This window comes from Telmatherina bonti (genome assembly GCF_933228915.1).
Source record: "Telmatherina bonti genome assembly, chromosome: 2".
In the NCBI taxonomy this organism is placed as follows: Eukaryota; Metazoa; Chordata; class Actinopteri; order Atheriniformes; family Telmatherinidae; genus Telmatherina; species Telmatherina bonti.
This window is the reverse complement of record NC_136620.1, coordinates 20,356,462-20,428,550: the sequence shown is the minus strand read 5'-3', so window position 1 is coordinate 20,428,550 and position 72,089 is coordinate 20,356,462. Positions and strand designations below refer to the sequence as shown.

Genomic DNA, 72,089 nt, shown 5'->3' with positions numbered 1-72,089 from the left:
TGGGCCTCTGACCTTGGCTTTGGAAAGAGCTCACATCATTTTATCTTGAAATAAAAAGAGAGACTGCCAGCAATTATAGCATGTTAATTGCATATTCACTTTCATCTGTTGAAAACTCACACAAATCTGCCCTCAGAGCTGCTGATGGGTCTCTTTTGATGGGAGAGGAGGCGGAGGTTGTACTGTATTTGAAAAACATCTGTCAAGTGCCCTGTGTTATTAATGTCTACTTGTTCTTACCTGTTTTTGTTCATAGTGCTGCTCTAATTTAACTGACAAGGAAAGGAGTCATTGAGAAACAGTAAATGGTATGCTTGCATATACTGAAGGGAATTAACAGTGTATTGATAAATATTGTTATGTCTTTGTTTTCAAATGGATCAATATCTGGTTTACTGAGCACATTGCATGATGTGTATCATTTTAACATCAGTCATGCCTAAAGAAACAGGGACAAAAACTAAATTAACTCTCCACTTAACCAAATGTACTGTTTTGGCCTGGAAATGGGAATATTTGGAGAGGACAGTGCTAACCTTCCCACCCCTGCTCAGCTGCAGGGATAAAAAGTTTAATGCTCCATGACTCGAATCAATTGCATGGTTCGCACTCAGATGGATGGATGAGAAGGCAGTGATGCCGGAAATGAACATAATAGTGCTGCAATGATGAAATTACAACCCCAATTCTAATGAAGTTGAGACATTGTAAAACAATAGATTTGCAAATCTTTTTTAACCTATATAAAACTGAATGCAATACAAATTTTTATTGTTCAAACGGGTAAACTTCACTGTGCAAATAGCCACTAATTTTGAATTTGATGCCTGCATCATGTTCCGAAATAGCTGGAAGATGTTACACCTTTCTTTAAAAAAAAAACACTCAGTAAGCATTTGGGAACTGAAGATCCTAATTGTTGAAGCTTTTTAGGTGGAATTGTTTCCCTTTCTTGCTGACATGCAACTTCAGTCTTTGTTGTCATACAACAGTTTCATATTGTGTCACACATTTTCAATGGGAGACAGGCCTGCACTACTGGCAGCTATTAAATGCAGAAAAAAAGAAAAAAAACAACACAAGTTTGAGTTTACTTTCTTTGTATATGTGTGTATTTGAATGAATATTGGTTATAAAGAATTTGCAAGGCATTATATTCTGTTTTTGTTTATGTTACACACATGTATACAATTTCAGTCTAATGGTCTTAAATAAATTAACTACAGGAAATACAGGACCACATTTATTACTTCATAAATGTCTGTCATGATGTCCAGACCTTCGGTCTCATGACCTTTTGTAGAAAATTTAGACACCTAATCTGAACAAATGAAGAGACTGCTACAACAAACATCTTTGTGAATTTAAAAACAACTTCAAGGTAACTTGTATTCAGAACACATTAGAAATAATTGCCTTTCAATCTTAGCTAAGTTGATATCTTACACTACATAAATATTTCAAATGCCTCACCTACTCCTTTTTAGATAACATTCTCCCCTACCTAATTTATTTTCTTGTAACCAGCCCAGGGAGGTTGATAGGAATTCTTGGCCCTTAGAAAGAATTTCTGAGGGCCACCATTGGTCCCTCTCTCCTATGACTGTTGCCCCTATTTTTACCCTTAAGTATAATGATGTTTTTAAGTGTTATTGACAGTGTCTGATGTGATGCATTTAATTTGTCTTCCTCCTCACGTTGTAAATTATGTTCTTGTCTTATTTCTCTGATTTGCATGCTAGTACCCATAACTACTTAATGCCGCATTATTATTATGTCCTTAAAATCCAAATCATGAAAAATGTCAAACTCAGTGGATGTAAGTCTTAGGTTATTCTGTAACTCAGTTTGTGGCTGACATATATTTTACAAAAAAAAAAAAAAAAAAAAAAAAGATAAGAAAAAACAAAACTTTTATGTTGTTTATGTGTGACGCAGACATCAGTGCTGTTATTTTGACAAGCTATTGGTCCGATTTTTGCACAGTAAGTACATACTTTCGGCTGGTGAAGTCATTTCCCCAAAGACTCAGGTCACTGCTAAAAGTGTTGTCTGACTTGCTTCTCCCTTCTGTGATGCTTGTGTGGCTGCTTCTACCTCCATGTTCCTCTCATGTGTCTGTAGCCTCCAGTATTGACACAGGCTCTGCTGCTTCCTTTGGTGGGTTAGATTGACCTTCTCCACTGCAATCCATGTGACACTGAAAGAATCCCATAAGCTACGGATGCTCTTCAATACATTTTCTCTCCTGGTTCTGTTTGTCATGAGCCAGTTTTATTTTGGAAGAACCACTATCAAACTTTTCTTTGGCACACATGTTTTACCTGTCTCCATCAAAGTGGTGAAGTGTGTGTGACCAGATTGACACATAGATGGGTAGGGTTTGTCATGGTGGCAACATGTTAATTTGGATCAATCAGCAGTCTCAAATTCACATATAAGGCGCTGATTGAGAGAAAAGCTGACAATTAACATAACAACTAGACTTTTTTGGCTCCTACACTCTGTGGGCCCCTGGGCTTCAGCCCAGATAAACATTAACTTGGCCTTGTATGGTGGTTAGAGACTATGAATGGATGAACAAGGAAACGTTTCAGGCCTCTTTAGTTTTACTCTCACCATCTTGGAGAAGAAACATCTACTAATCTGGACTTTCGCTTTGCTGCTCCTTCTCTGAGGTTCCCTCACAAGTCTCTCCTGGTGTCCAAATTTGAGTTTTCTGGGGGGTATAATTTTATCCCCGTAAAACACAGGAGTTTGCTCATGTGTACACAAATATTCATATTTCCATGGCTCAAACCAATAATACAACAAAATCCACAAGATTTTTTTATAGATTTGAATCCTCAGTCCAGTTTCATTAAAGGTATAAAGGTGAGATTGGTCTGATGTAATTAGTATTGGTCAGGTGTTTTTACCGGTGTTCATCTGTTTGTTTTTCTATTTGTCTTCACGATAACTCAAAAAGTTATGAACATATTTTCATGAAATTTTCAGGAGTTGCTTGAAATGTGAAAACCAAGAACTGATTTAATTTTGGTGGTGATCTAGATCATCGTTTGGATCCAGAAATTTTTTAGAACAGTGGCCCTTGGCAGATGTTTGTGCTCTCAGAGTGCTTTTCCAGTTACTCTTGCGGTTTAATGGAGTGGTATTTAAACTTGTAACCTTGTTGAACACTTGCTGTTGTCAACAAGGTTACAACAGTTATTATTCTCATGGACTAAATGGAGAAGGACTCTGCTAAGTGACAGGTAAGAATGGGAATATGGGTTCATGGTGCAAAAAGCTTAACCTGTCAGGTTTGGGCATGTGTATATGCCACAAAAAAGTTCAGGGCTTTTGACAAACACTTTCTCTTAATTTGATATGCTTTTAATTTGCTAGTTCTTGCTGTCAGTTTCTGATTTTCCATGTGAAAGTTTAAAGAAAAAAGTAAGCTGTGCCCATTTTTTAAGCCCTGACCGCAGCCTCCTTTTTTCGGCGGAGCAGGTAGAGCTGGTCAAATGACCCACAGTATGAAGGACGGAATGCTGATTTAACACCCAAAAACGCAGCAGTTTTGTCTTTCACATGAATGCCTGAAAGTACCTCTACATATACTCACACTTATATACACACAGCATTCTGTGTCTGTACATCCTCTCCAAGAGGGTCAATTCATTAGGCCACCTTCTTGATATCTAACCAGAAAAGCCACTTCAGGGAAAAGAGTGAGACATAAATAAAAACATGTTTAATCCCTGCTTGTAGAAAACTTGAGGAAATCAACGGTCACTTTCTTTTGCTTAACTTTGTAATATGTACATGAAGTAATGACAAAACACGTTTTCCTTAAGATTTAGACACACAAACAAACCTTATGGCCACTGAAATCTAAATGAGGGGACAAAAGAAAAAAGTAACATATGGTAGGGGTACATTTTTGGCAATTGACATTTCCCATTATCCAACCTAGTTTGAAGGAAAAAAAAAAAAGAAAAAAAATATCACAGGCATTTAAATATAAATACCCTGGAGACCAAAAACAACTGCTGCCAATCCAAAGCAGTGTCAAACATACTCAGCCTCGTCAGACATATAAAACCCAAAGGCGATGGATGCTGGGCTGTTACATGATACACTCCGTCATAACTGCGGACGCAGACAGTTAACACACGCGGCCCAGTGGTTTGCTACTGTCTGCAGTTATGGGCAGCGCTACAGAAAAAACAAATAAAATTCCACTGCCTGGTCGTCTGGAGGAGAAACAATCTCTCCACAAATCCTCTGACACAGGACGGAGAGAGGATCGGGGAGTCTGTGTGTGTGTATGTATGTGTGTGTGTGTTTATTTATTTGAGTGTGAGCTGAGGAAGAATGGAAGACCTAAATGGAGACGGCATGCTGCGGTGCCTTGTTAATGGTGAGGGGGGCTCAATGCCCCACAGAAGAAAGTGTGTGAATGTGTGTACTTGTATGATATTTCTAATGTTGTGGGGCCATAAATCCATTTACAGGGTCATGTTGTTTGTCTTCAACTTCATTTTAGGGACAAACAGTATGTCACCTTAATGTAAATTGTGAACTGTTCGGCAAGCGATTTAAATTCTGTTGCATGAGCAAGGTTCCAGTTAAATTTATGGCTATGGTTTAGTCACATGGTAGTTATGGCTAAGGATGGTGTAAATGGCGAGGACGGCAGAGCTGGGAGTGTAAATTAACAGTTTGCTGAAGACAAGCAGACTGTATCAACAGCTGTAAATTTAACTGGTAATTGGGATTATTTTGAAATAATTACTGAATAATTATTTTTTTATTTACTTAGTCATTTTTTCTAATAAATTATGCAAAGAGATCTCTTTTGTGTATCAATGAGTATTTCCAACGCATTCTTTCTTGTGGGGTTTCATATATTGATGTATCTGTTAAATGCATAATGTCCCAAGGCATAAATACCTGTCCATTGCCAACAGCACAGTTAGACAGCAATAATAAAAGATGACTAAAGGTGAGGTGGAGAGAGAGATCACAAGAAACATAATCAACACCAGCTAAACAAAGAGTAAGTTACAGCTTATCCCATTGCATTCAGTCATGGCTTTATCAAGGCTCTCCCTAAAAAAAAAAAGCACGGGAGCATTGGCACCACATATCATCGAAGCGAACTAGTGTAGAACAGAACAAAACGTCCATCTGAAGACCTTAGGGATCCAACATTACCTCTAAAAACAACTGGAGTACTTCTAGTCTACAGTCATTTAGCAGACCCTTTTCTTCAAAGTGACTTGCATCTGAGGGTAAGAACAGCACAAGCCAAAATATCAAACAATAGAGTACATTATTGATAAGTGCTAGTCAGACTGATGAGAGTCTTGGATGCAGGTGTTGCATGTACTGCTGGAGGCAGTGTTCTTTTCTTGGCACAGAAGTAGTCAGATATAGAAAAAGACAGAACCAAATTAACATTGGCCTTGGATTTCTATAGTGGAGCTCACTGACAGAGCTTTCTACTGTAAGTAACAACATGAACAGGGTCCACAAAACCGTGATATCATTTTGCTCAGTGCTTGAACTTTGCACATTCATTTGCATACCAGGTGAGTGAGAGCAAGCGGTAGAGGGAGGTGACCACCACATGTTTTTAATTGAAATATTTCTTTTTATTATTACTACTATTTTATTTTATTTTATTTTTCTTTTAATGTATTTTTTTTTTAAAATCAATTTTAGGATATTTTCCGGTGTTTCCTCAGAGGGAGCCCTCTGCACCGGGTGTCATAATGGCCGTGGCTGCAGGGACTCCTTTCATGACTTTGGTCTGTAACGGTGCCCCTGATACTGTGGTCTGATCGACTCCTGGTGCAGATGGCTCCTGAGATGGTGTTCCTTACCAGGCTCATCTGTGCTCAGCACTAAATAACTAGGTAGGTGCATGTGTAATGTTTAAGAGTGCTGTTGAAATTGATGTTGTTTGGGTGTGTGTATGAGTGTGTATGCGTCTGAATGTGAGAAGGGAGGGGCTGATGAATTTTCTTTGTTGTGTTGACTTTTTATATCATGTAAAGCACTGTGTTGCATTTTATTGTAGAAAAAGTGCTTTATAAATAAAGTTTGATTTAAAGTTTGATGAAGTCATCTGTTCTAATGTTTATTCATTTTAAAATTCTGCATAATTAGGGGCGTGTCCTTTTGACTAACAGATATCCAACATCTGACGGCACGAAGGCAGAGGACAGCACAGACACAGTTTTGGGTAGTGCCCACTGAACTTCAGTTCTGCTCTTCAGAAACTTAATCACAGAAGATCTGTGCATCTTTTTATACATAATATGGTAATGACACACTTTGTTTTGGTCTATAGGCGGTGGTCAACGGCAAACTTTGCAGTGACAAAATTTTGCTTTTAGCTCCCTTTAATAAAATTAATTTATTAAAGTCCCATCCCTATTATTTTTTTTGTTTTGTTTTGTTTTGTTTTCACTACTTTTAACTCGACCATGGATGCCAGTAATGCGATGCAGCATCCAGGAAGCAAAGATTGTTAAGTGCGGCATCTCAGCCTCAGCACATGGTTGGGCAACGAGGGCCTTAGGATTGTACATAATAAATGTCAGAGTGCCATCAAATGCATATTTTAATGTTCAGAATGTTAGTTGAATGTTTTGTAAATATTAAAAATGAAGGAAAAAGAAAGGAAACTTTTTCAACGTAATTTTGTCAATGTACACCTATATTAAATATAGAATAATAAAGTTTGAGTTGATGCTGGTTTTTTACTAAAATAAGATTATGGCTCTTTTTTTTAAAAACATTTTTACTGGTTGTGTTTGAAACCTTCTGGTGGTATCATTATGACTAAGCTCGTGGAAATAATGGGATTTTGAAATGAAAACAAAAATTCCCATATATTTATTGATATAGATTTGCACATGATATGTTCAAACAAACCTCTCTCTGGGAAATCCTGCAGCCCCCAAAGACCAGCTAGCCCTAACCCCACACACACATACATATATGCAAATATACAGACTTAATAAAAACACAATTTGAAACTACTAAGATAGTGGCTTCTGAAATTTTAATGATTGCATCTCATTACTTTTCTTTCTCCACAAAGATGCTAGTCCTCGCATGCAGTGATCTGCTGTGCATCGCTGTCAAGGGCCATTTTAGAGAAACAACGGTGCAAAACCTTAATTTTCCTTTACAGAAAATGAATTTCAGTTGCTTGTCTTTCACTTTGCTGTTTGAAAAGATGAATTATAGCTCTGAATACACATTTGATCAAGGCCACTTGCTTTCAAAAATAATAAAAAAGGAGCCGTTTGAGTACAACAGCAATTTAAGAATCAACTCCGACCCACACAGAGCGACCACCCGCTGTCATGTGTGGCAGGAACAAATTAAGGTGCATTCAAGCAACAATTGAACAAATTCATGGTAGTCCATCAGGAATTATGCTACAAAAATGTTTTGTTCTATCTCCAAGGATCTCCAAGTAAGTTTACAACACAGAATGGGCAACAGAATGCCTTACACAACTTAGTGGTTAGTTTGGGCAAGAATAATCAGCTTCCATCAGGAAATTATTTCACTGAATCGAAAAACATTGAAAAGACTGTGTTAAATGAATGCACTAGCCTTCTTCACAGAGCAGCAAAAGCAGAGAGAAAACAGGGTATTGGGCATAGACTTGGGCTATGTCTATAGCATAGGTGGCAGGCAACCTATACTACATCAACACAATGAATATCATACCCAATCAGGAGCAGTGTTTCAAAACGTTCATCTGAAAGTCTGTTACTTCTGGGGGTGAGCACAAGACCTTCTAAGCTGTACAGCCTTTCCACTGGAGCACTAGATGGTGTTGCAGTGTTGCATTTTATGAATACAGTTTTCACTCTGGGGAAACAATTGTGGACTCCCAACTTGGAGTCTGATCTCATATATAGTCATGTACCTGTGAGTCTGCGCTGAAGGACATGCGTCTTCTTCCTCCTCAGAAAAAGGGGGAAAACTCCTTCTACTTGGCTCTGCAGAAAACTGCAGCAACTACTGGATTTTTCTCCGCCGGCTCTGCATCATGGTGTAGAGTGTGACACTCCACAATGAGAATACTCTCATTGCAGCTCTCCTCTCTGCCTATCTATTGAATTATAAATTTAGTATTTTTTATAAATTGCAACCATAAGTGCTTCCTTAGAAACTCCTTGTTTCTTGAAGACTGTAGAAGTGACCTTTAGCTGTCCAGCAAACAAGTATATTTTTACTTTCTACTGACTCCCTTAGATGCTTTCTCATTGTCAAATCACTGATCATCATGAAATGAGAAGATGGTACAGGTTCTGGGTGATTTGGGTTGTTGTTTCAGCTTGTAGAACTGGACCCTATGAATGAGTAGTGGATTATTTTCAGGAATATGCCTGATAACCAGCAGCTGCTGCCAGCTGCTTGCTTGCTTAGCAAATGGCGGTCAGTAGAAGTTCGTCAAGTGCAAAGTTCAGTTTACACAGGTTAAAATGAATTGTTTACACTCATTGTTCAAGGTTTCAATTTTAAACTAGTTCAAAGTTCAGTTCATTTAAACATCTTTTAGATAAAAAGTGAGAGGGAAAGACTGAATGTCAGAAAAGTGTTGTCTTGCAATGAAATAATTTATACTAGACCTTAAATTCTATCACACAGAACAGATGTGTGGAGAGTCTACAACAGAAGGGAGTCTTTGGGGATTGACTGTTTTGAATCCCCTAGTGGATGAGAGGGGAACTGCAATTTTTGGCATTTCTGCCAAGGCTTTGCTTTTAACCTCTGGAGGTTGCCTGCTTGGCTACTTTTTTGAGTTGTATAGACCGGTGAGTGAGACCAATAAATATGCTGTATTGGCCCAAAGGACATGTCAGCCCACTGGGAAAATGCCTTTTATCCCAGATGCCCAGTTTTCCCAGGTTCATATCAGTGTGTTTTGCGACATGCCTCCTTACTAGAAACCTGTGGATGTCTTCAGACCGGAAATTCACTATTAATACTGAATCTGCAGATCAATTTCTCTGAAATATGGTGTGGTTTAACACATATCCACATTTCTTTTTTTCATATGTACATTGTTCTCTGTCACCACTCCAGATAATTAGGGTCAGAGCTATACGACGTATAGTTTGTGTTCATTTTGTTTTCCACTGCCCCAAATGTGACTTATTATTACTAATTCTTAATATTCTGTTGTCATTTTTAAGGTGTTGGTTTATAGAAAACAATAAAATTCTAATCATGAAAAAAACATCTGCTTGAAAATGACTTTCCTCCCCAGTTGATGATGGTGACATTTAGGCCCAGATTTGCATCAGATATGGATATCATTAAAACCGAAACAGTAGCAATAGCTCTAATGGACCTTCTTCCTTTTTTCTAGTTTCTACAAGCAGGCATTAAACATGTTCTTATTTATGTCTCACTTTTTTCCCTGAAGGAGGTGAAAGAAGGTGAAAGAAGGTTGAAGAAGGTGGCCTAATGAATTGACCCTCTTGGAGAGGAAACGAAAAGGCTAGCAACACTTTGAATTTCTCAAACAAAAGTATTATATTCAGGTTCATATGCTGGTCTTGCAAAGCAAATTGTAACATATCAACTTCTGAAAACAGTTTCAGAGGAAATGAAAAAAAAAAAAAAGCTCCAACAACTTTCAGGTTGCTTAAATAAAAACTCACAACAAACTTTTCCCAGTAAAAACCAAAGTACAGAAGTAAAAGGATAAACTTCATACAAATGTAATTCAAAAGTAATAAAGCTGATTTTCTCATGTTTGGTCTCAAGGAACCTAAAAACTGAAAACTTGTCTGTTTCTGGATTTTTCTGTATTTAATGGTAACCTTTGAATTTTAGCTTATTTTGCCAGTGAATGTGGGTTATAGAAAGAATACAACAAGCAGTAATAGAATGGATGATAAAAAAAAGGGAGGAAAGTAAAAGTTCAAGAGCTTAGAAACTGAGAAAAACTCAAAGCTACAACATTCGGTCTCATGGTCAAGTCAAAACAATATCAAAGGAACCTGTGTTTTTAGGCTGTCTGTTTAGTCCTCCTCTGCTTCAATACATATTTCATTGGTTCTCAACAAAGCTGAGCAGGAGCATATTCTATCACAAAAGTCTCTGAACGGAATCCCACATGTATGCTGGACAACACACTCTCACACACACAAAGCAGTTCGATTGTCTCAGTACTGGGTTGGAGCGTAAAAAGTCCAGCCTCAGCATTAGTGCCCTTAGGTGAAAAAGAAGAAGCAAGAGGGGCCCTCAATTGTCTCTCCAAGGAGAGGAAGGCTTATGAAGGAAAAAAAAAACAAAAAAACAGAAAGAAACGACTCAGTGACTCTTTCATCAAAGAGATGACAATACAAAGCCCAAGTTTTGCAGAAAGGCCTTTGCATATTTCTTTGCTGTTACTTTTTTTATCCAAATCACTGGTGAGCCACAAGTTTTGTATTAAATCACTAATGTACCTGCTTCTTTGACAGGACCTGGTGGTTTATTCTGAGCCCATCACCTGTTAGTCTTCTCTTTCTTAAACCTATTAATTTGTGCTTAACAAGGCAGTTAGTATACTTTTATTCAGAGCAGCTTGCAAGTGGCAAGTGGTGAACATGTGAGCAGCAGCAGCAGTTTTTGCGCAAGTTTTTTTTAGAACAACATCAATCCAAATATTGATAGCATCAAAACCACGTTGTTATAACGGTAAGATAAGATAAGATAAGATAAGATGAGAGAGTACAAGGAAACTAACACTTTCCACATAGTGACAGAATTAAAAAAATTAGCACTATTAGATGTTGAAACTGACGTGTTAACACACACAGAGACAATCCACAGGTCAGGCTGGATGGTACTGGCTTGGTCCGGTCGCCATGTTGTGTCTCAGCCATTTAGATCGTCTGTCAGTGGACTACAGAACCCTCATCTAAACCAGTATCTGTCACAGAAACACACATGCATTAAATAAAAGCTTGTTCACGGTGTTCTTGTTTCATGGAATTACGAAGAGAAGTGTAAAGGAAACTAGTTATTTTATAGCAATTATAATCTTTTTTTTTTTTTTTTTTTTAATTTTTCAAATTATTTTCATACAAACATGTCATGTTAATGATCAGATGCCACTTTACGTCCTCATGCTTAAAGGCTATAGCAAGAGTTTTAAGAGAAATGCTGATTTATAAATTAACTGAATGTTTCCATACGTTCATTATCCATATATTTCTCTTCAAATGTATTTTCCTCCCTTAAAACCAAGAAGTACAGAGATTATAATCCTGGTTTTGTCTGTCCTTTTCGGAAAACACGTAATGGTTGAATTTCATTATCAGATATTATTCTTTCTGTGTTCAGAAGGAGGGCAGCTTCACACAGCTTTGCAATTCTTTCTGCTGATTTGTTACTTATTGACAAATAACTCCTGAAATTTTAATCTTTCTTTGTGACTTATCCAGATAAATGAACATTTACAAGAAAACATTTGAGCAGCTGCAAAGTAAAAGCAACACTGCTGTTAAAAAGCAGTATGATTTGCAAAAAGAAATGCAATCATTGACATTCAAAAACTCAATTTGTTGCACAGCACTAAAAAACTGAAAAAAATTACTAGACAAATATACATACAGAATCTAATATGCACAAAACAGAAAGATAACAAAATTAAAAAGTAGCTCAGGTGGGATGAAGGGTTGCATTGACAAGAGTTTTGGCCTGCTGTAAAAAAAAATCGCTGAGTGTTCATGTGTGACCTCTGTATCTTAAATCTCCTCCCAGAGGTCAACAACTTAAACACCCCATTAAGTCTCCCAGGATGCTGTGTGCCTTCCTGAGACAGCAGTGTGCTGTAGAGGGTCTCTAGGGTGGAGTGATGGTGACCAAAGACTTTTTCAGGTGCCGATGACACTTTGGTGTTTTCTTGTGTGCCGTGATGCAGCCCGAGAAAACACACGTGCAATTAGTCAGCACCTTCTGTGGAGCTGCATCCTCTTCAGATTAATCCTCCTGAGGATTCTCAGAAACAGTCATAATGTCTCCAACCGGTGAGAGGTCTAGACTGCAGGTGTGTTTTATGGATGGTGCAGGGATCCATGAGACAGAAAGTGATTTCTGTAAGTGCTCCTGACCCCATGCAGTGATTTCTATGAGAGAATCATGCATGTTTCTGTTAAGTGGCACTAGAGGACCTGAAGATGATGCGGAAGCAATGATTTTTTTGTCCGTGTCACGTGCACACAGAGATGTTTCCAGATTTTCTTTTCTTTTGATAATATTATGTGCTGTATGATGGAATATTCAATATCTGGACAAATTTAGGTTGAAGAACTTTTTTATAAATTACTACAGTTTCCTCAATCCAGTTGAAGTCTTTTAGACTCACTGTCCTAATGTTTCTAAAATACCAGTGCCATCTAATAAAATTCACTAAATAGTAAAGTATTAAAATCAAAGTTTGATTTTGTTTTTGCAGATCTTTTATTTTTCTTCCTTTTCCTTTTTATTCCTTTTATATTATTACTTCCATTTATTTGTATTTTTATTTTATCTTTTCTTTTTATTCCTTTTCCATTTAATTCCTTTTCTTTTTTATTATTTCCTTTTTATTTATATTTATATTTTTATCTTTTATTTTTATTCCTTTTCAGTTTAATTTCTTTTATTTTTTTTAATTATTTCCATTTTATTTATATTTGTATTTTTATCATTTTAGAGTTCCATCATTTTTAGATTTGGATTGTACTTAAAAAGGAAACAGTTTAACCCACAAAGACTCAATCTATAAGAAAAATGATCAGATAATTGCAGTTTTTTAAATTATTTAACTAAATGTAAGGTAAAAAGAGTACCACATTTCTGTAGGGATGTGCCATGTGATGTGTCAAAGTTTTATTGTGTAATCTTCTGCTTTCTGGTGTCCACGAAGGGGCAGAAAACTAAAGTCACATTGTGTTTCACATTATTTTGAGTAAAGTTTGTACCATAAAGTAATGCCAAATGTCTCAGAAACTGTATATATCATTCATGTCATGCTGGATTATTATTATTATTATTATTATTATTATTAACAATAATAATAATAATTTAAAAAATATATATATTTTTATTATTGCCAGGTTTTTGGTTAGTTTGAGGCAGCAAGTTCAAAATGTAAAGTTGCATCATTTTTTGTAGAACAAGCATTTGCTTAGGGGGTTACAGTAGCCTGATGAACATTGCCAATCTGAATCCAAGAAATGATACCTGAGGCCTGTTCTATGAAGCTGGATTTTGTCTTATTGAAGTAACTTAATGGTAAACTCTGGGTTTTCCATCCTGCGATGCTGGTTTACTCCTCACCATAGTAACTTCTGCAAAATGACTTACCTGCTCCAGAACAGGTTATGTTTTGGATAAGAAACCAACAAGATGAGTCAAAACTTTCCACCCAAGTGCTTCTCCCACAATCTTTGCAGCAACATCATGACCAGTCAGTTCTCTTAGGACTAAATGATCCTCTCATGATGTGGTCCACGGATTGTAAGAGGAGCATTTAAGAAAAAGGGACGGATGCATCTTTTTGATCAAGTACTTGTTCTTAACTTATTCCCAGGTAGTTTAGCTCCATTAGGGTAGCATCTATAACAATGAGGTGAAGGCTAATGATCACACAGAACTGCAGAAACTATAAATGTATGGAATGTGCATCACATACTTGTGTTGTTGTAGTGAGGAAACAATACTCCAACACAAAACACACTTACACAGAGGTGCTGAGCATCAAAAGAACTCAAGGGAAAATATAAAGGAAAGTGCTGTAATAAAGTGAAATTCAGTGATCAGACTGTTTATATTGTCTGTTCTGATAATATTGTACAAGCTCAGAAAATTACACATAAACACAGTTTGCATTTTTCTGACAGCATTCCTTCCTGGCTTTTGCTGCTGCAACAGTGTTGCTTTTGGCCTGGATGATGTGTCCAAAATTTTTTTATTATTGAAGAGTAATTGTCTGCTCCTCCATGATAAAACAGCTGCTAGGAAGAATGTTTTCATGCTTGCACTTGGCTGAATAATCCAGTCTTCTTTGCTTGTTTCTCCTTTGACTTCGGTAAAATACACATTTATGAAAGCGATACTTGACTTACGAGACTGTAACTAATTTGGCTCATAAAAAGCCAAATCAGTTAAACACTTTGCTTTTAAATACCACCTTATATCAGTAAACAAGTTTTTTTTCTTTGTAGTCCTTTCACCAAGAAAGAATCAAGCTTGTTTCTGAAGAACATCTTTATTTAAGGAAAACTGGATGCCTCTTCATTGCTGGTAAAAGTGAATAAGAAGTTGTACTTGTCAAAATGACTGACATTCAGTCTGCTTCTCAAAGTGTCTTTTGTAAATCAGTCTTTTCCATGTGGGAACCAAAACAAATGAGATTATACTTTAGACCTCTATCAGTGACCACTTATTTTTCTAATCTTGACATCGCAAATTAACTATTCTGTCATAAATACAAAAGTCAATAACAAGCTTAGCTATGTTTATATCTTAAGAAATGTAATTATCACAGCACAATCAGTGGGAGTGAAATAGTTACTTGTTTGTGCTTCTTTAGCAACTTAGTTTTGTTGGAGTTGGGAGGAATTTATAAAAGTGGGCAAAGGGCTTACGGACAATACAAATTATTCTTTTTTTTTATTAATAAAGCAAAACTTGTTTTGTGGAGCTTCATGTAATATATCCTGAAAAAAAATTACTATAACAATGAAAAGAAATTTCAATGTCACTCAAAAGGGACAGGAAAAAACGTGTCAAATCTTAAATCTTATCAAAATAGAAGTTTAGATAACCTTCCAATCTTACAGGTAGATTTGAAGTATAAAATACAGCAATTAAGAAAACTTCCTGGTTAAAAGTACCATCTATCTATCTATTTATACTTCTATTTATCTATACTTCTGTCTGTCTTTCTGCTTTCACACACAGTTTGACACGGATACATTCATTGGAACAATTTTTAGGGGACCACAGTCTTTTACATTATATGACTTCTTTTGTGGTGAACACTAAAAGATCCGCTCCAACACATTTGCATGTAAACCAGTAAAATAAACACTTCAGCACTGGATAGATTATTGCCTTTATTCCATGCATTGCATACAATAATGGTAACTCTTCTTAAATAAAAAGCATGTTCAAATTAAAAAAAATTCCCCTAAAGCAAATGTAGTAGATGAGATATGGCAAAAGAAAAAAAAAGGTTAAAAAACATAACTAGACATACCAAATATTGTGCTTTACAAAGCATAACATATTTTTCCAGGGCCATCATGTTGTGCTACTTCATTTTTTTAAACAAAACATTTACGTCATTTAAAGTGCTCAAAGCACAAAACATATGGTAAAACTTCCGTTAACTGCAGGGAATTTGTCCTTATGCTATGTAAAAAAATTTTAAGATATTTTTTCAGTTCTAACAGGCTTTTACAGTGTTTTTCTGTATCTATCAAAAGATCAGAGCACAAATTAAATTGCACGTTGTAAAACAGATTATAATTATATATTTTAAAAAAGTAGCACCTACCTATACAAAACAAGCCCAAACATAACTGATAGTAATTTTGTTGACTAACATGAGCCGATTGCCTCTTTTTTCTTACATCATTGCATATATGTATTGCAATTGATATGGATATGGATTTGTACAAGGCAATATTCATGCTTGCTTGTTTTTGTCTTCTGTTCTGACATGATGCAATTTCACCACGGTCATCCCAATCCAGGCTGAAGCTTGGGTAACCCTCTCAGGCCTTAAAGTGGCAGGAAGGCTTGAGTTAGTTCAACTCTCAATGTTTTGGAATGCAGGTTGTCATACAAAGCTTTCCTCCATGTTGGAACATAGCAGGAAAGAGTCGACTAGTCGTGGTTTGATCAGCTGCTGGTGGTCGGCTGCCTCGATGCTGTCTGAACAGCCTGCTGCGAGCCTCCTCAAAGCAGCCTGGAGTGCACAAACAAAAAACACATATGCTTTATCTCCCATCAGCATCATGCTGTGCTGCAGTTTGCAAGTTTAAATATGCATAATATGCAATGACTTTAAGACAAGCAGGAGATAAAAATGACTATGTGGGTTCAACATGATAATGAATTAAAATAATTAACTACATTAATTACACAAACAATATGTGCCTGCTAATCAGCAGAGTCCAGTCAGATCAGAAGGATGTTTTGTTTTTTTGTTTTTTTATTCATGACTAATAAGCATGACATCCTTCACCCGTTCAGCAAGGAGAGCTTCCAACCTTTACATTTAAGATTACAAATGATGTGTGAAAGCTCAGCGTCTTTTGAAGGTAAGAATTTGACATGTGCAAATGCACTGCTTAACCCTTGGCTTAAAAAGGATAAAATGGAATCACATTAATCTGAATAGGCTGACAAATGTAGGCACAAAAAAAAGGAGGGCATTTCTCAGGCAGTCCAATTAAGCTGCTGACCAATGTTTGCTTGAAACCTCTGCATGATCATGAAGATGACAGAGTAAGGAATTGAAAACAGGGGGGTTATTCATGTTATTTATGTGTTGTGTTTAAACATAAACTCACACATAACATGAAGTATTTGGCTCTGATTCAAACTGTGCCCTGTGGATGTAATTAAATTGGTGAACTGATGATGTGCATGCATGTGAAGTTCTTATGACAAACGCAGATGAAAATGTCTGATATTCTTTATGTGCAACTGAAATCGGCAATTTGAATATATGAATGATATATTTGTATTCAGGACACATGACCATTTAAACTTATTCTAAAGGGTCCATGCATATATAGACATATGGATACATCCTTTACACCTACCAGGCAAGCGACCAGAACAGAGTCACTGTTATTTCTCTCAGTAGGGGAGCGGCACAGTTCAATGAGACGAGGAACAGCTAAAGGAAGATAAAAACAGCAGAGTCAAATGAAAAAAGAGACATCACCAGCTTTTTAAAAATTTTTATATATGCAGTATATATAAATGTATATATTGCACATATATAAACTTTGAGGTGCAAAACCTCAAAATACACATATAAAATACACACACACATACATACATACATACATACATACATATATATATATATATATATATATATATATATATATATATATATATATATATATATATATATATATATAGATAGATAGATAGATAGATAGATAGATAGATAGATAGATAGATAGATAGATAGATAGATAGATAGATATAGATATAGATATAGATATAGATATATACACACATATATAAAAAGAGCTCTTTGAAAAATCAGAGATGTTTCAGGTATGTGTTTGTACTGCCACCACAATTAGTAAGTAAAGCAGAGGTTTTTCTGACAGGCTTCAAACATATGAACCAGTGATTGTAAACCTGTTATGTATGTTTGAATAAACTTTAAAATGTTCAGTGTGTCATGTCCAGCTTTTGAGAGCGCCTCTTTAAAGTTGCTTAAAAACATAACGTCCTTGGCAGAGGTAAGAAAAAAGCTGTAGATCGCGCAAGGAATACGTAATATTGGGGAGCTAGCAAGGTAGCACCCTGTCTTGGCTCCACCCCTTCTGGTTTTGCTCCTTGTGCGATCCAAGGCTTTTTTCATACCTCCGCCAAGGAAGTTGTGTTTTTACCAGTATCTGTTTGTGTTCAAGATAACTCAAAAAGTTATGGACGGATTTTAATTAAATTTTTAGGAGTTGTCGGAAATGTGAAAAGGAAGAACAGATTTAATGTTGGTGGTGATCCAGATCATCGCTTGGATCCAGGAATTTTTTAAAGGCCGTGGAGGTTTGTGCTTTCCGAGTGCTTTTTTAGTTTGCAGCTTTTTCCACCAACAATTTTCTCTTTCTCAGCTGTTTGGCGGGAGGAGGAAAATAAACTGAGCAGAGTCTGGAAAATCCTTCCTGCATTTTCTCAGCTATGATGAAGATTATGAAATATAAGAAATGAACCACTTCAATTTGGCCCGAATGTTTTGATTGGTCAGACTTTTTACAGATTAACAGTAAACTGAGGGGTCTAACTATATTTCTTATTGTTCATGATTACAAAATTTATAGACTACCACCAGGACAAGGAACCACTTCATCCAGAGTAAGAAAAAATGTCTCTGAGCAAGATTACCAACCCCAGCTTTAATTAGAAAAGGAGTACATCATGGTGCCCTTCATGCTTCACATTTAAATAAATTAAAATTAAAATTAAAATTAAAATGATTATTATTATTATTTAGTAGATCAAGTCTTCCAAATGTCCATCTTTCTGAACTGTCTGCTGCAGTATATGTCAATAATGAATAAGGTACGTAGCTGTTTGGTGAAATAAAGCCGATAGAAAGTTCAACCTTTTAGTTGGATGGCTGTTTGGGCCACATCAGGGTCTCTGCTCAGGCGGGCCAGTGTGACTGCAGCTTTTTGCTGGACTCGCTCGCAGGCGGCTCCCTCTGATGGACTAGGGGAAGATGGTTTTTCTCCCAGCAGAAGAAGCAGTCGCTCGATCCCTGTTGGACATACAGTTACAGTAAATGCAGTAAACAGACAAGCCAAGGAAGATAGTATTGGTGCAGGAAATAGTCACAGTAGTGAGGTAACTCCTGTACATGAAGAAAAGGAAAGAGTGATAATAAAAATTCAGAGACATCCAACAAACAATATATCAGATCACTTTGAAGCTTTCCAGACAAGATAGTTAAGGAAGCAACCGGCACTTTCATGGCTGAGGTGAAGATCAGGAAGACAGCAGACATTGAGCCAAAGACATTGAGATAAATGATTTGGACCAAAGGGCTGTTGGCGAGCCAGTTTATAAACACTTAAAAACATTTAATACAACAAAAGAAAAGCATAAGATCCAGGAATTTCCACTACTATTTGAATCACTACTTAAGGTTGTTAAGTTTTTATTAAGTAGCAAAGGCATTCACAAACTCATTTGAACAATATCAAGGACTTATTTTTAAGTTGCACATTCTGAAATCGCAAAGCATATTTTTTATTCGGACAAGAAAATTTCTGTGTGCTTGGAGAAACATTTATACTTGTAAGATGTATGCATGAAAACAGACAACTGTACTGCCAGAGGTGATGGTTTAAGTGCTCCAGACAAAAAAAATCCTAGATGAATGAATTAGTTTGTTTAAGCTTAGAGCTGTCACAGGTCAGTGTAAATAACATGATAATATGGAAAATCTAAAGATGAAACATTTAAGTCATTGAATAGATCAATGATTAAAACAAAAATATTTATAACTTATTTGCTGCATATTTTCTGGAGAATTGAGGCTTTTGAATTCCAACACGCCTGATTCATATTAATGGCTCATTGTGCAGAAAGGTAGGCTGTTGGATCCAACAGCCTATGAAGTTTAGCACAATGATTCATGTATTTGAGTCTGGTGTTTTGGAGATAGGCTACATGTCAAACCTTGAAGGCTGCGGCCCTCGTGGTACCAAGTTGAGTAGCGCTGGTGTGACGGACAGAAATAACCAAATGCTGCCCTCTTGAGGAATAAAGAAAAACTTACCTTGTTTTTAGATTTTTTTTCTGTTTTAGTTCCATGACTCCAAAGGTCAGAAGAAATAGCACTTATATGTAAATATTAATTAGAAACTATATTTAGGGAAGAGATTACCTTGTTCCTGGAGGACTTCAGAAGCACATGGCTCCAAAACAGAGAGGTTTGCCAAAACTGTCACCACCTGAAATTGAAATGAATCAGAAACATGAGACAAACGCTTCAGTGACACAAAATCATTGCAGTTTTCAATAAATTTACACTGTTAGCTTGTAATTTAGTAATTTCATGTAAGAAATACACATTCAGAGTGCATACCTGGTCTTTGGAGTATGGTGTGTCAACTCTTTGACGGTCTTTGCACGCCTGCAGCAGGATGTGGATGGCGTTCAGCTGCAGGAGAATCTCACAGGCCATGCTGTCAAAGAAGGTGATGTTGGCCAAGGCTGCAGATGCCAGGAGGAATACTTCACCACAGGATGCGCTCTCACACAGCTCTAAAAATAACAAAGCAACGCTCACTAAATACCCATACCGGTAAGCAACTTTCTGACACAACAAGAGGCCCAAAATGCAAGAATTATGACCTATAAATGTATTAATTAGTTGCCCCTGTTACTCCTGTTAGTTTGTTATCTGCAGAATTGACTGTGTCAATTACAATTAAATTTTTACATAATTCATTTTGTTGTGAGTTATTGAAAAGCCAACACAGCATTATGGGTAAAGCGTCCACTTACTGATGAGCGCAGTTACAATGTCATGCATGCTCTCCAGGAAGCTGGCGAGGTGCTGAGTGGATGTGTGATGGGGAGAAGTTATCTGAGCCACAACCGCTGCCGCCTCAGCCTTGGCTGCTTCCACGCTGCTTTCATCGGTCAAGATGTCAGCCAGACACAGAATCCCGTCCACCTGTATGATAAACACAGAGCACGCCATGTGTATTCACAAAACCTTATAATCTCATGTAATCATCGATGGACTTGATGTGTATAGGAGATTTATTTAAAGTTTTTTGGTTTTGTCCATGATGCTGGCCTTCAGCAGGATTTTCTCTCATAATTGTTTAGACTTTACAAAGTAAAAAGAATGTTTATTAATCAATAAATTCATCCATTTTCTTAACTGCTTAGTCCATTTAAGGGTTATGTGAAGCTGGAGCCGATCCCAGCAATCATTGGGGGAGGGGCAGGATACACCATGGATAGGTTGGTAGTGTCAATCAATCAATCAATCAATCAGTCAATCAATCAATCAATCAATCAATCAATCAATCAATCAAACTTTATAAGATAAAAGCCACACTGAGAGAAGTATAATTAAACCTATATGTGTTTTATGTGATAAAAAAATCTCTATTGCAACAAAGTAATATCGCTTACAGCATTTACAAAGTATTTATCCCATTTCTAATGACCAAGCAAAAAATAGTTTGTTGGGATGACTGGCCTTTAACAAATAAACATACCTGGCAAGCCAACAGTCACTTTTAATAACATCCAGAACTTCTTTGTGAAGACAGGAGGGCCTTACAGAGGGGTAACCTTTAGCTCTACCTGCCAGACAGTTACAGTAGAGCGGACAGACAGAGGTCAGGCCATTCCCCTCTGCAGGTCATGTAACAGACTTCTGGGTATTTGCAAAAAGACTCTCAGTGAAAAGCGAAGTCTAAATTTCCTTTGATCAGATTACCAAAAGATTGGACTGTTTTTGCTGCTGTTCCCATCAATTGGAGGAGGTTTTTTTTCCCCTTCTTTTTACCTCAGTGCAACATTCCTTTAGTCACATGATGGCAGCATCATTCTAGTTTGGTTTTATGAGCTAAGAGATCAGCCGGACATGAACAGCATGTTGGAAGCAAGTTTTAAACATTACTGCTCGTCCTTGACATCTTCAACATACACCACAACTAAGTTATGCCTCTCATAAGCCACCAGTGAACCTTGTACAGAAACAGCCCAGTAGTTGCATCATCAGTCACCATCTGATGGATAGTTGAATTTGTGAGATGTTGACTTGACCACATCAGCCTGTAAAGCTGGTGGAATTAAGACTCACCTGTACATTTAACTCAAAAACATGTATGACTGACCAGGATAGACCCAGGCTGTGCATATTATCTCCTTTTAAGGATGAGTTCAAAGTTAAAGCAGAGCAGGGGATCTCCATGGCGCATAGAGCCAAAGGCATGAGGTCATTTATTGATCTCATCTTTGTGTTTGTTTTATCTTATATGTGTAGGTAGTATTTGAGGAGACTTCAGATGAACTGTGGAAGAGGTATTCTTCCACTTGAGGGCAGTGTTGCTCAGTTCATGCAATACAGTTGCTGTAAGTTATTTTCTTTGTATCTATGTGAAGCACTTCTCAACAGGTTTTGCAGATGTGGAAGTGTTCAAACTCAGCCCACACTCTGGGAGTCATCCACACTGCTGGTTTATACTCATAATGAACAGCACACGTGTGGCATGAGCATCAGTCATGCCTCTATAACAACCATTATTTTTCTTTTTTTTTTTTTTTTAAAAAAAAAAAAAAAAAAGAGAGGAAATTAGCTTCTTCTCAGGAAGTTTACCGACAAATACCTCAAGTGGAGCGAACTGTCAGCTCTCAGCCAGCCACACCTGTCAGTCTTATCCACTGACGAGCATCAGCGCGCAGAGCTTCACAGGGCAATTCCCTATTTTTGTCTCCGTAGACGTCAGCAGCACTGTGCCGGAGCAACCCACTGATGTGGAACGATCCACTCTCCACGTTCATCCTCCGCTCCCCACTCCTCCACTCCTGGACATCTTCCCCCTCCCCAAAACAGAATGCTCCCCGTCTCCTCAGTTACAGGACAGTAAAAATGACTAATGTTGTTTACTCTCCGGGTTATTACCAAATAATTTTTAAATAAGTGATAACAAAGTTGTGTCATTTTCTGTTCCTTGTGTCTTTCTGAGATGATGGATTTTCCTAATTTCTCATCATTCTGAAATCTAAACAGATAGATGACTAAATGAATGAATAATAATCCCAGTCCCACCAACACACAACAGACTGACTGAGACATTTAATATTTAATACATTCAATCTGAAATTAACTTTCAGGAATCTACCAAAAAATCCGGTGCTATTTAAATTTGTGTTAAGCTGTTGATCTGAGTAAATACTACTTAAACTAAACATCTCTCATTCATTCAGTCATAGCTTCACCACTTGGTCCAGTTCAGGATTGAGGCTTTAACACCTTAAACCTACTAAATCAAATGAGTAAACTCCATAAAATCTGATATTAAAAGACAAAGTAAAAAAACAAAACAAAACAAAACAAAGCTGATTAAGAGAGAACAGAATAGACTATAACAGAAAAATGATTATAGTATAAAAGTGCCTATATGCACTACAAAATGCAAATAAATACTTAAAATAGTTTAAATATGCGTGCATGTATGAAATGTTAAATATATGGGATTTTTTTTTACTGAAAAATGTGATATTCCACAAGAGCTTTTTGTAATGAACATATTATGATGAAGACTGACATTACTCCACATGGACATTACTCACTAAACACACATTTCCTTTCTGTACAAATGACGGGATGCTTTGACATGAAGTCACTTTGCTTCAGCGAATCTGGAGCCCTCATTGCAACCTCTGCCTAAACACAAGGTTATATTTTCATTCATCAGTATCTTATAAAGCTGCAGATGTTTACATTGTAATAAGACACAAATGCAGTAAAAAAAATAAATAAATAAAAAGATAAGATTAAAAAAGACTATGTAGAAATATTCACATTCACTTTGCTCTAAACACAGAATCCTTCTTAATGTGATTTAATAAGGTAAAATGTGGACATCTAAAGGTTTAATTATATAATTAAACAGTACTTCTTTTGATAATCAATTTTCTTTTCCGCAGTCTGAACATTATAAAGAACAGTTCACTTTCCCTTAAAGAACAGACTGTTTTTAACCCAAACTTCTGCCTGAGCTCAGGAATGGACATGATTGTGTTTAAATCAGCAAATACGTTGATTACTGGCTCTTTAATCATGAATTGTACAACATTAGAAAAACATTCCAACATCGTCTACTGAATTGATTTAGGATCACATTGCATTTAAAGTTAGGTTTTCCAACTTGTGTTGTAAATGTCACATGCTACTTCAGTAAAAAAGAAAGATTTGCTTCAAAATGTTTCACAGTTTGCGTTTGCTAAATTCAGTTCATTTCAGGTTTATTTTAAATGTCAGAAAAGTGATGTAAAGGTTGAAACCTTCACTTCCAGTCAGTTAAATACTGTAGTCATCCACTCTCTATACCAAATAATTATTTATCTATGTTCAGTAAGCATATAATCAGTAAGCAATGTTGATATTCCACACATTATTATGATTATATAAAGCACTAGCTGGGGAGGAACTAAGACATTATATCCATCAACAAGCAGTGGTGGCGCCTGCTGGCCCCTTTTCTAGATCAACCGCCAACAAGGACAGTTGTGTTTGTAAAGCCTGAGCGATTGCCGGTGAGCGGCTGGGAGAGCAGACTTGCCTGACAGCCTCTCCTCCGGGACCAGGCTGCTAATGTTGGGGTGGACTTCAGTTCCCGTTAAAAAAAATGCTCACAGATGATTTACACAGTCCCAGCTGCTCTCGGTGTGAACAGACGCTGCTGTGGAATCATTCAACTGAATCGAGATATATTTGTCTTTCTGTAAACGCTCCACTCGGTACAGGTGTGTCTGCTGTTTGTTTTGCTGGAATTTACCACAGAGAATAAACAAGGACACACAGTTGTGGATGTGTCATTAGCTTTTTTTTTTTTTTTATCTCTTTCCCACCTTTTTTCCTAAAAACATTCATCCACATACAGTGGGGGGGGGGGGGGGGGGGATATATGTTTGACCTGCTGGTTCAGCATTTAAGAGATCCCAATAATGAGCTCACACCAAAGTGGTCCCTATACGTCATATATATTAATATAATGTTGTTATTAAGGTCATTGTGATTTATCTAATCGCCTTATGATACTTGTTATCTCACTGTCTCCCGGATTTTAATTTATACAAGTAAGTTTAATACTTCTGAGGGAAATGAACTTTGTGAACTTTTTTTTAAAAAAAGAAATGTAATAAGAAAAAATTAAAAAAAAAGACATTTTCAAATTTGCAATCAAAATTTCAGCAAAGGCTCGTGAACAATGTAAATGTGCCATCATTTGTTTATTATTAGAGAAAATCTTTAGCTTCACATAAATAATAAGTTCTGCTGTTGGTTGGTTGCATTATTCTGTAAGTCATGTTGTGTGTCAAGTAAAAAAAAATATAAATTATTACAAAAAACTAAAAAGTATTTCATGATAAGTGACATCATGTTTAAAGGGTGCATATTCCTGCCAAACTGTTTCATCCCTCCAGATTACAGGATGTGTTTCTGAGCAGCTGGGCCTCTTCCCACTGCCTTTGTTGGCACGTGTTCACCTGGGAAAATAAACGGAGGCTTCCCAGCCATAACATGAGGAAAGACGGAGGTGACTGAATGAGAGGAAGAGGAGAATTTCAGCTGATAAGTGTTAAACAACACCTGGCTGGACTGGGACAGTTTTCAGTGGAAGTAATGTTCTTAATGTGCTTAAACTTTCGGTTTTATATTTACATTTCTGTACATACACTCATTTTTTTTGTTTAAAAGGAAAATATAAATTTTATTGCATTTATTATATCCATCCCTTTGGTTTTTTTCTTTAAATAGAGGGCTAATTTTGTGTAGCTTTTTTTGTGTGTCTCACTGATGAATAATCAACTGAATGGTGTTCAACTTGGATCAGACTGGGACAGTTTGCAAAGTGGAGACCTTTGCAGCCATTTAAGTAAGAAATTCATTCACTTCAATTAAAACTTTATTTATTCAACACTTTTCATCTGTAGGCCTTTACACATTTAGAAGCAGACAAACTTCTTCTCTGTCTCTCCTTCCCACCCCACAACATACACACATACAAACACATGCATCCACATACAGGTACATGTACACACCCAGATGTATTTTGCATAAAACCTGTAAAAGCTTGTAAGACTTGTGGCTTAATAGGTGCCAGAATGCCTCCATCTGGGCAACAACATTGTTACAGGTCAGCAAGGGGCCCATGGCAGCAAAGCAATGCTACAGATCCCCTTTGCAGACCAAGCTGATGCCCACCATGAGACAGAAACATACTGCCAGAACCAATCACAGTCCCTAGTGCAGGAGCCCCCAATCAGAAAACACTGGAGACATAGGATAGAATTACAAAACCACCAGGCTAAGAGCATAAAGGCTGAGGTGTGCATGTGTATGCAGCTGACTGTTCTACCTTGTCCAGTTGGTTGATGCCCTCTTCCACACAGCAGATGGAGGCAACCGTTCTCAGAGCGTGTGCGTAGAGGTCTCTGAAGCGGTCCTGTCGGCAGATCTTAAACAGGGCCACCACAGCTCCTTCCTGTGGGCGCGGGAACAAATGTGAAGCTGTTAAAACTTAAATTAATCATCATCAAAAACCTGTTTTCACACAATTACAAACTATACTTCTTTTCTGTGTTGAAATAACTGAGTGCTTCAAAAATAATTATTATATGTGTTAATAGTGCAATACTGCATAATAATAACTTGCTTTTGTGCTTCACATTTACTCTGCATGATCATCATCTATTCAGGAACCCAATGCATTTTAGACTATAAAACATTATTAAATTATATTAATAAAAATGTGAATACACACAAAAACTTAATTTAACATGTTAATATATAGATTTCATGGCCGAGACAAAGTCTGCTTGTCTTGGCCTCTTCTGATTTCTATTAACTATGGTGTGATTGTTTGGATCAATATTTTTGTCTGAAGAAAACTTTTTTTTTTTTACCTTATTGATTTAATTTATTTCTTAAAGATATAAGATGGTTGACCGAGGTGAAAATTTAAACTTTAAATGTACATTATGCAGATATTGTTTATTATCTTTGCAGATAATACCTGTTCAACTAAACAAAAAAAAAAAAATATTGCCTTTTAAAATCAGACTTAAAGAGGACTGGCAACCTGTCCAGGCTGAACTTTCCCTCTGGCTTGCTAATTGTGGGGATATGGTTAAGTTTTAACAGCTACCCTAAATTGAACGCTTTGCAGATGATGAATGGACGGGTTCTAAGAGGCTGTGTCGGTATTCATTTGTCTTGTTTAATAGTTGAACTTTGACTATTAAAAGACTTGTGATAAGTTAGTATTTTCATTATTCATTGGCATTTTCTTTTTTTCTATGTAGCAGAATGCTAATTGTTATAGATTCAGAAATGTTGTTCTTTCTTTGTTGCCAAAAAATCCCAGTAACACAACATCAATTATTAACATGTATCTGAAATCTTTCCTTAAAACATATACAAATACTGAACAAACTCATTATATCCTGCAATTTGTAAAGTCTGTTGAACACATTTATCCTTTTAGGACACAGGAACAGATTTAGTTAAGTAATTATAAAGATGGTTGAGTAGTCTAGTAACGTTGGTCAAAGAAGGATGTTAATTTAAGAAAAAAATGCTTTCATTGGTATTTTTGAAAGTCTTACACAGACTTGATGTTAGTCATTCCACTAAATTATACACCATACGTCATTGTCTGCTCTTGTCTTGGAGTTCATGTTATTTTGCAAAATAAGAGAACAAAGTGCTCCTTGCTGCACACCATCCTGTGAGAGCCAATGAGACCTACAGGTTGAAGCCAATCGCAGCGTTCTGGTTTCAAAGAATTCAGGAGACCCAAAATGACCGGTGGATTTGGCCAGCTTTACTCTGCAAGCCTGCCAACCACAGAAAATATCAAATGGCTCCAACAATTTATGAAAGCGAATAAAATTGGCCAAAATACACATATTCCATGAATAGAAAATACAGAGCAGAAATAAAATGTAACATAAAAAAAAAACAGAAAAAAGATGATTTGAGAGCCATAATGGCTGACCTTTTTTTTTTTTGTTCAGTTATGCTTGGTATAAACAAACAAAAATAGCTCCTGTATTGGCTCCCTGCCTGCACTGAAGCGTGCTTCTGATACACAAAACACTTGGAGAATTGAATTGGCTGCACAGATAGCTAGAATTACCTGGAGGAAGACGAAGCCTGTAACTACCATCATTATCCTAATAAGGCCATTATACTGGGCAGGCATGTCTCATATTCTGCTAAGGCCGCGCTGCTGAAGCTTGGAGTGGTTAATCACCTTGCCCTCCAGTCTGACTGCTCATCCTTTTTACGCAATATTGGTCCATCCTACCTGCAAGAACTGCCAGCATCATCAGACAGTTTACAGTGAACCATATGAAACTCCAGAGATGCTTTCATGTTGATAACTGCTCTGGTAGAGATGGGCAGCCTGTTGCTCCTGTTCATTCAACATGCTGGAATAAGCCATTTTAATAATATAAGATGCAAAAACAATCATCACATCACATCCGTTTTGAGACTCTGCAAATTTTTACAGATTGTTAGGCTTGTCTTTTTTTTCCCCTTCTATGTTAAACTTGTTTCCACTGATTTCTTCTTCATCCCCTAAATGGAGCTCTTACAACACATTTGTTCTCACACTCGTGCCTCTCCAGCCATGTGTGCTACTTCAGGCTTGCACGGCACGTTAATTTCTTTTCATCTTAGTCTTCTGCTTCACTCTCTCTGTTCTGTTGTACTGACTTATATTGCAGGTCTGCCTGAACTCTCAGCAGTTTTTCTGTTTGCTGCCTTTTTATCAAAACAACTTTTAGCTTTTATCTTTTTGCATTTTATCATAGTTTATTTGAGCCTTTTCTGTCTTTAATTTCATTTTTTTGTATTGCTTTTAATGTTAATTGTAAAGCACTTTGAATGATTATGTACCTGAAATGTGCTATACAAATAAAGGTGCCTTGCCTTGTCTTTTGGAGGAAGTTTACAGCAGGATTTGCAAACAAAAGTCCTGCATTCAACAAAAGGTTCATAGGAAGAGGGGGGTTTGAAATGGCTGAATAGTTCAGTTTCATTTGAATAATGACGATAATACATTACTCTTGTAAGGAGAGTCATGTTAACATCTTCACTGCTTTTCAAAATTCCTTTTCTACACAAAAACAAACAGACTGATAATGCCACCATATGCTCTCACACATCCTACAGTTCACATCTGCAGACTTCAGAAAACAGACATTCACAGGGACAGTTCTATATAAACTGAGGCTTTATGATCAGTATCCATCTTGTATTGCTTTACATGAAGCTCACTCACAGCTGCTGTTAGTCATGGCACAGGTCAGTGATTTTGATTGTTTTATTTTCTGTTAGATGCTGTTTTAGTTTCCCCTGCCCATATATCACAGTTTAGAGAAAAATGATAATCTCAACTAGTTTTGTATCCATTCTTATCAGGATGGCCCAATTCAGCTCACAAGTGCTTACATTTAGCCTATTTTAATAAATCATTTTGAAAAGAAAAACTAAAGATATAAACCTTTGAAAGTCTAATATTTCACATCAAGACATTTATCATCTGAAATAAACACAGATCATCATATGTTCTGGCAGTCACAAAGCAGCCGTAGTTTGCACAAAGTTGAAAGCTAATTTCTTTCCGTTTTGCTACAATTTGTAAGTAGGTGCTTACAAAGTGAGCTATTTGTTGATATGCATTCACTGTTCACTTAATCAGATACTGGCTGCTACTGGGTTGGGCATCCTTTCGACTTTAGAAGTGTCTTAATTCTTTGTGAAATACATTCAGCAAAGTGGTGGAAACATTATTGAGTGATTTTACTTCATAGTAACATTATTGCATCATAGAGCTGCTGCACATCCCTGATGATAATTTTCCATTCCACCATATCGCTGAGACGCTCTATTGGATTGAGATCTGGTGACTGTGAAGACCATTGGAGTACAGTAAACTCACCGTCATGTTAACAAAAACAGCTGGACGTAGCCATCAGAAGACGCTACACTCATGGTCATTAAGGGATGAACACCTTGCAAACTATAAACAAGTAGCCTGTGGTGTTTTAACCATAATCAGTTGGTACTAGTAGGCCTAAAGTGTGCCAAGTTAACACCCCCCCAACCGTTACACCACCAGCAGCCTGAACTGCTCATGGAAGGCAGGATGCCTCCATGTTATTACTTTGTTTCCACCTAATTGTAAGCCTACCATCTGACTGCAGCAGCTAAACTGCAAACTCATCAGACCAGGGCTATTTTTATCCAGCTTTTTAACTTCCAGTTTTAGAAAGTCTGTGTGAATTGTGCCTCAGTTTCCTGCTCTTAACTGAAACAAGTGACATCCTGTGTGGTCTTATGCTGCTGTAACCCCTCTGTTTCAAAGTTGGACGTGTTATGTGTTCAGAGATGGCATTCTGCATACCTTAAATGGAACCAGTGAATATTTGACTTCCTGCTTCCTTTCTATCTTCTACAACAAGTCTGCTCCTTTTCCTCTGACCTCTGACATCAACGAGCCAATTTGGTCCACATAACAGCTGCTCAGTGGAAATTGTCTGTGTGTTCAACAATTCTCCAAAACCCCAGTCAGCAGTTTCTAAAATATTCAGAGCAACCCATCTGGCACCAGCAATGCCACATTCTTTCTCCTGATGGTCGGTTTGGACTGCAAATCATCTTGACTGTGTCTATGTAACCAAATATATTGAGATTGGTTGTGATTAGCTGAGTAGCTATTTGTGTATCTAATGAAATGGATGATAAGTGTGTACAACAGTATCAATCATCAGTCAAAAATGTAGATAGTTTTTAATCTCCTTTTAGGGCTCTGATGTGCAGATACACGATGTGAAGATTTATGATCAAAATAAAAAAAACTAATAGAATTAATCAGATGTCTTATACATGAAAGGTATCATCTAAATTACAATCTTTAGCTTAAAAAACTGAATAAATCAATGAAAAACATAATTTTTCAAAGTTTCTTAAAGCATGCTGTTTCATTTAAAAGCCAACAGTTTCACCATTTTAGTTAACTCTCACAGTTCTCATTAATCATACTTCCATGAAAGGCAGCCATTTTTACCATATATACACAATATATACAAACAATATTGATCTTCACCAAATAACTAAACAACCGATTCCTTTAAATCCTTAATCTGTTGTCCTTGTCTCCATTCGCGCATTTGTTGATTAGACATTAGATTGGCAGAAGTCAGCTTTGACTTATTTAAAGGGAAACAATCCTTCCATTTAAAAAAAGTACATGATCAAGAGAAAGGTTCTGCTGCTGTAATCACACAAGCTGGATGGAGATAAATCTGACTATCATACCTTATCAGGCAAGTTGTTCATTTTTCCTGAGAAGCTTTCACTGCTTTAAATTGTCTTATTTGCATTATGATGATAATACTGTTAAACTTCACCCATTAATCTCACTTTATGTAGAATATCACTCACTTAACATTGTCTGTCAACAACAATAACGGTTAAGAGAAGGCAGACAGGAGGTCCCCACCCGAGTCCTTAAACAGTTTATTGCAGTTATTCGGAACAAGTCAGTAAGCTGTGGAAATTGTGATGTGAAAGGGACTCGGATGTGAGCCAGATGATGTGAGCCACTGTGCTGGGTATGTATGTGAGAACATGACAGACAGACAGCTGGAAGCTAATTAACTCAGATGGCAGGCAGACTTGTTTTGTATTGGGTATTCATTAGCAGCAAATGGTAGGCAAGTTTCCCCTGATGGTTGGGCCAGCGGTGCTACACGGCGGACTAAAAGGTAAAGGCACCTGAGCAGCTTGCATTTGTGATCAATGTGTATTGCTAATGGGAGCTGACAGTATTGATCTGACAGTCTGGCTGTAAAGGAGATATATACGTGTGTGTGTTTGTGTGTGTGTGCCATCAGGGAGGGTCTCTCTTATCAGGAAAATCCTACAGGCAGTCGGCTCACTAATGGCAGATTGAGACTCGCTGTCTGGTCTCTCTTGTCTTATCTTCAACTGATATAGCTTTTTAGAAGCATGTCTACAAAGATAGCGGGTGCTGTAGGTCTACTGGTCTGAATGACGAACACCTGCAAACTCTGGCGGAAACAAGGATGCATCTCCACAGAGTCCTGTTCTAAAATGTATTTCTGTTACCGTTAAGAGCAGGGATCTTCAATCCTGGTCCTCAAGGGCCAGTGTTCTGCAGGTTTCCCAAGTGTCCCTGCTAGAACACACCAGACTCAGCTCTGCACATGTTTGCTAAACACAGATTGATTTGAATCATGTGTGTTGCAGTGGAGATACTGGGAAAACCTGCAGGACATTGGCCCTTGAGTACCAGGATTGAGGATCCCTGGTTTAGAGTAAAAACCCTTAAACAAAAGAACGTGACCACTGTCAGAATGAGGCCTAATCCAGTAAGCATGTTCTCAGTACCTTGGCAATGATGCTGCAGAGCTGAGGTCCATCCTGGGTTAGAGACAGGAGGTTGCTAATGGCACTGCCGATGGTGTGAATACTATCTGATGACTCAATCTGTCTGATCAGAACCTGAGAGGAAGAAAAGACCTTCAATAATAAGCTAGGAACAAAATAAACCCCAATTCATCATGTTGCTGGAGATGCTGAAACACTTTTTCATTCTTTCAAAGAAGGGATTGAGTTCTTTTAGTTGCATCCCCCAAACTCTGGAATAGTCTCCTCCACCATATTGGGATCCCACTGTCCCACTTTAAAACTTGTTTAAAGACCCATTTTTACTAGAAAAGAGAGTTATTATAATTTTGGATGATATTCCAAAATTTTAAAATGCGGATATTTTATTTTGGAAATAACAAAAGTTCTACAATAGTAAGAGGTAGTAGTAATAGTTTTGTTTGCACATTTTTAGGCTGAGGACTGATCGCCATGAAGTATCTGGATTGCAGCCTGATTTTTGAATACTGGTGTGGAGAACTCAGAGTGGTTCTATGATTTCATGGACTAGCATGACGCGGCATTTTGAACGTCCAACGAAATGCAGAAATATGGTTGTTTGCCGAATAAAGGGTTAACATTCTTCTGACTCTGTTGTTAGCCGCAAACTAATCTCATCATACATTACAAAACATCTGCTTACAGACTCTGAAGGGGTTGTTTACAAAAACCAACCTCAAACATAAAACAGTCCAGAAAAAAAAAAAAAAACGAAAAGAGAATGAACTTATAAACGGGGCTCACAGTATTAGATGATACATAAAGGTGCAACTCAGATAAATTTCTCCATTTAAGAAGAGTTACAGAGGATAAATTTAACTACATACCTGGATCTCATTGGCTAAAGCCATGTCAATCATGTTGCTGAATGAGTCGCTGACGTCTGTAAGGATTTCGTGGATAGCCTCCCTCATGGATTTCAGGAAAAATTCATCATCAGTGTGAAGACACCTGCAGGAGAGTACGCAGAATTGGTTGGAAACATAACGGCAAAGACAGAAATTCATTGGTGTTATTTTCATGCTTGTGTCACCTCTCTGTAATATTAGTCAGCTCCATACACTTTTCAAGCAAAGACTTGTCATACTGTAACCAAAGAAAGAGAAGAAACATCAATGGGTGATTTGAACATTTAAAAAAAGTGATAAAAAAAATAAAACTGTTGCAGAATTTGTTTCTGATCAATGATTCTGAAGATCAACTATCACCTTCTGCATTTCAGGCGGTGTGCTCCGAGCGGCGCTATACTCATGCACCAATGAACGTACGTGGCAGTTTGCCCGTACAGCTGTGCTATGGACCCTCTGCCAGCGCCCCTTCTCCAGCCGCTGGAACATCTTCCCCAACTCTGTACTGACTACTAAGGCACGACGAAGGAGAGTCTGCAGGTTGTTTCTGGCCACATGGTCGCTTGCGCCAACCGCTGAGGTTACAATCAGCTCTCCCTGGTGGGAGTCCTCCTCCACACCAATGGGTTTGGCCTGGAGAACACACATGCACTCCACCTCTGTCATGTGGCGGAGGTCTTCCATCCAGCGCTGGACTGAGTCAACCTGAAGGGACTGCATGCGGGTACTGCGTGGGAAGGAACAAAGTAAAAATGAGTAGAGGTAATACGGTGTGGTATAGTTTATTTATGTTAGAGATGATGTAATGCCAGGCACCAGCGCATAATTACAGACCTCTTCAGTGTATAACCAAAACAAAAAGAAAAGGAAATAAATAAATGTAAAACCATGTTTGTTCGTTGGGAAGAGTGTTAGTATAGAGCTCTGTTCAAAACTACATTTTTAGGAATCATAAAACATTGTACACTGCACATTATATTGATATGTAAGTATGTAAATGTAGAGTAAATTTGTTATACTAGAGAAAATCTGACACTCAGTTTATTTATCCTTTTTAACCATTGATTGAAAACATGTTTCATTTTCCTGTTTCTGAGAATTACAGATTTGATTTCATCATTTGTACAGCAATTAAAAATTCCCAAACTGCTGTCGAGGTAGTGTGCAGCTGTACCATGTGGAGAACAGTATTTGAGGTATGGGAAGTTGTTTGCACTGCCCAGCCTGCTGATTAAGCTCAAGCTGGTCAACACAGAACGTCTAAATTACATTTGCCTCCTCCACAAGAAATTAGATGCTTAATCATTGGAAACTTAAGGAAAGTTTTTATCATAAATTTCAAATGGGTGTTGGGTCACAGATCATTTAACTTGGCAAGCTACATTTGTCCTTTCTCTACGCCTCATTCCCCTTCTCTCCCTGATTATCCAAAATTCTATATGAATGTCATAGAGTCTTGTAGAGCCAGACACCGGACATAAAGATGTTGCCTACTCATTCGAATGATCATCACCTGCCTGATGCATAAGTAACTTTCTTTATATGGTCTCAAATTGTGAAGCCCACTGCACAAGTTCCTTTTTCCTCCATTAGCTACATGCTGGTATTTCTCACATGACCCTGAAAGTGAAAGATTAATTTTAAAGACTCTGGAGGTCAAAAGAAATAATTGTTTGCAGAAAAAGATTGACATTGGAAAGACAGTTTAGTATTTTAATTATGATACTGATTGAGGATTGTTTTTTTTTTTTCTTTAATCTCAAATTACATTGTTCTGAAACTTGTCATCACAATTCTGGCCCATTCGTCATTTGCTGCTACTCTGAGCCAATCAGCCTGGTACCTGTTCCTGCCAGTGCAAGGCATTATAAGTGCAAATTAATCCTCTTTTGTTCCTTCAAAGAAGAGGTGTAAATGAGCACTGGAAACAGCAGTATTTCAGTCTAACCCACCAAGGCATTCCTAGAATCAATACTGCATGATCAAGTTTATTTCTACCAATAATTGCTGGATTTTGAGCTTGTTAGTTTAACCTCCTATTTCCTCTCAGTTTGACAACAGTGCTGATAACGGGCCAAATTGAGCAAACACTTCTCCCAACTTCAATCTCTCTCAGCGGTGACCCGAATGAACGCAGGCTTAAGTTAGTAATCCTGAATCTGGCAGTGAGAAGGCCAAAGCTCTCTGATAGAAGACGGGTCGATAGCTACAGCCGCCACCTCTGTTATGAGTCAACACTGGAAAGACTAATGAACATGGGTATTTTTATCTTGGCTCCCTTGGCCTTCTTTTTTTTAAGAAATATATTGCCATTGTATTAGTTATAAGCTGATCTGGTATCAAACTGTGTATTTATACTCAGAATGATTATTACTTTAAAAGCTTCAAACCTGCTTGTAGCAAGAGTTTGTTAGACAACAGTGAGTGATTAAAAAGCCACTGAAAGCCATCTTAGTGAAGCGCCCTGGGTGGCTGATGCCCAGTGGGGTCGGCAGCTGTTGATCTTGGCCAATCTGGGCCGATGTCCTGTGGCTGCAAGGTCTCTGGCTGGGGCTTTCCTTTTGTGCAGATTTTATGGTGTTGTGGCTGGGAGTTGTGCACTGCGGTGGCTGTTGATGACCTGGGGGTAAGGGGTCCCCTGGTCTTTCCTCTGACCTTTGCGAAGGCACTGTGCATGATCACATTCTTCACTCTGTATAATCTGCATACTAACACAGTTTCTGTGTTGCCTTGTGGCATGTATACTAATACCTACTTTGACGTTTGCTTTGCGTGTACATATGTCTAGTACTTTGGTTTTGTGATACATGTTTTGTTTGTTTTCCACCAGCTGGATTGTCTCTTATTGCTGCTCCAGAAGATTGCAAGAAAACAAATCTGAAAAAGGCCGTATGTTGTTCTCTGTTATGTCCCTGTACTGGTTTAGTAGTTGGTTGTCTGGTGTATGTTTGGATTGAAGAGCCACTGCTTTATCTTTATCTGTATCTTTATCTCCTCTGTCTTTTCTCCACTCTCCTTCCCATTTCTGTTCACTCTCTTTCCTTTCTCTGTCCCTCCGGTCAGCTCAGCAATCTTATTTAAATTCAGAAAAAACAGTTATTTAAAGTCAATATAGCAGAATTATGGTCAAGCTGCTTAGGACTGGCAAGACACACCCAATAAAGGAGTGGTTCTCCAGGTGGTGACTACAGACCACTTCTCAGTTCTGATGCTTTCTGGCTGATGTTTTGGTCACTTTTGAATGCTGGCGGTGCTTTCACTCTAGTGGTAGCATGAGACGGAGTCTACAACCCACACCAGTGGCTCAGGTAGTGCAGCTCATCCAGGATGGCACATCAATGCGAGCTGCGGCAAGAAGGTTTGCTGTGTCTGTCAGCGTAGTGTCCAGAGCATGGAGGCGCTACCAGGAGACAGGCCAGTACATCAGGAGACGTGGAGGAGGCCGTGGGAGGGCAACAACCCAGCAGCAGGACTGTTACCTCCTCCTTTGTGCAAGGAGGAACAGGAGGAGCACTGCCAGAGCCCTGCAAAATGAGCTCCAGCAGGTCACAAATGTGCATGTGTCTGCTCCAACAGTCAGAAACAGACTCCATAAGGTGGTATGAGGGCCCAGCATCCACAGGTGGGGGTTGTGCTTACAGCCCAACACCGTGCAGGATGTTTGCATTTGCCAGAGAACATCAAGATTGGCAAATTCACCACTGGTGCCCTGTGCTCTTCACAGATGAAAGCAGGTTCACACTGAGCACATGTGAGAGACGTGACAGAGTCTGGAGACACCGTGGAGAACATTCTGCTGCCTGCAACTTCCTCCAGCATGACCGGTTTGGCAGTGGGTCAGTAATAGTGTGGGGTGGAATCTCGGGGTTCCTCCTAATGCAAGACAATGCTAGACCTCATGTGGCTGGAGAGTGTCAGCAGTTCCTGCAACACGAAGGCATTGATGTTGTGGACCAGCCCACCCGTTCCCCAGACCTGAATCCAATTGAGCACATCTGGGACATCATGTCTCGCTCCATCCACCAACGCCAAGTTGCACCACAGACTGTCCAGGAGTTGGCGGATGCTTTAGTCCAGGTCTGGGAGGAGATCCCTCAGGAGAACATCCACCGCCTCATCAGGAGCATGCCCAGGCGTTGTAGGGAGGCCACACACACTACTGAGCCTCATTTTGACTTGTTTAAAGGACATCACATCAAAGTTGGATCAACCTGTAGTGTGTGTTTTTTTTTCTTTATTTTTGAGTGTAACTCCAATCCAGACCTCTATGGGTTGATACATTTGATTTTCATTGATAATTTTTGCGATTTTGTTGTCAGCACATTCAACTATGGAAAGAACAAAGTATTTAATAAAAATATTTCATTCATTTAGATCTACAACGTGTTACTTTAGTGATCCTTTTATTTTTTGAGCAGTGTGTGTCCATATATATATATATATATATATATATATATATATAGGGAGAGAGAGAGAATTTTCCAACACTTTGTAAGGTTTTCATGGGGGTGGGTTTAAATATTATGTCCTCTTATGAATTCAGACCCTTCACTTGATATTTGGTTTAGGTACGTTTGGCAGCATAAATTCCAGACCTCTTTAAAATAATCCCACAAGCTTGGCACAGCAATCAATTGGAAGCTTCTCTCTTCTTCTTGGCAGGAATTAAGCTTAGCTAATGAGGATAGGGAGTCGAGTGAAACAGCCATTTTCATATCTCCCCAAAGATGCTCTATCGGGTTCTTGTAATGACTGTGACAGAACTTTTACACTGAGTTTTCTCAAGGCCATACATATGTGTTCTTGCTAGTGTCATTAAGTTATTGTTTCTTAGAAATGTACATTTGTTATGCTGCCAGATTTCCCAAGTTCTTAATTTGTCCTGAAGGATCTACAGGCACATTTAAACGGACTCATTCTGCCATGTGTTATACAGGTAGCATCCATGAGGTGAAATACGTTGCTTGTTTCTTCCAAGTAAACTTTTCAAACTGTGGCTGAGTATTTCAAGCTTAATATCTGACTTTTAGACAGACATTCTATCATGAATAAATTATTTAATTGTTACAGTTTTGCACTGATGTTTGTCTGTCAAGATGAATCTTTCTTCTATGCAGATAATTTGATTTATTAATTATTTTTGGTTACCTAACTGATCGAGGTTCTTTCCATCCCAGTCTGGGCCTGATGCAAGCCTGTTGTACCAACAGATTATCCCATCATTATGACATGGTTTCTATCTTGACATCTACCATCTATTCTGAGATATATAGTTATTGATGCATGCAGACCGATAGTACAGGTTTGTCTGATCACTGCAAATTTGTTTTTTCAAAAGGAAATTTATACTACACCTGTACAGAACCGTAAAGGGCATCTCTTGATTCCCATGCAGGAAGACAAAGTCATCAACTGCAAGGAGCAACAGAGATGTACAAATCAAAAACACACCCGGAAATGAATAAACAGAAAACGCCTGTTTCTGTGTAAACCTGCAGGACAACTCAGTGGCAGTGCCAGCATGCAGAATACACGGAGTGAAAAGTGTTTGCAGAAAAGGGATCATACCAATGTGACCCTGCCTACACAAGGTTCAGAGATAGGTAAGGTAGATCCCGGGACTCGGGTGAATAGTTGCCATCCCCAAGCACAGACCCCAGCCACCCCACCCTGGAGTCAGCCCAGTGAATTGAATTCTTTCTATTGTATTTTGTAACATAAAAATAGAAAGAGAATTTGAAAGGATCTGATGACTGTGTTATACTGTATACTTTATACTGTATATTTCTGCAACAGTTATACTAAACAATGTTTAAAACTTGAAAGAGTATTTGATTCTTCATATCAAACCAAATATGATCTTTCCAGGCCATTTTTATCTCTTCTATAACAACAGATAAGGATGAACTCATTTAGACTGACACACCCAACCAACATGCCACAAAACATAACCCTCACCGCAGGGGGGAAAAAAGATGATAATAGCAGGTTTGTTTTCCAAGGGAGGGGAAGCGGTGCACTTCAGCTCACAGGGAATGACAAATATTTACATGCAGGGCCAAGACCGGGTCAGACGACAGCCATTCTATTATCTCAGGCAAGATCCCATGGATATAAATCATGAATCCTTCCCATCTGCACAGAGTTGTCAAGCTAACAGGTGAGGACACAACAGCATGGTTAATTCTAAATATCCTGAGTTTTATCTCAAAGTAAATTTATCCTTTACTTTGTTTGATATTGATATGCTGTCTGTGTTATCAGATTCATGGATGATACAGTCAGTTATTGACCAATAATATGTTTATTATGCCATTTGAAATTATTACTAGGAAAAGAATCTGCCAAGATTTTCTTCTTATATAGTCAGTTTCTGATCCTTCATAACTGTACAATGTTCATGAGTTTTTTTTTTCTTTTTTAAAATTTATTTTGAACAACTTTATCAGCCAACAACTAAAACCTTCAAATGCACACAAAATACATGCAGATTCCATACAGAAAGGCACAAAAGAATCACTTGCTAAGAGACACCACTCACCGCATCATTTATCACAAAGTGGTACTTTGTTTGAGACTGACAGGAATACCTGCATGAAAGTACTCTAAGTATTAATCTATTAGTATGTGAAGTTTATGGGTCGTTCCCAATCACATCATAAAGACAATGACTATCCTGTACATGACAAAGGAAATGTGACTCAAGCCACAGTGATACATATCCTCATTTTCCTCTTCATATCTCTTATCGCCTCACACAGTGGTGCAGAGCTTTAAAGTCAGCAAGCACCAGATGGACAGCAGTAAACTAATCTGTTTTTTGGGGAATAACAAGTTTTTTCTATAATTTGAGACTTCAGGTGATTCAGTTGCTACTAAATACACCTCACAGATTTCAACCACATGCTGCTGTGTAGGAGATAATAGTGGCCTCTGACTTATTTGGTTAATCCAGTGGAGGTAAAATGTGACTCCCAGATGTTGCAGGTAGTTTGAGTTTTAAGACTTTAGCTATCATTTCACTCTTTTGCATTATTTTGCGAGTCTGTTTTCAAGCTTGAATTGATCTTTTTTTTTTATATGAATCTTTAAGTGACTGTTAACACAAAGACTAAAATGCAGTTTAAATTAGTTACCTTGGTTTACTTTCTCTATACATCTATGTAGGACATTTTTATTTACTAAAGCCAACATGCTGCATTACCCAGCTAGCAGTTTGTCAGCATTAGAATTGTATCTAGCTGGCTGCAATGGCTTATATTACAGGCAAGATTATCTTTCTTTTTTTTTTTTTTTTTTTATTAAACTTACATAAAGTGTCTTACCAGCAGTAGACAGCAGTCTGTGGAGAGAAAGTTTACATTGTTTGTCTAACACATGGTTTGTAAACCATGTAAACAATTTTTGTGCATACATTTGGGTATTTGCAAATGTATATTTAAATGTGCAGGAAATATCTCCACACAAAATAAATTTACTTGCACCAAAATGAACATTTTACACAACTTTTTCTTTTGCATTCAGCCTCTCAAATCTAATACTTTCATGTTCAAAAAGGCTTCCATTCAGGCTAATTGAAATACACGTGCAAATACATACATACATAAGAAATACATGAAAAAAATATACATGTGCAGCAGTTGCCTGGTGTGCATGGATATAATGCACATATCAGTTTACATTTGCATGAGGGATTGCTGGTGATAAGCTGGATCAGCTGGATAATAGACAGACAGACAGACAACAATTCAACTGGACTACAACTGTATTCCTGTGATTATTAAGTAGTAATAATCACAGGAATACAAAAGGAAAAGGAGGAAGAGGATTGATAGGAAAACTAAACTAAAAGCTATTCCAAACAGTGACCGTAAAAGAGCAAGTTTTCATCACCTAAAACTAAAAATCTCAAAAGCTTTTTGTCAGATATGAGCCATTTTATTTAAGTTTCAGAAAGATATTCATCCTGGAGATATAGACAGCTGCTATACAAAAAAATCATCAATTGGTGGATACGCTAATAAGCACTGTTCAACTGAAAAATCAACTGCCCAATATTATATAGTAAAGTGTACCAGAGTTGTTTTAGATGAAGGAAAAATGAGCTCTTCTGTTCCTTTTCTGAGCAGCTACTAGCTTGGCTTCTCTGGCTGAATTCATCCCTGTTTCTCCAAATTTGCATGCAGTACACAACAAAATGAAAACTTTTGGATTACATCCCCCACTGAATGATTTAAACTCACATTCACTCAAACCAATTGGTACTACTGGCTAGCCAAGCATTATGCTTGGAAACACAGTAACATCTGTCGGTCTGTGTCATTGTCTAGTATTCTCCCCACAGTCTGCAGGATGGAAACCATTGAACACATAATATTGTAAGCAGATAAGGGCCATCTGCTCTTTCCCAATGTCTGGAGTGGCTTAGTATCACAGTCTGACAACTGATGTCACTGAAGTACAAATGGAAAACCTTCTTAAATGCTATAACAGAATAGCGGTCCTTTGGGGCAGAGGGAATGGAAAAATATGGACAAAATGAGCTGCAAAATATTTGTGGACTGACCACTGTGGCTGTGGCTTTGTTTGGATGTAGAAAACAAGGAAACTCTTGTTCCAAAAAGAATTAAGGATGAAGGCATATTGAGACCAAACAGAATACAAATGTTTTCTGTTTTTTAACAAATAAAAATGCAAAAAGATAATCAATGCTAAGCAGATTTTTCTTATGCAGACATTACTCCTTTAGTAAAAACTGTTCTTCACACAGCTTCAGAGGGTCAGGTGATGACAGATTAGTTATGAAAATTGATAAAGCCTGTTTTAAATGTTACTTTTAAATGCATAAGGCAGGCCTTGATTTTTCTGGGCTGAGGTCAGGCTGATGCTCCTCCTGAAGAAGCACATGGGTGATAATTACGGCCTCTGAATGGTTCTGCTAAATCCTGACAGCAGGGGCAAACATCTGACTCCCAGATGTTGCAGACGGTTTGTAATGTGCAGCCAAGATCAGAATCACCTCAGACAAAACACGCAGTCTGTTTCAGTTCCTTTGTCTCAGTCTCTTACCTCAAACTTGGTTCTCTCCAACCCTCACACATGTTGGGCAATATAGACCAAAAGGTATAAAAAATAAAGCCCTGCATGCATATGTGAAAGACGTTATAATATGAATTCACCATCTCCAACCATCACCAGCTGCTCCCTCTTTCCCTTTTGCTCTCACACACTATTCCCAACATAAGCGAAGGCATTGCTGATGCAACTTTTCCAATATTCCCATATGGGTGATGTGTGCATGGTAACAACATAGTATAAAAAAACACACACACACACACAAACAAATGAAGCCACAGAAACTTGGCCAGCCAGTTTGTATGACTCACCAAACTCTTTCAGATTGTAACCCGAGTCCTAGATTATGCAGACAATCTGATCCAGGCAAAGTGCTGGTCCTGTTGTGGTGATGTTTGTCAGCTGAGAGTCTATATGTGTTCCTGCTTTGTTTGCAATTTATTTTAATGCAATTCAGCCATTTGGTTTCCTTTCAACATCTTGATTTACTGACTGGTAGTGAGCAGTGAGCAGAATGAATAGGTCTTATAATTGAGTGTGTCTGTGAGAGAAAGACATGTAAGGGATCATCTTTCTGTTTATGTGTGCCTCTGGTTGCCTATGTAAGACGTGACAGTTCTTCTAATTTGATATCCAAGCTCATCCACTGTGCACTGGATGATAAAGAAGTGTTTTCCCAGACATATAGACAGCTGTTACATAAACACACTACAGAAATACACTGCTGTGTCATACGAGTCTCTAACTTTTATAGACATTGAGAGCATCAGTTTATCTGGAAACACTCTGTGGGATTTGGACGTGCTTTGTTCGCATTTGCTAAAGTATGAGAACAGAAGAATGCTAAAATAAGATGGACACTAATTTGCTCTTTTTAAATCTAAAAAGACTGACACCCAACTAAAGTCTGAGTTGCTTGACATTGCAGAGTCCAGTTAGGATCAGCTGGCAGAGCTGAGTGTTTGTGACTGCTTGACAGCATGAGAGACTTGTTGCTTCAGTTTCTAACTCTTCGATATTTAAAGCTGCATTTTACTTCTGAGCCACATTTGTTTCACAGATTTTAATCTACATCTCTGACTGTCTATTTTTCTGTGTATTAAGAACAGAAACTTTCTGTTTCTTTCAAATATTGGCTCAAAAAAGGGGAGATGTCAATAAAAAAAAGGAAATGCAAAAGAATGGGTCCTGCTACGTAAAGATATTCAAGATGCTCTTAGCATCCTATGCCCAAGCTTGAACTAAATTGTAAGCTTAAACCAGAACCAGCAAAAAGAGATATGCAATGATATTATTTTATATGAACTCTTTAGCTTGGGCCATGTGTATAAAGGTGTTTCTGTCTGTATTTACCAGCTTATGGTCCACTCAGTGATATTTGTAACCATGATTCATTCATTTAATTTTCCATCAAACAAACCATCCATTTTTGTAACAAATATGATATCCAGGCAGAATTATATGTGTGTGTGTTTCCATGTTGATCATATGTGTGTATGATAGTCTTCTTCAGGTAGCAGTAGCTCAAGAAAGAGAGGAATTTTAAAAGGAACATTGAAATGACTAGCTTTCACTTGGATGAATAGGTCAAACACACTGCCAGAATTATCCTAAAGCTGACTTTGAGTGCATCACATGACCCAACACAGATCATCATTAGTTCAAGATGAGCAACAGGAATTCATGATAGATCCTGTATAAATGAATGCATTAGTTTATTATGAGTTTCTCATTAGCAAAGTCTGATCTGTACCATTATTGTCAACAGTTACTACCATTATTGCTACTGTTAATAGTACATAAAAATGGCTGAATACCACCTGTGCCACGTGGCAACACTACAGCATTCCTGAGTGTTCATGCTACATGTAGCAACTGTAGCTAGGTAACATGAGAGTATGAGGAAAAGTGAGGGAGCAATTACAGTGCTGCTACTTGCCTCATCGGTGATGAAGAGAGCGAGCTGCTTTGTCTCGAGCTGCTCGGAGGAGTTGGGATTCTTTCTGAAGCCATTTTACTTCAGCTCAGCACCTGAAATGCAACGTAAATACCAAGAGAGCATGATGAGTCTTGTGATCTTTAACAGTCTTTAGTCTATGTCAAAGTTTAGACTATTTTAACTGTACACCATTACCCAGCAATATTAAGCAGACTTTGAATACATCCCAGCATCATGTGGGTGTTGTATAATCCCCATGCTGCTTTCTTTTGGTCATTTTGCTTGCCACTGCAGTGTTTTCCACTACAACATCTCCTTATTGATCCACCTGCTAGCATTCTATTCTTGTCTTGTATTTTTCCCTCCAAGTAATTCAATTATCAATACCATCCCCCTCCCCCCCACCCCCGTTTTAAATAGCTGCAAGCCGCTGGCGTGCCTGTAGAATAATATTTCTTACCTTTTAATTTATTGGCCGGCTGCCAGCCAGTGACTCTCTTCCCTACTTTGAGCCTGAGCAAAGTGCCCACAACTTTATTCTGCTGTTTTATTGATGTATCCTATTTAGATTAGTCCATTTTCAATCAGGAGAAGCCACAGATGCCTTCCTGCCTGAACCATGCTCTAATCCTTTTAGTTAATGATATCCTCCAGTAGTGCGGTTACAATGTTATGTTTACCGTGGGATAAAATTAGCAGATAGTTACAAAATGTGGTCATTTTCACACGCACACAGTTGCTCGTTCCTGCTGGTGTCACGAGGAAAGTTTCAGCTATTGTGAACTCTGGTTTTTGGTGAAAGTATAGATGTTGATGGTGAAATTAATCACAGAATATTTGATACCAGTTGGGATGTGAGAACCGCTCGAAGCATCTTTTGTTCAATCTCAATCTACCACCATATTCAAACAGAAATGTCACAATGAAACTCTGTTTTGAAGAGTTTGGAGACTGAGGTTTGAAGCATAGCAAAGCATTATCCAATAGGAATCAAGCATTGTACTGTTTGTTTCAGCTATATTGCAACTCCCTGGGTTACATACCAATGAGCAACAAGGGAACTTGGGAATGTGATGATTGCTAAGTAAAGATCTTTTTTTGGGGGGGGGTGACATTAATGAAGACAGATAAACAGGGATAAAATGAAAATATCCACATTTAGATGCAAGGAGGAAGTAGGGCGGAGAGAGAAGGGCGTGTTTAGCTGCAGTCCATGGCTCCTCCAGGGAAGGCCATTTTCAGCACACAGCCAGCACCACAAAAATCTAGTTCCTTTGCAGTAGCTCATGTTGGGGGAACACCAGTGTGTCTTGAGAATAAAGCTGAATCTAATACATAGAACAAGCAGTGATGAAATTTAATTGCCCCTATAATTGAGGAGAGGGTCACAGACATCAAGCCACATCTACACCAGATTCCATTACATGTGCCTCCAGCTCATTACAACCCTCTTCTGTGGATTACCCTATAAATGAAGATGAGTTGTATAATCAAGCAATTCAAGCCTGAGCACTTAGAGTGTGTCACTAAGTGGGGTGTCGAGGACCACTGCGCTGAAAGTGATCACTTTTATTCTGCTGTGAGTGGTTCAATGCTGCTTTTGGACTATTTATTTAGCAGAGATTTAGTTTTGATGCTGGTGCTGCTCTGTTATGCTTTATATAAGAAATAAAATCAAAAGTTTTAGGTTCACTTCATGCTAAAGTTGAGCATATGATTCTGTGAAGCTCTGGCATTGCAAGTTAGATTTCCTCCAGTCCATTAATGCTGCGAGTGCTGCAGAAAGTTTCCTGGTTTCTGACGGCCTCCTGGCCAATTTTCTTGCTGGGGTAGACATTTCTTTTCATGTCTGGGGTGAAACCTGAGTGGGCCCAGTGGGCTTCCCCATTTGGTTGCCGTGGTGAACATGCTAGTTGTAGGTAAGTCAAACAAAGGACACCTCTGTCTAGGCCTTATGTCACATACCGGGTAAAATAACAACCACTCAGTGACTTGTGCGTATAATCACTTGTGTGTGCGTGTGTGTTTGTGTGTGTGTGTATGTGTATGTGAGAGAGAGATTATGCAGAGATTTACGGCTGAGCTTGTTTTCATTCTTTGCATGTGTGTTGAAGGAAATAAGAAACCTGTGGCGTGTTTGTTTCCATGTTTCTGACACTTGTAGTTTTCCAGTGATGTTTCGTGTTGTTAGTGTCACACAGACTCTGCAGCTCATGTAAAAACTGGATTTCTTCTGTCCCATCAAAGCTGGGAAGCACCAGAACGGTTCTGCAGTCCATATAATTACTTTCTTTTTTCAATTGCTTTTTGCACTGACTCATATTTTCCACTCATCTTTAACATTTTAAGACAGTTTGATATTATTTTAATTGAAATGTATTTTTAGCTTCCAATTCTAATGAAAATTGTGTAATTTTTACCTTCAGTTGAAAATGATTGTTTACCAGAAATGAACTTTCCAAATAACTATTCACTAATTTCATTTATTCATTCATTCATCTTAACCGCTTAGTCCACTTAAGGGATGCAGGAAGCTGGAGCCTATCCCCGCAATCATTGGGTGAGAGGGTATACCCTGGACAGGTTGTCAGTTCATCGCAGGGCCACCACAGAGAGACAAACAACCATTCAGGTTCACACTCACTCCTATGGACAATTTAGAGTAACCAGTTCCCCCAACATGCATTTCTTTGAATGGTGGGAGGAATTCAGTGTCCCAGCAGTACAACCTCACCAAGAGTGGACAAACAACATACACATAAACAGGATCAGACAGATGTAGGCAGCAGCCACATGCACAGTGCACCTTTTTTACTGACAGATCAACAGTACTAAAATGGCCATATTTTCCAAGACTATAAACTAATACATGTGAAATTTAGATAAAGAAGCATTTTTAACAAAGCACAAATCTTTATTTTATTATTAAAGTCAGCAAATGTGAAGAAAAAGTGTTCATTTTCTACCGACTTCACTGTCTGTGCTCTCTGTAACTGCTGTATCGCTGGTTTAAACTCCATTTCAAGTCCTTCCAATAATATGCTGTGGTAAAGTCAAATGATTCTGGCTAAAACCACCAAATGAATACAAAATCTGATCTGTGCAGAAAACAAAATACCACACTGCTGTGGCTAAGCGTCATTGTTGTGCCAAAGAAATGAATTTCTGTTTGACACAAACAAAGAAATAAAACACTGAGGAGAAATAGATGAAACAAGCAAAACCACTCACCCTTTTGAGAGGCCACCTCCAACTTGAATTAATGAGATGGAGTTCAAGATGGCTGAGAGCTCCAACTTTAATATCTTTCATGTTTCAGAGTGCCTCTTTCCATTGCCGCATCCTCAGAGTTTGGCTTTATGTCAAAAACGTCCTGCGATTAAAAACCCCCTTTTCTTGTTGCTATCCCATCTTACAGAAATGAAAGTAGGCTTTTCCAGAAAAAAAGCTGCTCCTTGCTGCCACAGTTGACCAACTGTGTTTTGGCAACTCAACAGCTTTGTGTTCCTATCACTGAGCTGGAGATTCACAAGGGAAGACAGTGGTTACACTCTGACCACAGAGCTGTCATGTGGGGACAAAAACAGAGTAGGATGGGTACTGTATGAGTACTTGGGTGGGAAAAAGCTGAAAGTAGCTGTGCTGAGCCATGTACCCAACATTCCCATCCCACACATGCTGTGGGCCGGCTCAAAGTGGGCCCTTGTAGTTTGACTGAGAGACTCACACAAGGCAGCATTTAATGCCTGATGTGAACTGCTTAAACAGTTGGTGAGATAGCTCAAGTTTCTCTGCAGACATCAGGAATGACCTTTATAACATTGTACTATTTTGTGCTCCTACTATATGAAAGCCAGGCGAGGTACTTAGCTTTTCTTTTTTTTCATTCCATGCAGAATTATTTTTAAATGATTCACAAATAGGCAGAACAAGGCTGAAGTTAACACTGTAACCCATAAGAGCCCAGCATGACATATACGATACAAACAGTTTCCGAGACATTTGGCGTCACTTTATGGTGAAAAAATAAATAAATAAAAAACTTTACTCAAAATCATCACACAATCTGACTCTTGTCTTGTGCTCCTTAATCCAAACCAGAAAGATTACGCTGTAAGAATTTTGCAATATCTCATGGTAATAAATGACAAATATACCTAAAGATTTTTGTGATTTTTTTTTTTTCTTTTACGTTTAGTTAAAGGGACAAATAAAGACCTGACATAAAAATTGGACTTCTTACACGAGTTTTTCATATATTAGGTCTGAAAAAGTTAGATAGAGTAATGACAACAAGGTTATTAACTATTTGGATTAAATGGACTTGAGGACCCAAAATTATTCATAGTCAAATGTGAGAATCTGGTGTTGAACAAGTAGTAAAATGCTGGCAGGAAATCCTGCAGCATTTATAGGTTATGCAAAGCAGAATACCTGATACAAAGTTAAAATAAGGATTATCTGGAAAGTTAAAGAGAAAACTTGGCAGTTTAGTGATTACCAGTTAAAAAATATGTGAGTTAAAATCGTCAGATGAACACAGGTGTCAAACTAAAGCAGAAAAAACGAAAATGCTGCATCAGAAGTTAAAAGTGAAGCCTTCTAATGTGCAGCACAAAACAGGAGTTTAACAGCAAAGACCGCAACTAAATATGAATTAGATTAAATCAGGTGAGACATGAAGAACAAACAAAACTTAACATCAGAATCAGCTCTTGGTTGAATAGAACAACAAACATTTATCTGGACATGAACATCTAAGAAAAACCAAATGCTTTAGCAAATTACTGATGCTTTACTGTAACTATCATTTTGTCAAAAGATTAAACAATGTGTATACACTGGAAGTTTAATACCAAATTGCCTGGAATATTTAATTTAACCTAATACACTGAGCTAACCTGTCCCTAACTTATCAGTAGTCCAAAATTGTTATCTCAGTTTGTTACAGAACACTATTTGCTTTAAAGAAACATAATAATTACAATGCTAAGTCCAGTAAAGTTGGGATTTGGTGTAAATTGTTAAAGAAAAAAGCTGTCCGTGAGCTGTCCCGCACAGTGACACCTTGGTCTTTGTCTTTCCCTTTAGCTTTTTATGCTAACAGTAAATCCACAGTACTTTGGTAAAAAGAAAGTAATATTTATCTGACGGAACTTTTAAAAAAAAACACCTCATTGTGTCATTGGATAGTTTGTAATCATGGAGGACTCACTGCTTTGTTGTTGTATTATTCTGTTATATTTGGATAAAAAGATAGAGATAAATAAAGCAAAGATCTTTTTTAGTGTTGTTTATGTGGATTTGCACATTTAAGGTGTTAATTAAAACAAAAAATCATGGTAATGTTAAATTCCTTATTATTTCTTTGATAATGATTATAACAAGAATATCTTTCATTTAATTAATGTTTGTTTTTATATTCTATAAATATAGCTACATTTTTATTACATGACAAATTCTGGTGTGAACATAGTTTTCTCTCCAGACATTCCTCTCAGCCTTTATCTCAGAGCATTCCACTGATAACAATGACATGGACAAACTATTTTAAGTATATGTTTCTGAGTGGAGTGACACTTGCTGAAGCATTAGTCTGGTATGCCAACAGAGTTCAAGCTATTTAATCACTATTTAATCTTTAGCATATTAAAGCTTGACCAATTTGCAACGAAGCGGCCCTAAATATGTTCCTTTCAGCAAATTGCATCTAACCATTCTTACTTTTTAAACCTTTCTAGACTTCTTGAATTTTTCACAAAAGCTTGAGTGTCTTTTAATGCATTTACACTTTGCATCTGTGTGAGTGTGTTTTATTCAATTTATTAAGAGCTTTAGTTTCTGTATACTGTGTTAGTTGCTGGCTGTCCAGGTCCAGCACACTTCAGGGTCCAAGGAAAGTACAAGGTTAGGCCCATGAGTTTAACACATTATGAGGAAATTCTGCTTTGTATCTTAGCTAGCCTGTAACAGGTCAGATTCCAGGTTAGCAGAGAGCTAAATTGAATTTAGATTACAGCCTATCTCACCCCTTCCTTTCCGATTCCAGCCAGATCAATCAGACAATGAGAAACAACTACCAGCCCCATTTAGCCTGACGGTGTGTTCAGCCCAAACGTGTTTTGAGCGTCAAGAGCGGCAGGTTTCCATGTAAAGTCTTATGTGGAGGCCGGCAAGGGGGCGTAGGGCTTTCTCGCGTTGCGTTTTGAGCGTTTTGGGCATCGGCGTTCCACGCGGAACGCGCGTCAAATGCCAGAAATGGGCAAAGCTGAACTTTTGTCGCTTGAGAGCATGCCAGTGCTCAACCAATCAGAGCAATCAGCTCGCAGCTCCTGGAGGATTTCTGTGGTGAACCCAGACACAGGGCTGAGACGGCTCTTGTTGCATTAACAGTGACTATCACTGGCCTACAACAATGTTCTCTAGCTTTATTTATGAAACAAAACCATGCCATCGCTTGACTGAATCCGCCATCATTCAAACTGACCGGAAAAAGGAGCATTGGGAGCGTTTTGGGTGTCGGACACAAAAGTGGCAGTTTAGTGACCAGCGTCGAGCGTTCAGCGTTTTGAGCGTTTTTGACACTCAAAAACGCGTTTGTTCTGAACACAACGTTGCTCTTGACTTTCTGACTTTTCACAGAGGAACCCCGCCCCTGATCAGAATGTGGTACCCCATGCGACTGCCATGTCTAGAACTGGCTATGTGACTCTCCCACCATTTTTAAGGGAACTTGTTGATGGTTTGTTCAACCTATCGATCACACAAATGTATGTGGATTTTATAAACATAAGCAAACCCTGCTCTTTGGCTTAGTGAAGAATAAAGATATTTACTGAACTGTTGTATTTTGCAGCTGTGTATTCAGGCAGATCCAGCACTTAAAACGTGTTCAGTTTCTACAATGAAAACAGTTGCTTCTCAGAAGCATTATGGAAGTAACTGGTGGGTCAGGGATGAGCACGCTCCTACAGACTGGCAACAAGCCAAATCTTGTAGCAGTCTCTCATCCACTAAGCAGTTATTTAATCTTGCTTTCAGAATCAAGAAAAATGGCAAACAAAGGTAGGCATTTATCACAACAGCAACACTTATAAAGATAAATATAGCAATTGAAGAGCATCTCCATGTCAGCTGTCATACAAAGCTTTGACTTTCTAGAGGAAAATGATGGATTCACTGAGTTAAAACAAGCAGTAATAAAAATATGAAGACCAAAATCCTCATCCCTTCTGGCAAGCAATTATTAGTAGTGTGCAAATTATACTGACTCAGCTGTTTTACCATCAGCCAGGCAATGACCTGGAGAGAGGTGATGATGAATAGCAGAGGAAGAGTTTGCCACTTAAGTGGAGGGGGAAATGTTTGCCGGTGGAGAGAGGCTTTCCCAAAACAAAAGAGGCAGGAATCTTTCAGGGTGAAACTGATGACAAAATTATTTAAGAATTTAAATAATAAAGCCATAAATTTGTACATGTTTCTTGCAGGTTGGCATCTGCAAAGGGCAACAGTGTCCTGAACGATTAGCGGGATTGAAACATAACTGAGCCCAGCAGTTTTAGGAATCATAGCAAAAGAAATTCTCTTCTCAACATTATTCCTCAGGTTGGAACTTTTGCTAAATTTATCTGCAAACCTACTCTGATTTGTTTGTTTCATCATTGTGGTTAAAAGGGACATTCTTGCCAAACTAGCAGTCAGATCTGAGCGGGTCATCCAGCTGATGGCTGACAGCTCGTTTTAAATGGCAGAAAAACTCCCTCCACCAGCTTGTTGCTGGACGGTGGAGAAGAAGCAAATTTTATACAATTTTATTGAGAAAATAATTATAAAATTAAAATTTTGGAAGATTTCTTTTACAGGTTTTAAATGTTCCAAACTGGTTGCTAGGCAGTGATGCATGACTTAGTTTGTATCTGGTTTGTTTCCTGAATGGTTCAAAAGTTTTTAAAGTACAGTTATTTTCTGTGCTTTGACAACATCCATCTGAATATTCAATGGACATGCTCAGTTTGACTCACCAGTCAGATTAATCAGTTCCTGCCTGGCACGTCACCATAGCTATAAACTATTCCAGTTTATAAATATTTGGTCCCCCTTTTTTGGCTCTCACCTCTTTCTCTGTGATTGGTTATGGATTAAATAAATCTGATTGGTGGGTAAAAAAAAATTTCCATTATTTTCTTGGCTTGCCAGGATGTTTTGCTGTCCAACTAATGAATGGACTTGCTTCACTAAGATTTGTGTGTTTCGCCAAACTGTGGAGGACACACAAGCTGCTAATTCATACATTTTTGGTTCATTTTTTTTTTAAAAAGTAAAAGTGAACTGACATCCATTTTTCAATTTGTGCTCAAAACAAAGAGGGAAAAAGTATGATACGTGATAAGTGTCTATATTCCGTGTACGTTTTACCCTCTGGATTTTCTGTTTAAAAACAAATTATTAATAATATAAAAAGTGTTTATCCCATTTTCAATTTAAAATGGAAAAACTAAAATGAAATCTGAGGCAGTTTTCTTTTTTAACCATTGAAATAACATTTTTGTGTTGTATTATAGAACATAATTTTACCTCTTGTCCCCCTACTTTTAAATGCTATCCATACGGAAATTTCTGGGAATGACAAGCTTTGCTTTGTCATGTGAAGAATCATTTCTGAGGAGGACTGCAGAGACATTATCCTATGTAATATTAGTTTTCTTGAAAATATTAATTAAAATTAGGCACTCTGCTAGACTTGGTGGAAATGCAAACCATGCAAAATACTGGGATTTTTTTTTTAAACTGGGAAACAAATGATCAAAGTAATACATGCTGCAAAAATCTCCTTGTCACCTGAACCTCATAAGCCCTTGCAACAGCAGACTCTCTCCATGATTCCACCATATAAAAACCACCACGTCCAGTCTGAAAATTCAATGAAACAAGTTGGTTTTCATTTTTTTAATTTTAATTTATTTAATTTTAATTCTGTTTCATTATTTTCATTAATTTTCTTTTAAAAAGAAAATTGCCTTATATGTAGTTTTTTAGTGTAATCATTTTATAACAAGAAACAACTAAAACCCTTGTTGTTGTTTTTTTTAATACTCACCTCTAAGCTGAAAATCCAGTGACCAAAACATACTGCCTGCATTTGATTTAGTTTTGTTTCCATTTTGTTGTTTTTTATGAGGCAGCTTACATAGCCCTGAAATTATTCCTCCTTCATGTATCCTGTCACTAGATGCCCAAATATGTGTTAAAATTCCTTTAATTACAGAAAATATGCAGAATGTGATGTTTTTTTTTGTTTTTTTTTTTACTTTGTTTTACATGTGCATATAAAAAAAAAAAAAAAAATTAACTATATTAAACTGATGTTAGAAAGTAGGAAATACCCTGCTGTCGCAGTCATCGTCACATTCTCCTAATGACCATGCTTATATCATGCGACGACCTGTGCAACTCACAGTCACAGTCCACATTGTGGGTGGAACATAAATTTGTCGTTCAAGACATACAAGACCCAATTGTGCATCACCTGCACAGTAGCTGGGTAGCTAATGATAGAAAAACAGTGCCAATGTGCTGACATATCTCCAGATGGATGACGGGTTTCAGTATCGTCACAGGTTTGAATATGAGGCACTGTGATGTCAGGACTAAATGTGTAGGTGGACAGAGAAGATGCATTCTTCATTTTTCCATATATTTTTAAACAATAAGTGGCTGTGTTTGAGAGGGAAAGTGAAAGAGTTGAAAAGGAAGTGGAAATTTTAAGATGACAGTTAGAGATGGGTGGTGGATAATGCAGGCAACAAACGCACACTGCACAAACATTTGTCACTTTAAGTGAAAGAGTGAATTTCTTGCGGAAAAGTTGATCATTTTTCTTTAGAAAGATGGATTGATATAGAGATGCAAGCACCAACAGATGCTACAGATTGATATGACTAACAGAGTTTTATTTCAACTCAAGCAAAGTAACCATCCAGTAGGTGTTTGTTTTATATTCATACATGATAACAGCTGCGATGGGCTGGCACCCTGTCCAGGGTATACCCCGCCTTTCTCCCAAAAGACTGCTGGAATAAGCTCCTGTTTCCATTCATTCATTATCCTAACCCCTAATCTTTATAGGTCTAAGTGGTTAGGGTAATGAATGAACAATTGAATGAATGAGTGAATGACACAACATGATAACAGTTCTAAGTTCCGTTGCCATCCATAATACTGACTATGCATTTAAATCTGTCTTCCCTGAATGCCTGGGCTTTAGCATTAAAGGTAACATTACCACAAGTCCAGTGGTCAAGCTTCAGGTCCACTTCTACTCTTACCTTATTCCTACCATCACACATTTGCAAGCTGCAATATGTGAATGGCGAGATGTTATGTCACACGGTAAACATAAACAGTAAAAAAAAAGGAAGAAAATTTTAATATTTTTGTTTAGATCCCTTAATTATCATCTACAACACTGCTGCTGTAGATTTTCTGCTGTAATATGAAAATTAATCAAATGCTTTCCTCCTCCTTTGTTGTGATTATCATTTTGGTTACATCAGAGATATTCACCAACTAACAAAGGCTGATTTATGCTCCTTAACATATGTAAATTGAGACGTATCTATTAAACCTTGTCATAACTCGCTGCTCTGCTACTTACTTCTACTGTATCTTGTGTTTCCATGATTCTTAAGTCAGTTTCCACTAGTTGTGACACATTCACACATCCTCTCTTCAAATACTCCCACCACGTCTACAGTTGTTGATGCTATTGTTCTCCTCAACTTAATTTTCTGTGTCTTCTTCCTCTTTGGGTGGTTCATGCGTTGTCTTCTTCCTGTTCCTCTTCTTCTCTGGTTTATTCCTTTCACTGATTGATTGCAAGCTGTACAACTAAACAATGCATCTGTGATTACCAGTGGTATTGCTATGATTTTATGTTCCAAGTGACGTGCGTAACCAACATGGGAGAAAGACAGAACTTTTCATCTATTCATCCATCTTCTGTGTCAAGCATAAGCAAACCTTTACACTAACAACAGAGCTAGTTGCCTCCTCAAAAACATGAGGTCAAAAGGCAAAAGGCAAGCTCCACCAAACAGAGGTAAGAGTTTTTCATCCTGACACCTGCCTTGTTAGTCAAGAAACACATTGGAAGGTTAAAACAGAAATTCATGACTCGTGTCAAAGCCCATATCTAAATTTAGTGACATTTCAGATAAACTATATCCAGTCTGACAGTAGAAGGTTAAGTTTTTACAATACATATACAAGAATCAATAGAAATCCTCTTTCCAGAGTTTTCTTTCTTTCTTTATGGCAACTCTAAGAAAGATTGTCAAAAGTTTCTGTTTCAAAGGTACAAGCTAGAAAAGTTGTAGCTCTTAGAGTTTGAGTAGATGTACTGAGAAACAACCAGAATAGCCCCTTAATAGATCATTCAAGCGTTCCTGGCTTTAAAAACCCATTGTGCAGCATAAAGGAGCTGTATATCACTCTGCTTCTCTCACCATCCTCTGCAGTCATCATGGATTTGATTGACGTATGAAAAGCTCCATCAACCCGTCCCAAACATGACAGCCACAGTTTCACTCCTTTGTACTCTGTTACATATATTGTATATTTTTGCTCTTAGTGTGGATATGGTGCAGGTCCAAAAGAAAACAAAAGTTTGTGCTTTTTCTGTTTTTTTTTTTTCCTTTTAGTTCAGTCAAGCTTTACGCATATTCAGAAATGAGCTGGAAAAGCCATTTTGTTTAATCATGGAAAAAAGCACAATGTTTTTTTCCTTTATCTTATTTTACAAGATGACGTCATATACATATAAACTATTGTTAGCCTACAATAAAAACACTCCAGTTTTTTGTTAGATGACTCCACTTTTTTTTGTCTAACGTGAGTTAATTACTTTTTACAGTCTTTCCAGTATATGGATATAATCATTTATATGTTCCCATGAAAAAGAAAAACAAAAAAAAAAAAAAAACTACTGACTACTAAATGGAAGATTCCAAAGTAAGGCCAAAACCAGTTTGGTCTGGGACTATTCTTTCCTCTGGCATATGATTATGGAAGTGAAATTCTCTGCCCTTGTGGTGTTTCTAGGCAACCTGTGTCATGTAAGGAGATGAGATAAAGTTTCAAGTTTCACACAAACACACAGACCTGTATCCGTATTCATGGTCTAAGATTTGTAACATTATAAATCGTCATGCTAATAAATTGGGACAGATAACTGACTGATTGCTGTTGCACATCAAAGCAGTAATTATTATATCAGACACCAAAGGAGACTTTAGTCCCTGCAAAAACATTACATTTAGCGGCATAAATAACTATATTGCTTCACTGTAAGCCTGCAAAAGGGAACACACTATCTTTGTGGTATTTCATGGTCAGCTATTAAAGTACCCATAACTTATAAATTCAAGGAGAGAATAAAAAGATGATAGCAGAACCATACCTCCTGAGAGCCCAACAGCCTCAATACGCCAAGAGTAAACTCCAAAAGCATTTTACACTTTCCAGCTCCATTGACAGTTAGTTGGATAAATAGCAAGGAGAAATTAGAAAGAGACAACATCCAGGACTGACAAAAGGGTCTTGGAATAGAGTCCAGCTGCTCTGGAAGCAACTCATATGAGCCAAAGAGACTGGAACTGGATCCTACCTAAACCTGGTTCGGTGAGAAGGATCATCCGGGCACCTGACACCAGAGCAGCAACGACTAGCCAAAAACATCAGGAGCTGCTAAATAATGAATAAGCAAAACCGTTGAGAAGCACACACACGCACAAACCACATGGTTAACAGGGAGTCCGCCTCATCTAATTGGAGGTAAGCTTACAGTGTGGTCAGGTAAAAGTAGGGTACGTAGCTATAACAAGTCAAAACAGCTTGACACATGTTGCTAACAAAGTATTCTGTCATCATACCATAGCTGCAAGATGTCAGTTCCAATGGGACAAAGTCTATTTTGGAGAACTTTGCTTTGAGTGCAATGTAAAAAAAAAAAAAAAAAAAAACGAAAAAGGAAAATAGAGATTAAGCATTAGGGAAACAATATCAAATTGGAATACTGGTAATGGGGAAAATCACTCTACAGTGTGGTGTTTAAAATAAGAAGATTAAAGGGTGTTGTCATGTATGACTTAAACTCCAGCCACACCTAACTTTGGCTGAAAAAATGCCATGTGGCAAAGAAGATGGGAAAGTACAAATGAAAGGAAGAGCTGTTAGCTGAAGGAAACAAAAACCAAGAATTATATTGTGAGACATTAGCTCTGAGCTGAGACATCGTCAACAATCAGAAAGATTGTAATTAGAAGATAGAAGTATATGTATATATACATATATATATATACACGTAATACAAAGTAATGCATGTAACAATACATTATAATTCTGTGTAAACAGACAGAGCAAACAAAACAAAGAGTGGAGCCACAAGTCTATTAAACATGTGGTTAGAGTGTATTCCAACAAAAATCTTGGTAGTTTGTTGTCTAGCCTTTGCAAAATGTCAAACTGCAATTTCCTCTAAACTACACTGTACATCACAGATCAGTAACCATGTCAGGACATGCTGGTTTTCATAAGAATGTTGTTTATTATAAACTACTTTTCAGCATTTAGCTGTGAGTCTTTACCATCGTCTGATGGTTTACACCTTCTGGCACTTGCAACACTGCTGACCTTATCGTGGATTTCTTTTAAACTAACATTCAGTAAGCACACATTATGAGAAAAAATTTTAGGAAAGTCTAGATATCTAGGTTTGTCATTTTTTCCACCTCAAGGCATCTTTTCTAGGTCTTAGTGATTTGGGCTAAACAAAAATCTTTAACCAAGCAGCAGTGGTTGAAAATGGGCATAATCAGAGCACATTCAGTACAAGATGGAACTAGCATGGTTCTTCATATTCTGCAGTAAAGGAGTTTTCTGTGCTTTACCACAAGCAAGAGTGGGAATTTACCAAGGTGTGAATGCTAGTGATAAAATGTCCTTTTTTTAATTTCTGCCCTTCATCTCTCCTGAGAGTAAAACATTGTTTGTTTTTGTGATCTGGCTCAAGAAGCAGATGTCTCAGAAAGCAAGAATGTTAAAACAAAAAGTTGACTTTTGATAAAAAAAAATAAACAAAACTAAACACGGGTGTTGAGCTAAATAAGGGGTTTTGCAACATCATTCATCACCACCCATCTAAACAGCAAGACTCTTGGAGCAGAACTGTCGACTCAACAAGTATACGAGGTACAAAAGTAAACTGAACTCCAGGTGGCTTCAGTGGAACTACTCAAGCTCAGTATGAGTACTCAATAAAACCATGAGACACAGGAGTAAACTCCATAAAACAGTAATTGAACAAGTTGGGTGCCCTATGGGCTAATAGACTCTGTAAAAATCTCCTGTACATGCAAAGTTATATATTACTGAGATGAAAATGTGGCCGACTGCTTCGTTTATCCTTCTTTTTTTCTACCTTGGCAACTGACACTATAATGCTGTGATGTAGATGCATGATATAACATTGTAATAAAATTCTTGGCAGTCTAAGCGCATGGCGTTGCTTTTCCAGCACTGTCTGGAATCATGTGGCCAAAGTTTTAAAGTCAGTGATAAATTCTTGTGAAATTTGTGTCATCAGCTTGCATGTGGAACTTCAGGCTTGTTGGCAGGACAATCCTTTCAAGCAAATTCCAACAACAGCAGGAGCTCTCATCCCCAGGCATCATTACCTGATCTCAGCCGTCAACCACAGGTGAAATGACCTCAAGGAATTTATGTCACACATCTCCTGCAGTTTGATGGAGTGCTCTGGAAATAGCAATGATGCAATTACAGACTGATGCTACATGTCAGATAACTCATACAATTTAAAAAAAATTGGAGGTAAGCAAGACTCATACCCACAGCTTATAGCTAGCTTTCTGTCTATCTCTGTGTCCTCCCACATGCACCTAGGATTTAACTTTTGACCTTGTAGCTATCACCCAAGTCATTTATTTAACTGGAATGGGAATTTGGATACTTCAGTGTCATTTTTGGACTTTGAGAGATGTGATTTGGGTTCCATATGCAAAATGGCTAAACTAAGAACAGTAGAGAGCAACGGGAGGAGGATGTAATAACAGCAGTTCTTTCCAAGCCAACAGAACAGCTGTTTGACATTAGGAGGTGGGAGTAAATTAGGTGGGCTGGGTCCATGTGTGGGTTTAAGGGAGAGGGAAGGGAAGAGTAAGAATCAGGGGTGGAGGATCAGATCCTACCCAGATCAGAGCAACACAAGAACCGCTTCACTTCAGGGTGGGTCTTTTCAGCCGTTTTCCACTGACTTAAAGGCACAGGGTAGATGGTTCTCACATGGGGTCAGCCTGATAAGTTAAATAGCAGCCACAAAAATTGCAAAGTATGCATTAAACGTTCCATATGTGCCGACAGAGCGCACACACACGTGGCACTTCAAAAAGTCATTTCACTGCTTTTTTTGTTTTCACTTTGGCTATGAAAAGTAAACACTGGGGAGAGTTTTCTGGGTAATTAGATCTGGCAAACAGTCTGCCATGTCTCATTTAAAATATAGTACAGTCTAAAATAAATTAGATTATTATCTTGTAAAAGGTGCAACATCTACTCTGATAGAATGGTTGGAGTCATTTGGAGTTTTTTCTTGAATTAAATAGAGTTGAATATTTTATCTGTGTATTTTCTTTTATTTTTTATGTAAATTCACCAGTTGCTTACGTATACTTGCTAGTACCGAACCCCAAGAAATGTCTTTGTGGCATAGATTGAAAAGGTATTGGAAACATACTTAAGTGCACAATGGCCTACTAATCCTAAGATAGCAAGGATGAGCCAGCCATGGTGAGAGAGGTAAATAACCCTAAACTCAATGGGGATATCAAAGAAAGTTCTGGAATGTCTCTCACTCTCTCAGACTGGGCCGAATGTTTACCTTCCAAGAAGACATTGGGCCTGAGCACACAGCTAAAATTGAAAAGGGGTGATTTAGGAACTATTCCATGACTGCTTTGAATGGCCCAGTCAGAGTCCTGGCTTAAACCCAGTTGAGCATCTCTGGAGAGACCTGAAAATATCTGTCAATCAACACTGACCTCCCAATCTGACTGAACTGGAGAGGATCTGCCAGGATGAATGGCAGAGGATCCCAAAAAACAGGTGTAAAAACATGTTGCATCATTCCCAAGAAGACTCATGGCTGGATTAGCTCAAAGTGTGTTTTGTACTAAACACTGAGCAAAGGCTCTGTATACTTGTTGCCATGTGATATTTCAGGTTTTATTCTATAATACATTTGAAAAAATATATATTCTGTGTTTTTTATGACAAAAAGGGTTGCTGTGTACATTAATGGGGAAAACTGCAATTATATTCAACAAATAGTTGAAAATATACAGATAAATTAACAGAGTGAAAAGTGTAAAAGGGTCTGAATATTTTATATACCCACTGTACTCAATGGAAAAGTGTAAATTGTTTCACAATCACCAAATCACCTAAAATTGTTGTAATTATTCATCACAAGTGTTTAAATAATGCTATTGGGTCTAGTTCAATGTTATAAAAATGTGCTGCAGCCTGTTTAATAAGTATTGGTTTCCATTTGGTGACTACTAACTGCAATAAGAGATGAAATTGAATAACCTTGACCTGAGCAATAAATCCCCACATCTTAAAGGGGTTAACATGGTCAGCAACAATACACAGGTAGGCTGTGGTGTTCAAACCTTGCCATGTTTGTATTAATGGGGCTCAAAGTGTGCTAATAAAATATCAGTCACACCATTACACCACCAGCAGCTAGTGGAGCCAAGCACAGTGGCTACTGGCTGCTAGAATCCAAAGAATGGTAGTACATAGAACAGTCAGGCCTAAAAGATTAAGGGTAAATGTTGTTTCCAAACAACTTGAACCGTGCTAATTTGACAAGTGCAGGTACATTTAATTAGAGTATATTTTGGTTTCTGACATCAAAACAAGGTCAGACATTTTTAGTTTTCTTTCAGCAGAATACAAGCCTTTTTTTTTCAGCTCATCGCTTCTTTCCAATAAGAAATAAGAATTTCATTAGCAAACATACCTGTGTTTGGAAGCTTTATTTGGAGTTGTTGACCAGTATTTTAGGTTTTAATTCACTCCTTTGTTAGGTTTAGGCACTAAAACTACTTGGAAAATCTAACAATCTAAGTCTAACAAACCTGCACACTTTTAGGAAACAATTGAACACAAGACAGCACTGGTAAAAGTCAATAATGATCTTCTCATGGCCTCAGATAAAGGACTTCTGTCTGTATTCTTTTAAATCTCATGCATTATGACCGCATTAGGCTGATTCCAGTCATATTTGTCTGATAGATTTCAGTTTTTTTTAATGTAAATGATGTGTCTTCCTCACACACCAGGGTAAGTCATGGAGTTCCTCAGGGTTCTGTACTTGGACCAATACTTTTCACATTATACATGCTTCCCTTAGAAAACATCATCAGGCAGCATGGTATGAATTTTCATTGCTATCCGGATGACACACAGATCTAACTCTCCATGAAGCCATATGAAACCAATCTGTTTCTTAGATTACAAAGATGTCTTACAGACATCAAGACCTGGATGACTGAATTTTCTCCTTTTAGACTCAGACAAGACAGTGGTCATTATCTTCGGGCCTGAAAAACTTAGAACAAAATTATCCAGTTATGTAATCTGGATGGCATTACTCTGGCTTTCCAGTACCACTGTGAGAAATCTTGGAGCCATTATTGACCAGGATTTGTCCTTTAGCTCACATTTAAAACAGCTTTTTAGAACCGCTTTCTTCCACCTGCGTCATATCGCAAAAATTAGGGGCATCTTGTCTAAGAAAGATGCAGAAAAATTAGTCCATGCCTTTATTGCTTCCAGGCTTGATTACTGCAATTCCTTATTTATGGGTTGTCCCAAAGATGCCCTGAAAAGTCTCCAGCTGATCCAAAATGCTGCAGGGGCATTCTGATGAGGACTAGCAGGAGAGATCATAGTTTCACCAGTTTTAGCTTCTCTACACTGGCTCCCTGTTAAATCCAGGATAAAGTTTAAAATTCTTCTCCTCATATATGAAGCTCTCCGTAAACAAGTTCAATTCCACATAAAAGATCTCATAGTTCCATATATTCCAAATAGAGCACTTTGCTCTCAGACTGCAGGTTTACTTGTGGTTCCCACAGTCTCAAGGAGTACTATGGGGGGAAGCACCTTTAGCTATCGGGCTCTTCTCTTTTGGAACCAGCTCCCACTGTGGGTTCGGGAGGCAGACTCCCTCCACACCTTTAAGATTGAGCTGAAAACATTCCTTTTTTATGATTCTTATAGTTAGGATATGAGCATCTCCTGAGTTGGAGTCTGCATGTGCGGGACCCAACTGTCCAGGTTATGCTCATTGCTCTTATAGTTATTGGTAGTCTAGCCATCCATTACTTATGTAGCAATGGGGACGTCAGCTGATGCACTGAGAAGTACCTTGCTGCATTTCTCTAATGTATTAATGTATAAATATATGACAATATTGCCATCTCTAACTTATTTCTCCTTTTTTCCACAGGTCTTCCTGAATTAAGTGCAAATGTACATGTTGATCTGTCTTTCCTGTCCTGTTCACCCCAACCAGTCGAGGCAGATGACTGCCCTCCCTGAGCTGGGTTCTGCTGGAGGTTTTCTTCCTGTTAAAGGGGAGTTCTTTCTTTCCCACTGTCGCTTCGTACATGCTCAGGATGGAGGATTGGATCGAAGTCATGATTTGATGTAATCAGTTGGTTTCTGTTATAGGCTACGTATGAATTGGCTCAAAATGATGTCTATGTAAAGTGCCCTGTGACAACCTGGTTGTAAAGTGGCGCTATACAAATAAAGCTGAATTGAAAGTCACAACGTGCTAGGCTATGATGACATATGGAGTATCTTTGTTAAAAAAAAAGATAAATCATTTTCACATGAATATCCATGTTCTTTTGAATTATCCATATACACAACCAATTTAGATATTTTATAAATTGGATATATAAGGCTTTAATTCCTGGATATTGTGAAAAATATGTAGAATTTAAGTTTACATTGCCAATCCCATTCCCTCTGGAGCTTGTTGCTGCTGTATGAAGCTATTTGAGCCAAAAGTTGACAGTAGAAGAGACGGTGAGAGGTTATCCAAATAGGAAAAGATATCACTAGAGAGAAGTGGAGAGAAACTAGGAGTAGTAACTCCTCAAGACTCCCTGAGGTGCTCTCAACAGACATTTTCACAAGGAGGAGGGAGTGGTGACCTTTCTATCTTCTGTGAATCTCACTGCAAACAGAAGCACACAAGAAGAGAAACCTCCATTTCCTGTCATGATCTCACCAATGAACCATAACATGGGTCACGGAGCAGATACAGTACACGGCAACTGCAGCAGAAACAGATAAACAGTCTAAAGTTCAGTAAGCCAAGACCTCTGTCCAATTAGTTGATGCGGATGGAAAGAAAAGAACACAGGAAAGAAAAGAGAGGTCATCACAAGAGAAGCTTCAAGATGACGCTCTGATTCAACCAGTCTGATATTGATTTATCTCCCAGCCTAAGGCCCCATGAGTGGCTGCCATATTGGGTCCACCTACACAAAAATTTATACCTGCACTCTCTTATAATTGACTCCCCACACTTAGGATTCTTCAGTGAGTCACAAATGCTCTCAAAGTGGCGTGTCAACAACCGCCATTATCCACGATGGTGGCGCATCCAATATGTGACCCAACAACATGTACGTATTGGCACAGTTTGTTTTCAAACTACATTAATCCTGAAATAAATTGGTAGCAACAGCAATAGTTTTTCAGACAAAATGCTTTTTTAAAATCTATTGTCTTTCTTTGAAGTTGTTTCTGTCTGTAAAACAAATACACCTGTGATTAATGTCTGAGACAAGCTGCTGGCTCCATGTTGTTGCTCTTTCATCAAGTAAAAGGTCATCTCCTCAAAGGAAATTATGTTTCTGTCATGCCACAAGATGTAAAGGATGTAAAAAGTCTGACCAACATAACAGTCAAATAGATGTTCCCTTGGCAGGACTGCCTTGATAACTGTCATTAACCCAAATATATGACTACTTGGAATTTTTAGATGGTTGAGCACAATTTTCATACAATGACAGATTTCTATCATCATAGGATGGGAATAAGTGATCATTATTAAAATGATGTGAAGCATTTGTTGTCTAGCTTAAAGGTGGAGTATGTAAGATTTTCAATATTTTCAAAATAAATTAACCAATAAAATAACTACAATCATAATTAGATTTTTTGAACATGTAAGTTCCAGTCTGTCCATATTTGATGCTTTATTAAATTACAAGTTTAATTAATGACAAAGACCCTTCTTAAATGTTTGCCTACCAGTAAAAAAAAAAAAAAAAAAAAGTGTTTTTTGTCATTTGTCATAGTTAATTTGATTTGAAAATATTGAAAATCTTACATACTCCAGCTTTAACACCTGTAAATTTTTTTTTACCTACAACTTAGACTGTGTACACTACTATCATCCAAATGGCAAATGTGACTATATTTTTTAAAGACTGGCATTGCCTCCTGTCAGCGGACATCTACAGATTTGTAAGCTCAGAGTTAAAAAAAAAACAAAAAAAAAAAACAAAAAAAACTCATCTGAGAAGTGTGGAACACCATCAGAAAATATCATTCAATCTAAGTTGTGAAGACCCACCATCTATAGTGTATATCATCAAAGGATTTAGAGAATCGGGAGGAATCACAGTGTACAGGGTCAAGGCTGAAGATCAGAACTGGATCCTCTTCAGGTCCTCAGGCTGCACTGACAGATATGATTCTCTGCTGGAAATAACTTCTTGGGCTCAGGGACAGTTCAACACTGTCTGAACACAGAATTCTTTCTGTCCCGGATTGGTAAAGCTTTCACCTTCACCTCCAAGAGGCTCTACCCCCCTGAAACGCTTCTTTATACACAGTTATGTTACTGAACTGTTAACTTATTTAAGTCTCGACTAATTAAGGGGGGGGGGGTATGTGCAATAATATGCAAATGGCCTTGACTCTTTACCAGCTAACTCTCATCTTGCGACATACAGCAGCTCAAATTGTAGCAGCAGCAACTTGCAGCGGCACTTCCTGCTGCTGCATCAACCTGCTGTGAGCCGCCACAGCTCCCCAGAGTGTGCTGGAGCAACAGTGCTAACGTCTTATTATATGGTTTGAAACATCTTCCACCTGAAAATATGTTCTGTGGTGTAGGTGCTTTGTAAATCTGTATCACTCCATCTTGCTTGCAGCCTGAGCTGCTGCCATTCAACAGCCTTTGCCAGTGTATTCACATGGCTGATGCATGAAGAACAAGCTGTAAAATGTCCCCTCTCATGTGTGCAAGAACAAAACATAATTTTGTTCTTATGCACACACACACACATACATGCAAAACAAAGCACATGTAACCCCTTTAATACCTACTTTCTGTCTCTTCACTGAATGCAGGTATAAATTTATTACCTTGAGGAAACAGCATATTGAGAATACATCCACATAAGGAGCCACCTATGACCACAGAGGGTGTCACCACAGGAACTACCCAGATCAGGGCAGGCCAAGGACTATACCACAGTGCAATGCAGGATCTCCAGCCACCCCGAAAAGGACAAACACTGTAGCAACAACATTGCAGATGGAGTGGACATTGTTACTGGTGTGATGGATCCACATGCGTAAAAAAATCAGTGAAAACCATGACACATCCTCTTCAGCTGTTCATCAGGCAGGCCAGGGGGAGAGCAGAGTTGATTGTCACTGGATATATCCCTGACCAACCATGTCTTATTTGATAGAATTTCTTAACAGATGTTTATAGGAAGCAGTTGCTGTAGCCTGTCATCTGTAGATGCTAAATGAGCTGTTAAACCAGTTTTATCTTACACAGCCATCCTATAATAAGCAATGCTAAGGTTTTCATTTGCTGCTTGGAATAGAACTTTAGAGCATCCATGACACATATATCGTTCTGACTCAAAACAATTCAATGGATATTTATGATAGAAATGGTATCATTCTCAACCATATTTGCAGTAAAACACAACCTCACAGAAGGTACTAACATATAGGAAGTAAAGCAAGTTAAAAAAAACTTCATTACCTCTTGAACTATTGTTTGTACATTGCTGGTACACTTTTCATTAGCCTCATAGTGTGTCACCATTTAGTTAATTTAGCATTGTTTTTTTTTTTTTTTTACTTTAATAGCATGCAGAGTGGAGGAATGTTTCTCTCCCGGCTGTGAGAAAAGAATTATAGCATTTTTTGGACTTGGTGTGAGAGTTGTTGCAGCTTGTATTTTTAAGCATCATCTGCGAAGAGCTTTTTTTTTGTTTGGTGTGCAGCATCTGTTGTATGATTGGGCCAAATTTTATGTGAAATTTATGTGTCTATGGAAGATGCATAGAAGAGGGAAGCAAAATAAGTTATCATTCTTACTTTTCGCCCACAAAAGATTCAATAAGGTAGAGTGGATAGCTTTGATGTACAGCTAGTCATGGTAGTGAGGTAGAATGAAAATCTACACAGCATATCATATAAGGTATATAAAGACATGAACTCCCCCCCCCCCCCCCCCCCCCCCCCATGCACACCCTGACTTGGACACATGCGATGTCCCATGGGCCAGCTTTGTGATAAAGTATTAAAGGTCTTGACCAGACCAAACTTTGTTCACCTTGTTCTTCACTTTGTTCAATTTGTTCATACCACCTCAACAAAATTAACATAATTCTCTCTGCTTGCTGAGTATGTACAGTCTCAGAAACACATCAAACAATCTGCAGTGTGGGCTGTTCTTCATTATCTTGACGATGTTGCTACTTTACATCACTCTTGCTTTAGAAAAGATGGAAGTTGAAGTGTGATGAAGAGAAAATGTTAAAATATTAAAGATGATCCAGATCAGCTGTTGTGTGAATGGGCTTTGGTATTTGATGTCTAAACTAACTTTAGTAAATTATCTTAAGTCTTGTTTCCAAAAAATGCACTGTTAAGTTGTTTTTTAAGAGGACTGTATGCAAGTTTGTCTCCCTCTCACTCTGCAGAGGAATCGGTCCATGGGTCAATATATACTGTTTCCAAATAAAAGAAAGAGCAACAAAACATAATAATTTGATCTAAAAATGATCATTAAGGAGCACTTTTATGTAACTGATATCAAGGACTGTTCAAATAATTCAATACAATTATACAATTGTGTCCCTAGTGAAAATGTTCACTTGTATGGTTGACTCTATAAATACCCCACGACTCAGCGCCATGTGTTTTTGTTTGTCAGGTAATTACATAGTGATAACATGACTTTTGACACCACAGAGATGTCTCTGACCCTGGTAACACACTGCTGTTGACTGCACTTTTACCACTTATTCATTAATGCATAGGTGCTGCCTGTTTAAATCTCCTGAAGGTTTGTAGGTTTGGTGGACACACTGGACTCAGTTTGGACAAGAAAAGCAAGCATAAAGGGGTTAAGAGCACACATAAAATCCTAAGATCCTTATATGCACTCATATAGACACACACACTACCTGCCAATAAAATCAAACACATAGGGTGCATGTGGAACAATATGAAAAATATTTCTTGTCAAATTTAGTTGTCTCTCTGAGGCACAAACGCATTTTTCCCATAGACATAACACAAACTCAGAAGCCTGCAGTATAGTCAGCAGTGGCTGATTCATCATCATTACTGCCATTGGTCCCGCACGACAAGTTAGCCAACACACTGAACAGTTTTAGTCTCCATGTTGTTTCAGCTTCACAATAATCCAGAACTAAAACAAAATATCAACCATTTGTGAGAACTGTGCAGTATCTCAGGAGGACTATTCATGCACATTTGATATTTTTAGATGGTACATGCAGATTTTCACAGAAGGGGGGCTATCAGTCAATTCTAGCATGGATAATAGCATGTTAGCATCCTTATTAGATTTGGCCATTCATACAAAATGATTTGAGTATCTGTTGGCTGACTAAGCAGAAAGCTGCAGTCCTGTAGAAACGTTATAGGACTTAATGTCACAGTAGTCTTACGCTGAAGCAGTGTAAGATGTAGCATCTTTTAACTTGTTTTAGGGCATTTTATGACAGACCTGCAGCATCACCATAGCATGGTTTCCCAACACAAAACATTAGATCATCAGAGTTATCAAATAACAATTAAAAAGGAAAAACTGTTTCAGTTTACAATCAAAATAGTGTAAAAATTGGGATTTTCTCACATTATATCAACCTCTTGTGTAAATTTTATCAGAAGCTCTTGTATTTTCTCTTTATTCTGACCTCAGATAACCCTTTAAATATGCAAGCTATAACTTTTTAGACCTTGATGTTCAATTCTTTTAAAGAATTTTAAGATATGTGTGCCTGTTCCTAAAAGAAATAAGCTAATTTTGGGATAGTAAAACAAAGTCTGTTTAATCATTTTTTAAGAACAATCTAATAAATCTTTAAAAGAACACCAGAAGCATTTGCCATGCAACTTTGTTTGTAGTTAAATTCTGTTGTCATATTAGAATCTCAGAAAAGCTTGAATGACTTTTGTGTCACATCAAAATAAGCTTTGGCATCAGTCAAGTGTAACCGGAGCTTCCAGCTGCACTTTGTTTAGCAGGGCGATAGCATCACCAGTTGGATAAAACTCAGCTGTAAGATCTAAAGTCAGTTTGTATTTTTTTTTTAAAGGTTATTCTTAAAAGTGCTGTATGGTTTAACTTGGTTGTGTACCCTTTAAGTTTTCCCAAAGTTAGATTAAAAGACTCAAAGTTTCCTCTGGCATCACTTCCTCCTTCCTCATCAACATAAGACTGAAGTTGAGAAACTTACCCATTTTTTGTCCACCAACTGAAAAATCAAATGTTCCCATTCGGGTTCAAGGTTGCGAGTTTTGTCTTCTGCCCTGGAAACCCTCTATTTCCCTGCTCACTTTTATTCACTCTGACTTTATCCTTCTCTGGTTCCCGTTTTAGAGCCCATCTGGTGCAAACCACCTCCAAAGCCAGATGGAGTAAGACTGCTCCGAGCCTGAACGGCACTGGTCTTAAAGGTTTTTCTTAAGGAGAAAAAGTCCACATCCCACTGTCAGTCAGAGTGGAGCATAGTTTCAGCTGGGCTGCCATCCAAACAGACATGAAACTATTCTATTTTGGTCTGCCATATGAGCAGCGGTGCAGTTCAGAGGAGGGGGTAAGATTCTGTGGTGGAGCATGTAATTGTAGAGTGACCAGCCATGGTGAGATGTAATTGCAGACCTCATCAGATGGAGAGAAACTGCCAACAAGACAAGGTAAAGGACTTTTAAATAATGCTTTGGAAAAAAAAGAAACTAAACAGACCACATAAATAAATGAGGAGCTGGGTTCCAGATGTGGCTGCAAAGGAAGGGAGGGGAGGAGAAGAAAGAGGGTGGGACAGAAAAAAAGAGAGAGCCTGATGAAGGAACTGCAGTAGAAGCAAAAAGAAATCCCATTTCTGACATGGTGAAAGGGTGTTTACCTTCCCAGGAACAGTCACACAAGAAGGAAAGGGGGATTGGGGAAGGTTAGAGGATGTCGGGCCCTGCCTTGTGTTGTTTCTGGACCTTTACCATGACTGTTCCTGGGTGTCTGGTTTCACGTCAGCCTTGGAAATGACTACCTTATGGAAAAACTGGGAGCTTTAAAAATGAGGAAGGAAAATAAAAGTATCAGGGACAGTCAGCTGGTTTCCATTAGGGAAGACCCAACTGGTCTGGGTTGCTGAGGCTCATATAGTCTTATTTCTTGACTCAATAATTATCATGTGATTATGTGAGGCATACGGCTGCACACACACTCCCACGTGCACATAGTCTGTTACACTGTATGGAGGCCATAAATATTAGTTTTAGCTAAATCTGAATGTAAACACCTAATTTCCTCATAAATTTTACCTCATTTCCTAGAAAAAGCAAAAGGAGCGCATAATTAAAGCTGACCCAAAAGCGCATTGCTGAGTTCAATGTAATGATCAACTTAGTTAAGGAAAAAACAACTGTTTTTGGAAATAGCACCCTCTGAAGATTATAGTTTTACTTCTGATGAACATTTCAAGCCTGTATACCAAACAAAGATGGAATCAATCAAACAGATGGAGTGTTGTTTTAGTTAAGTTTGGACAAGCGCCACATATTTTGTGCTATGCATGAAATGTCTGGAGCATGACTTCGGACAAAAATAGAGCACTACAGAGCTATGTTTGGATTGTCTACTGGTTCAGTTAGGTTTTGCATGCTTTGAACTTGTATCCATACTTTGCAAACACACATTTACATGTTAAAGCCCTTTGCTGGAATGTGGGGATTAAATCAGAAATATGGCACAAAAATGAGTCATGAACACTGACATAAACTCAAACGACAAAGGTGTAATTTTAACATTTTCTAAGTTCAGTGAGGAAATAGTTTAAAAAAGGAAAAAAGCTGAGCTAACTCAAAATGTCAGGTTTACAAATCATCTGAAGAAATAAAATGAAATTCATCTTGAGATTTGTGCAACTAAGGGCACCAAGTAGGTAAAGTGTTTATTCAAGTCTTGGGAATATTGTCATCTTAATATGGCAACAGCATGAATACATTTTAGCAGCTGGTACCAAATAAGAGTTCATTCAGACATGATACAGTAGTCCATATTAGAGTCTATCTGGGTGTAGTGGTTTGTAAGCTTATATAGAAATATCCGGGCTTGGCATGGTAACAGATTATTAACGCTGTTGCCTCTCAGCAAGAAGGTTCCTAATTCAAGAATTGGTTGGATGGGAGGTGTTCGAGCTGGGTTTGGAGTTTGCATATGTATGCCTGAGCTCTCTCTGGGTATTCCAGTTTCCTCCCACAATCCAAAATGTTCATTGGTCACTCTAATGGTGCCTTCGAGTTGACTCCGAAGGCAGATCTGGTAAATCCAAGGGAAGCATTTGCAAAGTCAGAGAAGTTAGAATACCTGTATGGATTAAGCCATGAAACCCTTTGCTTTGCTTGCTCCGTCTGTTCTTTTATGTACAGTCTGTGCTGTTTACACAGAATTATATGTATTATACTAGAAAATTTCTGAAGAAATTTTGATGGGTGCCAGTGAAGCTGCCGTCGCCCCAGTGTGTGTGGAAAATGTTCTGAGTGTGAAGCAGTGGCTGTGAGCAAATCTTACAGGTAGACATATCTACAGTATGATGTTTAGTGTGAGTGTGAGAGAGAGAATAAGTTTGGGGGGGGGGGGCAAACCTTGGCCCTTGTTCTGAAAGCTTTTGATGTCTCCCTGTTCCAACACACCAGATGGAAATGAATGAATCAATGTGCAGATCTGGATGAGCTATTGAATCCACTTGATTTAAATCAGGTGTCCTGGACCAGGGATACACAGAAAACCTGTAGGATTCTGCCCTCAAGGACCAGGGATCCCCACCTCTGAGGGGTAGTGTCTATGTGGGTGTTGTGTGTGTGTGTGTGTGTGTGTGTGTGTGTGTGTGTGTGTGTGTGTGTGTGTGTGTGTGTGTGTGTGTGTGTGTGTGTGTGTGTGCGTGTGAAGGGGGAAGAAAGAGGGGAGGCACACTGATGTGCGTGTTTGTAGATACTCACCATATAAAAGCAGGTATTGAGAGATTTAGGCCAATAAACAGTATCAATAGATCAATAAATGCATCCCGTTTCTCTGAGTCACTGTAAGTTACTGTATGTGAGCAGCTGTGTGCTAGACCAGGGACGTCTTACTTTGTCGATGTTGTAGAAGGGAAATCATGATCATGCCACCAGGACGTGCTAAGTTAAGCTGTTTATTTCACTACAATGTTAGCAGTCATTATGTGTGAAGCGAACATGTGTGTAGTGCACACATGTTCGCTTCACACATAATCCAGAATACACTGCGGTGGTCATGTGCCACAGGGAGCCAATCCACACATCCAACCAAACTATGTGGCATTCGGGTGCAACAGGATAACTGTAATCCAGAATATTACAAGGGATACATGGATAACATTTAGCATTGTCTGTGTGTGAAAAGAGATGAAAGAGATGAGTCACGCTGACACGCACGTCTGCTGATACTCATGATATGAAAGCAGTTATTGAGTGGTGTCAACTAAAAACCAATAAACAGTGTGAAAGGATCAATAAATGCATTATTTATGTTTCAATAAAGTTAAAAAAGAAATAG

The 72,089-nt window shown here is 38.0% G+C and overlaps 1 protein-coding gene across 2 annotated transcripts; it reads right to left on the bottom strand.

Moving 5' to 3' along the window:
* Nucleotides 1–15,197: 15,197 nt before the first annotated feature.
* insc (INSC spindle orientation adaptor protein) lies at nucleotides 15,198–68,853 on the bottom strand. 2 transcript variants are annotated; one of them, XM_079258579.1, is made up of 13 exons: nucleotides 68,752–68,853; nucleotides 43,844–43,935; nucleotides 33,190–33,556; nucleotides 33,015–33,067; nucleotides 32,809–32,932; nucleotides 31,943–32,056; nucleotides 25,875–26,000; nucleotides 20,272–20,443; nucleotides 19,850–20,028; nucleotides 19,649–19,715; nucleotides 18,362–18,517; nucleotides 16,839–16,915; nucleotides 15,198–15,976 (listed from the first exon to the last, which is right to left on the bottom strand). In XM_079258579.1, the coding sequence occupies exons 2-13, from the start codon at nucleotides 43,915–43,917 to the stop codon at nucleotides 15,848–15,850; spliced, it is 1,638 nt and encodes a 545-aa protein (XP_079114705.1). In that variant the 5' UTR covers nucleotides 43,918–43,935; nucleotides 68,752–68,853; the 3' UTR covers nucleotides 15,198–15,847. The 2 variants fall into 2 exon arrangements, with proteins under 2 accessions (XP_079114705.1, XP_079114706.1); XM_079258580.1 differs by lacking the exon at nucleotides 68,752–68,853 and adding an exon at nucleotides 47,075–47,265.
* Between the last annotated feature and the right edge of the window lie 3,236 nt (nucleotides 68,854–72,089).

Excerpts from the sequence above, each read along its gene's own strand:
- insc (XM_079258579.1), bottom strand. The coding sequence starts at position 43,917 with ATGGCTTCAGAAAGAATCCCAACTCCTCCGAGCAGCTCGAGACAAAGC. Across the intron at positions 32,933-33,014 it reads CTGACTAATATTACAGAGAG|GTGTCTTCACACTGATGATG; the intron begins GTGACACAAGCA and ends ACTCTCCTGCAG. Across the intron at positions 19,716-19,849 it reads CACCATACTCCAAAGACCAG|GTGGTGACAGTTTTGGCAAA; the intron begins GTATGCACTCTG and ends TTTCAATTTCAG.